This window comes from Rhopalosiphum padi, chromosome 1 (genome assembly GCF_020882245.1).
Source record: "Rhopalosiphum padi isolate XX-2018 chromosome 1, ASM2088224v1, whole genome shotgun sequence".
NCBI lineage: Eukaryota > Metazoa > Arthropoda > Insecta > Hemiptera > Aphididae > Rhopalosiphum > Rhopalosiphum padi.
In genome coordinates this window covers 596,134-668,222 of record NC_083597.1, presented here as the reverse complement: position 1 = coordinate 668,222, position 72,089 = coordinate 596,134, and the positions used below count along the sequence as shown (strand labels likewise).

General features: G+C 25.0%; 7 protein-coding genes and 1 pseudogene across 15 annotated transcripts in view; 2 read left to right on the top strand and 6 right to left on the bottom strand.

Moving 5' to 3' along the window:
* LOC132917536 (major facilitator superfamily domain-containing protein 6-like) overlaps positions 1-4,709 on the bottom strand; it is a 10,514-nt gene extending 5,805 nt beyond the window's left edge. The window contains exons 1-3 of one of the 2 annotated variants that reach the window (XM_060978321.1): positions 4,168-4,709; positions 3,949-4,093; positions 787-838 (exon numbers count right to left, since the gene is read on the bottom strand). In XM_060978321.1, coding sequence (XP_060834304.1) covers positions 787-838; positions 3,949-3,987 — 91 coding nt within the window. In that variant the 5' untranslated portion in view covers positions 3,988-4,093; positions 4,168-4,709. Of the gene's footprint in view, positions 1-786; positions 839-1,733; positions 3,401-3,948; positions 4,094-4,167 lie in introns of those variants that run through there. The other variant, XM_060978336.1, reaches the window with a different exon arrangement.
* Positions 4,710-4,833: 124 nt separating this feature from the next.
* Positions 4,834-13,597, bottom strand: LOC132917477 (major facilitator superfamily domain-containing protein 6-like protein B). Of its 3 annotated transcripts, XM_060978248.1 has the most exons (10): positions 13,497-13,597; positions 13,000-13,418; positions 12,581-12,675; positions 12,305-12,507; positions 11,232-11,405; positions 10,893-11,163; positions 10,615-10,805; positions 10,240-10,376; positions 8,860-9,224; positions 4,834-5,514 (listed from the first exon to the last, which is right to left on the bottom strand). In XM_060978248.1, coding segments are annotated over exons 2-10 (1,659 nt in total). In that variant the 5' UTR covers positions 13,002-13,418; positions 13,497-13,597; the 3' UTR covers positions 4,834-5,293. The 3 variants fall into 3 exon arrangements, with proteins under 3 accessions (XP_060834231.1, XP_060834215.1, XP_060834224.1); XM_060978232.1 differs by having other exon boundaries at positions 12,305-12,675; XM_060978241.1 differs by having other exon boundaries at positions 12,305-12,675; positions 13,000-13,590.
* A 4,861-nt stretch (positions 13,598-18,458) lies between these two features.
* LOC132917502 (major facilitator superfamily domain-containing protein 6-A-like) lies at positions 18,459-26,778 on the bottom strand. 4 transcript variants are annotated; one of them, XM_060978272.1, is made up of 10 exons: positions 26,681-26,776; positions 24,716-24,908; positions 24,101-24,196; positions 22,682-23,046; positions 21,520-21,684; positions 21,196-21,460; positions 20,939-21,126; positions 20,730-20,866; positions 19,639-20,000; positions 18,459-18,719 (listed from the first exon to the last, which is right to left on the bottom strand). In XM_060978272.1, exons 3-10 carry the CDS (start codon positions 24,165-24,167, stop codon positions 18,562-18,564), a joined length of 1,707 nt encoding a protein of 568 aa, XP_060834255.1. In that variant the 5' UTR covers positions 24,168-24,196; positions 24,716-24,908; positions 26,681-26,776; the 3' UTR covers positions 18,459-18,561. The 4 variants fall into 4 exon arrangements, with proteins under 4 accessions (XP_060834255.1, XP_060834281.1, XP_060834273.1 ...); XM_060978298.1 differs by lacking the exon at positions 20,730-20,866 and having other exon boundaries at positions 20,919-21,126; positions 26,681-26,778; XM_060978290.1 differs by lacking the exons at positions 24,716-24,908; positions 26,681-26,776 and adding an exon at positions 24,482-24,681.
* A 2,306-nt stretch (positions 26,779-29,084) lies between these two features.
* On the bottom strand, positions 29,085-35,459 carry LOC132917311 (major facilitator superfamily domain-containing protein 6-like). 2 transcript variants are annotated; one of them, XM_060978006.1, is made up of 9 exons: positions 35,312-35,385; positions 34,944-35,092; positions 34,152-34,516; positions 32,827-32,973; positions 32,458-32,725; positions 31,599-31,786; positions 31,349-31,485; positions 30,373-30,737; positions 29,085-29,613 (listed from the first exon to the last, which is right to left on the bottom strand). In XM_060978006.1, the coding sequence occupies exons 2-9, from the start codon at positions 35,014-35,016 to the stop codon at positions 29,471-29,473; spliced, it is 1,686 nt and encodes a 561-aa protein (XP_060833989.1). In that variant the 5' UTR covers positions 35,017-35,092; positions 35,312-35,385; the 3' UTR covers positions 29,085-29,470. The 2 variants fall into 2 exon arrangements, with proteins under 2 accessions (XP_060833989.1, XP_060833988.1); XM_060978005.1 differs by having other exon boundaries at positions 29,086-29,613; positions 34,944-35,102; positions 35,312-35,459.
* Positions 35,460-36,268: 809 nt separating this feature from the next.
* On the bottom strand, positions 36,269-56,144 carry LOC132917310 (major facilitator superfamily domain-containing protein 6-like). Its single transcript, XM_060978004.1, has 9 exons — positions 55,911-56,144; positions 42,873-42,983; positions 40,621-40,985; positions 40,301-40,444; positions 38,509-38,776; positions 38,141-38,328; positions 37,826-37,962; positions 37,299-37,663; positions 36,269-36,562 (listed from the first exon to the last, which is right to left on the bottom strand). The coding sequence occupies exons 2-9, from the start codon at positions 42,931-42,933 to the stop codon at positions 36,399-36,401; spliced, it is 1,692 nt and encodes a 563-aa protein (XP_060833987.1). The 5' UTR covers positions 42,934-42,983; positions 55,911-56,144; the 3' UTR covers positions 36,269-36,398.
* LOC132918601 (uncharacterized) lies at positions 44,070-45,115 on the top strand (annotated as a pseudogene).
* A 2,760-nt stretch (positions 56,145-58,904) lies between the features above and the next one.
* LOC132930319 (major facilitator superfamily domain-containing protein 6-A-like) overlaps positions 58,905-72,089 on the bottom strand; it is a 14,859-nt gene continuing 1,674 nt past the window's right edge. Inside the window, exons 4-11 of one of the 2 annotated variants that reach the window (XM_060996123.1) lie at positions 65,809-66,167; positions 65,488-65,700; positions 65,126-65,405; positions 64,866-65,053; positions 64,644-64,780; positions 64,013-64,377; positions 63,792-63,947; positions 58,905-59,054 (exon numbers count right to left, since the gene is read on the bottom strand). In XM_060996123.1, the coding sequence (XP_060852106.1) occupies positions 58,987-59,054; positions 63,792-63,947; positions 64,013-64,377; positions 64,644-64,780; positions 64,866-65,053; positions 65,126-65,405; positions 65,488-65,700; positions 65,809-66,167 (1,766 nt within the window). In that variant the 3' untranslated portion in view covers positions 58,905-58,986. Of the gene's footprint in view, positions 59,055-63,791; positions 63,948-64,012; positions 64,378-64,643; positions 64,781-64,865; positions 65,054-65,125; positions 65,406-65,487; positions 65,701-65,808; positions 66,168-72,089 lie in introns of those variants that run through there. The other variant, XM_060996133.1, reaches the window with a different exon arrangement.
* Positions 67,832-69,108, top strand: LOC132930324 (mRNA turnover protein 4 homolog). Its single transcript, XM_060996148.1, has 5 exons — positions 67,832-68,018; positions 68,126-68,288; positions 68,361-68,510; positions 68,588-68,819; positions 68,888-69,108. The coding sequence occupies exons 1-5, from the start codon at positions 67,991-67,993 to the stop codon at positions 68,978-68,980; spliced, it is 666 nt and encodes a 221-aa protein (XP_060852131.1). The 5' UTR covers positions 67,832-67,990; the 3' UTR covers positions 68,981-69,108.

The window sequence follows — 72,089 nt, the reverse complement described above, 5'->3', positions numbered from 1 at the left end:
AATATAAAAAGTTCAATACGACGAATAATAAATGAACTAAATTGTTAGAATAATTGTTTATAAGTACTGATTGTAGAGATTTTTAATAATGTTGAATAATACCTATTCAATATTTAAATACATTTGTATGTTATGATTGCGATTTTTATTTTATAATATCTTATTATTGAATACCGCCAAGTATCACACAATTACAATTATTTTATTTTATTTTTATTTTTCCTGAAATACCTTTTTGCTTATTCTGGTTTTACGATCAATTTAGTAAAAAAACATGTCAAAAATAAATATAACATAAGATGTATTACAATAAATTTCCATAACATAAAATTATTAAGAAGAACAAACATGTCAAACATGAACAAAAAAGGAGTTTTAAGGTTATAAACCCTAATTTTAGAAACAAAATAAATTCCTTTCTTTGTATGAACAAATGATGGTGCAATACTGTTTTTATTTTTAATTTACTTATATTAGAGATTAAAAAATCGGTTATTATAATTTTTACTATGATAGCATGTATACGTAAAAGATATTTATTTATGAAAATTACTTGAAAAAATTTAGTAAGAGAAACCACCTTTTCAGATATTTAAATTTAAAATAAATAACTTTATGTACTATAAGATATCGTTTTATATTGTGATGAATAGTTTTTATTTGCGTTAATATATATTAGTATAGGACATAATATAAACGTAAACAAAATCAATGACACTTTTAATAATATATTATAAAAATGAATAAATACTCTTTGTAAAACTTTTTATATAGATAGATTCTTACCACCAATTCCCAAAAAATAGTGAATTTTGATCAGCAGAAGTTTCTTGTTAATCTGGAAAAAAATCATTTGTTGTTTGTTAGTGTATTAGGTCGATGAGTACATACAACGGTTGGTGTTATAATAATTAATAAGCTATAGTTAACTGCAGTTATATAATTAGATAAAATTTGCATACAAATTAATTGACTTAATATAGAATTATATATTATATTTGCGGTGTGCGTATTTATTTTACCTACACATAATATACCTAGTATACTGAAAATATGATAATATGAAATGCCAAACGCTTACAGTCCATAAATAATCATAAAAATATAATCAGTATTTTCTGAAAAAAAGCTTAATGTGATAACCAGCAACAGGGCTGTGAATTTAATATTTTTACATAATGCAGATAATTCTTATCCAACAACCATAATAATTAGTAAACTTTAAATAGAATTCAAGTTATAAACAATAAGCATTATACATAAGAAATTTGCTTCTATATTATACATTTTCATTCTTTAGAATATAAATGTTATTATGTTAAAACATATAATAAATAAATGTATAAATAGTTTTGCTTATATTGCCTATTTCATATTTTCTGAGTTTTTTGTATTTTAACGGGTCTCATTTAAAAAAAAAAAAATTATAGAATTCTGGGCACGTTTGTAAAAATTACTGTTTTTAATGGTTAACTTTAATACTTTAAATAAATCATACTATTTTTTTGTATTTAAAATTAAGTTTGCTTTTTTAGAAAAAATATACGTTCTTGTAGAGAAAACTTACTATAACTTATATATAACTTATATATTACTTATTTTGTATATATAAATATAATATTATCAAAACATATGAAATAAATTTGCATTGTTTAGCATGCAACTCGGTTATACACCATTCCGCGTCATAATTTAGTCTCCCGTCAATCCGTCACAATCATATAGATGCGTACCTGCGATATTTTATTGCTTGCAATTTCGAAATATGCTTCATTTGGCCATACGTTTATTCGTCACATACATAACATTCATAACAAAATTAATATTTATACATATATGTAACTTTGATAATTTTTTTTAACATTGGAGTATTTATTAAATTAAATACATATTATATGTACTTGTCACGACCAAAATATTAATTATTTATAAAAAGTAAAATCAAATTAATGTATAAGCAATAGGTATACATTTAAAAATTAAAATTATGGCCAAGATAAATCCTATCACACTACATACACTTTAAAAATGGCTCAATGTCCCAATGTTGCTCTTTATGGGATCTAAATTTCCTCTTCCCAAACTGTAAAGTAACTAGCACTTTTATTAGATCGTCGTCTAACATATGCGCAACACATTAGGTCAAGAAGGCAACAGCTAAACAATCGTCTACGCATGATAAACAAACTACTACACAAAAATATACACACAAATCTTAAAATCAAATTGGTAATATGCAAGACTCTCTTAAAACCAATATGGAATTATGGACTTCAGCTCTAGGGTAGTGCAAAAAAAACAAATATTCAAAAAATTCAAATTTTTCAACATATTTCCTTAAGAAAAATAACTAACGCCCCTCCCTATGTTTCTAATCTTACATTCCACTATGACTTAAAAATATAAACAGTACTTGATAAAGCAAAGTTTTACTACAAAAGATTTCATAATAAACTACCTATCCACTCCAACCCTCTTGAAAAAAATTGTAAATATTATGACTATATTTATACTTTAAAGTTTAAATACTCATAATGGCAATGTCGCTCGAAAATCATTTGATTATAAGGTACAAAATATTATGTCTTTGATCTGCCGGCAATCGTTCTCAATCGTCTTACCAAAAAGGTAAAACGTTCTCAATCGTACAACACCGGTCAACACTATCCATTCCAGGTAATTCCCAAAACGGTTAAAGCGAAAATGGTGTCGTGATCTGCTTAATGATCATTAAACTTAGTTATAAAAAAAAATAAAATAAAATAAAATAAAAACTCAAACTAGATAGTGCCACTAATGGGTGGCTTCTTCCCTCAAATGCCTCACTTATAACTGCTTTCCTCACATTTACTAATCGTTCTACATGTGAATAGATTGTAAATAGTAAACCCTCTTCTTTTTTCAGACAAACTCACAAACTATAATTTTCCAAATAATTGATCTCGTATGTCTTAGTATTAATGAAAATCCAGCATTCCAGCCTTCTACTTTATTATTTATTCTGTTTTAAAATCAACTTAGATTCCTAATCATGATCAAGATAGTTACATATTTCAATTATGGTAGTTTCCGATTTATTTTTCTTCACAAAACGGCATACCAAGTTTCTTAGATAGATGCTAACTTTCGTACCCGTAATGTAAAGTGCATATCATCACTGTACCCATTGTTTTGCAAGACTATGTATTTGTATTTAAATTCTAAATTGTTTAACTCAAGTGAAGGAAATATTTATGAATCTTTATACAAGAAATTCATTTTTAATTACATTCATTACCGCTCTTTAGAAGTGTGCCTCAAATGATTTTGGATATAAATCGAACTTCAATGATTTTGATGGTTGAAAAAATTTTATATAATATGTTATTTCATTTTTATCTAGTGACAAAACGTACTTATAAACTTAATACGTAATGTATTATATCACTATCATCCATATATGGTATGAAATTGATAAAATAAATTTGGGTTTGATGAAAATCTGAAAACTAGTGTTTAGAATATTTTTATTAAATTTAAATTTCTGTTAGTAGAAAATAATAAAATTCTGTCATAATATTTGCCGCTATCACCACTGTCATACAACAAAAAATTGTTGCCATCTAATTTCAATATAAATTGTTTTCAAAATGTAAAGTGGATTATTTGTAGAAACAAAAAAGTTTTTCCTAATCCACTATAATGTTCTTTTTAAACACTTTGGATTTGTGATTTGATACCTTCCACTGTGAAGTAGTAACTAAAACAATATAATTATATACGAAATTATTATAATTATAATTATAATTATTTTATACATAAAATAAGTAATATGTACAACAAAATATTATATAATTGGGACTTTTTATACTAGTTAAATATTAAGAAACTCCAATTAATTTAATTTGTTTGCAAAAAGTTTGAAACAAATCGAACCACTTTAAAGATTAAAATAAGTAATAATATTACCTGTGAAGACTTATTTGCCAATAAACTATATGTAGACATAACTATATAGTGATTGCATTTTTTTCATTACATTCATAGTTTTTTTAGCTTCAATTTATTTGCTTTATTTTTAATTGACGGTGTTTGGTGAATTTGATGACGCAATCTATTATACAATTTATAAAATATAAAATAAATTATTTATAAATTTACCTAATATTTAATGATTAATAATTTTACCTTAAAATGTATAAGCACACATTATTATTTTCAATTGTATTTCCAAAATATTTTTTTTCCATTTGTTCTTTCTTGTTTGAGAATTAAATTGAAATATCTCACCCCCGCTGACTTTTTATAAATTACAAAGACATAATCGTAAAAATGTATTGGATTCAATGATCGTAAGTACTCGTACGTACAGTATACTCTAAATTCTAATGAAATGACGGTACACCAAACGATACAAATTATACAAACTAGAGTTCATACTGTCATAAAATTTATGTACCTATACAATTCGATATATAACGTTGTTGACTTGTACTAATTTATAAATAGTATTGAATATTATTTTTTTCATGTATAGGTTAAAAAACTAGTAAAGAATCTTTTATTTAACTTTTAAATCGAAGGTATAAACAAAAAAGATTTTATGAATTTCTAACTGAAAAATAATTTGAGATTTTGATGATATTTTCTAATTGGGAAATGAACAACTTTTAAGAACTTTGTCTTAAACTTTCAAGTAACACACGATTCAGCACAATACACCTTTTGATCTACCCGATGCCACACATTTTCGTAGTATAAAATATTTTTTTTATCTGACCAGAATGTAACACGATTCGGCATAAAGATTACTGTCACATTGCCAATCATAGTAAAAAAAATATATAATTAAAATAATTTTTATAAATTTTATTGTAATAAAAATACACGAATTAGATAACTAGGTAATAAAACAAATAATTACAAATAAAGCATATAAAAAAAATATAATAATAAGTTGATTTTAATTTTTCAATTTATGATAAAGGTCAAAAATTTAAGGTTAGGTTATGTTAAATTAGTAATAATTATTTGTTTTCAAATGCTAAAATAAAATAATAATTTTAAAATATATTTTAATCTACGTAAATCGAATTCTGAAATCTGAACGCATAGTTATAAATTATTAAAGTATATAATATATATAGTATACATAGTATACATAGTTATAACTTTTAACATGCTATAAGCATTTAAATTTAGATGAGTAAATAGTGATAAACCAACGATTCGCGGTGAATCCCTGTGCTACACTACACTTAACTAATTAAGTATGACATTTATAAAAAATTTATCAACTAATTTTAAAAAAAAATCATATTTTTTTATCTACATCATTATTGGTAATTTTGAGATCCATATTCGTTGACTCATTGTTAGTTTTTAAAGTAATAGATTCCTTTGTTAATCCAAAATAATTGGTTACTATAACTATAAAACACATGCAAATAGACATGACTGCGAAAAATCGAAACGACCACACTCCACCATATGTATCAAATAAATATCCTCCAAGTAGACTACCTATAGATTCGCCTGCAAAATAAAAATAATTAAATATATTACCATGAGAACTATAATAATATATCTTGTACTTATGTATTTTTCAAATGTAATAATCCCACGAAAATCATGTCGTAAGTTCAAAAATATTGTATAAAATAACATATGGTTAAATAAATAAAATTGTAATTAAAAAGGTAGGCAAGTGGATATCGCTTTGCTATATATTTGGTGTTAGTGGGTCACTATTATGGGTGAGTTAAATTTGAATTCAATGATATATCATTGTATACGAAAATCAATTCTGAGCCAAGACGGTCTATTATATCGTGTCAGTCCTATCTAAAAATAGATTCTTAGACATCTTAGTATAAATTGATAATATTTAAAATGAATCAAAAATATTATTTTTTAAATATTTATACATTTTTAACTACAGAATAATTTGTATATTTTGACGAATTTTATAAAAATGTATCAACTTTAAGTACTTATAAAGATATTGCGATTATAAATTTTTTAAATTAATATTTTTATATAATTGTTATATTATATAGGTACTTGAAATTTTCACAAAATACTTACTAAAAACATATAAAGTGTTCAATTTAATTTAATATGTATAATGGTTTTATAAGTATTTTATACTGTAACCAAGGTCTAACCTAACCAAATCTAAAAAAGTGGGCAAGTGGGTATCGCTCTGCTGTATAGTAGAGATGGAGAGTAGGTCACTGGTCGTGTGGATGTGTTAAATTTGAATGCAATGATGGGTATCATTGTATACGAAAAACGATTCTGAACGGAGATGATTTGTCAGTCAATGATAATTAGTTGGATATATTATATTATTATTATTACTTATATTTAAATTGTAATATATCGTTATTTTACGCGATTTCGTAAAAAATTAAATTTCATACGCTCATAAAATGTTTTCTATATTGACGCTGGAATTTTTTTTTACAATTACTTAAAGGAAAACTTATGGATAACCTTGTATTGGATTTTTGAACTTAAAGTATAAATCAAAAAAATTTTATGAATTTTCAACTTCAAAATTCTTTGCAAATTTTCGTGATTTTGATATATTTTTTAAAGATTTGAACTTTAAATGCTTATAAACAAAAATTGTGACTAACGATTTTTTATTTTTTTTTTTATTACAATAAGTACAACTTATAATAAACCTTGTATTAAATTTTAAAGATTTTTTAGATAACCAAATTTTTTTTATCGGCATTTTAAGAAAAAAAACTTTAAAATGTTGAAAATTTCAATTGTCTATAAGTAGCTTAAAAAAAGTCAAAATATTTTGAAAATTTAATCGCAAATAGATAACCATAATATAAACACTTGGTAAAAATTTCAAGTATTTACAATGATTCGTTTTTGAGTTACAGCAAAATCAAAAAATCGATTTTGTCAAAAAGTGGTTATGCGTAAAAATTCCCGTTTTTCCATAATTTTTTCAGGGTTTTTCTCGACACTTTTGAATTTTCCTTTTCAAAGAGGGGCTGAAGTCAAAAATCGAAGCATTATTACTATTCCAAAAAGTGATAACAGACACAAATATAAAAAAAAAAAATAAAAAAAAACACACATCATTGTAAAATCAATACATTCATCACTCCGTTCAGAATCTAAAACTAATTAGTAATTAAACTTAATTTTTTAATAGACTGGGATATATAAAAAAAAATGATAATTAAACAATGAATAACGATTTTAGTTAGTTTGTTGTAATTCAAAAATGTTTTTCATATAGATTCCTGATTCATACCTTTTACTTGATTAATTATATTTTATATACATAGTGAAGGTTTCAAAACATTTAGATTAATTATGATTATCGTTTTAGTTATTATTTATTACCTATTTATAGTTAATTAATATTACAAATGGTAAAATAAATTACTATAGTAATTAATAGGAATATAAGTAGGTATATGTAATAATATGATCATAAACTCGTCTCCGCTTAGAATCATTTTTCGTATGCAATGGTTTATTATTTAATTCTTAATTTAAAACATCCACTATAGTGACTTACTCAATTATGAGTTATACTCGACTCCTACTGCCCAGTAAAGTGATACTTACTTTCCTTCTTTCTTATATTATCTATTACTATCACCAGGGTCAAATTATCCTATAATCTAAACTGAAAATAGCCACTGAAGCCCCGTTGTTCCGTTGTAACTTGTATAGTATTCGTTATACACGTAAAAATCGTAATTAAAAAAAAAATAAAATGTGAAATGTTGGTTTATAATAAGTAGCAGTGTATACTGCAGTGTACCAGTACCTATTTTATAATTTATATAGGGACACAAGAGAAAAAAATATGTTTGTAAAATGTTTATTATTAGTTCCAATAAACATGATTTTATCAGTTGAGGCTTTGACCTATAGCCTTTAGGAGTTTCTATTTTTAGAACCGTATACTTTTAATATCCATTGTCTAGTGAAAATTTACACTCCGTAGATAATGATAAGTATTTCTATTCAAAATAGAATTCATCACTCTCAGTTTTACGTTGATAGTTAATAATGTTTCTTACAATGTTATTTTAATACCTACTTCAAGTTATTAAAATATAATTTGGGTATAAAGTAAAAAAAAGACTAATTTAATATTTATCTAATTAAAATAATGTCGTCGGTGAGGCCCATATAGTATCGAGTCCCGACTCTGACTATTGCTATCATATTATAATAAACACTATTCCCACGTGTATACATCTTACTATTATTCAGTACTAAATCAGAGAATATCTATAGTCTACAAACAACTTAACAATAATTCTCATTATATGTACCTAATATAATTTAGGGAATTAACATTTTTTACATATACCATATATTAATATTTGTATACTACGTTATTGTTACGATATTTTTATTTTTTCGACGTTTTTTACTGCGATATTATTATCACGATACTTCTGCTTAGAAATGTTTTCAGCTACATGATATAGATTCTAGTAAATTATAATATGAAGTATTTTAAAAAAGGTAATATTTTTAAGTACAAATTGTTTAATGAACTCAAATAAGTAGTTTGACTTAAAATGTTAAAAATATTTAGAGTAAGTGTATGATGTATATACTAAAAAAGATTCATTAAGATGTAAGTATTTTTATGATTTAAATAGTTTATAAAGCAAAGATGACTTTAAATTTTAATACCTCCCTGTTATACGGTGATACGAGACATTAATTTTTCAATTCTCAAAATTATCTATTGGAAAACCCCATTAAATTTATAACAAGTGGTTAATTTTAAATAATCATAATCTAGTCAATACAACAACGATTACTTTTTGGTATAAATATCAACATTTAAATTAATATAAAATGTATATCGTAGCATACCTATACAATCGAACAATCCTATAAACCCAATAATGGTGTTTAGTGTGTCGGGAGGTGCCAACATTTTTGCATAGGACATCTTCACTGAAAATCCTAATGCGTACGATACTCCATTCAATAATTCTATTGCAATAATCCAGATTGGATTCCATATGACTGTGTAGAGATACAATCTGAGAGCCATAGCTCCTAGCACTAGAGCCATGCAGTTGCCATAACCCATTTTTCTAATTATCCAACCAGACCAGAAAAAAAATGGAATTTCACCGCCGAAACACTGGATACCTTGAGCTAGACCTTGGAGTGATTTTATCCATGCCCGTTGGCTGTGGTCATTGTTAGCAGAAACTAAATCTTCCATGTACCTTAAAAAAAAATGAATAAAAATATATCACGCAATCATAAACTAACTGTAAAGGTGTTGATTCACAAAATATGCTCATAATTTTTCATTTCGTAATGAATTTACTCTAATTCTGATTTTTTTTGTATTTTTTAATATAAATACTCAAAGATCATATTTTGAAAATCTTGACTTATTTACTTAAGAAATGTCCTTTAATGACCTAATTTTTAGGTGTTGTCCTACAAGTTATTACGGCTGTGAGCTATTGGTAACTACAGGTACAGTTCATTACTGCGTCGATAGTCGATATCGAGTTTATTACATATTTACATATGATTATATGAAACAAGAAGTATTATAAAAAACAAAAACCACCTATCTTTAAAAAGTTATACTTCGCTAAAAAATTAACGAAAAATAATAATTTGAACGTTAAAATTCATAAAAAATATAGCCCTATTAACTTATTACATTATAATTATAGGTTACCATTTGAAAATCAAAAGTTGATAGTGGTTTCACTTATAAATAAAAGGGTGAAAAAAAGTCTATACTTGACAAAATAATGAATATTTCATGATAAAAGAATCACCTTGTACAAAAATCCTTAAAAACGATTTTACGAAAATATAAAATAAATATATTATCAAACCTAACATTTATGCTAACTAGCACAACCTAACCATTTTTATAAATTATAAATACTTTTAAATAATTCAAACTCTATTTATTTTGTTTAAATTTTGATATTGATATAAATAATATGTCAATATTTTCAGAAAAATTATCTACGAAATAATTTAGTGTTTAAAAAAGTGTTGTTATACGAAAAAAAAGTTTCCAGGATACTTCTTAAGTAGAACGAAAAATAAAAAATCAAATTTTAAATAAATGCGTTATCGAAGAAGGATGGTTGGCAGTGTTAGCATACTTGATTCACTCTCTATAACAAGCACTACAATAATTACGTACTTATAAGCTCGAGTTAAAATTATAATGTAATAAAAATAATATTTTCTATACTGAAAACTCACCAGAATAAAAAATGAGTTACAATTGTATGTAAAAGAGAGTTGAATATTGTCCATATGCAAAAGGAAATCATGTAATATTTAGTAAACAGGCCATACATATTCTTCCATCTACCTTCAGATTTATTCGTTTCGGTAGCCTATGAATGACAGCAATTTATTTATGTAACAAAATTATTAGGTATTTAATTATTGTTTTTTTTTTTAAATTATTATATATGTAGTTGAGGCGTTAACAAGAACAGATACTAATAGAAAAAAAAAACAATCATTTTGTTAATAAAATTTGGTTTTTATGACTTAGTATCTTTACCGCAGATCAACGCCTCAATTATTATTATTATTTGGTTTTAGTCAATGAGAATAAGAGTAACGTACTTTAATTTTATTTGCTACTCCAAAATTAAAAATTGAGATTATAACACTCGAATAGAATACTGGCGAATAATCTTTATCTTTTTTATTAATACTAAATATATCCACAAGCCACCCTATAAATATAGAAAAACTTCCCCAACCAATTGACGCCCAACATTTTTGTTTTCCAAATTCCTCCGAAGATTTTTCTCCTAAAAATATGATAAAAAATAAATAAAATTAAAAAAAATAAAATTAATTAAAATTAAAATTAATCATATCATTTTTAATTTTTTTACCCAAAGTTTCGAGACAAATAGGATTAATTAATGAAGTTGAAATCGTAATACATGCCCAATATGTCGCCACAAGTATGAAAAAAATCCAAAATTGATACAAGTTAAGAACGTTTCCTCTGTATGTCGTGACAGTAGCTATGTCCGTTATTTTATTATTTGAACAGTTCATAATATGACAAAATGTTTTAAAATGGCATTGACAGGTCGGCGAAAGTAGTTGCGTATCATTTATTTGAACAGATAATACTTGAAACACGTATGAATTTGCAATCTATGACAAGAGGTATACATAAATTGTTATGTGTACATAAATAAATAAATAATAATATGATTAATCACTTTTTCCATATTTTGTTCCATGTTCTTCAATTTTAATGTCAAGTCAATTTGGTTGTATTTATTTTGATTTTTAATATCGTTAATTGTACTTATCCATGAATCGCTCAAATCAGATTGATTTTTTAAATTAACTATTTCATAATCACTACACAACTCTGCGTATCGACATTTTAACTATGCAAAATTAATCATATAAATGTATAATGCATTTTTTACATAAATAAAAAAATAATTTTTCAATAAAAATCAATACATTCTAATATTTAAGTATTTTTTGTTTATCTGCAACAATGTATGATGCATTTAAAATAAATAGATTTTATAATATGGTATTATTATTCATATTAAAAATAAACAATTTACTTCTAAAATACATATAGAATAATACTTTTAGTTACATTAAATAAAAATATTTTTTCGTTGACTTGTTTTGTACGCATTATAGTTTTATAATATTTAGTGGAGTCAAATTATTCATGTTAAGAGAACGTCATAACCGCGTGTGTTATCTCCGTCTTACGAACGTAAAACATAGTAAATTTGCATTCAGCAGAATCAATTTTATTCTGTTAGCTTTAATATTAGTCAATTTACCTATTATCAAATTTAAAGGTAATAATAATATTATCTAGGGCTTTTATCGATATCTTAAATTTTAAGTGAGTTATGGTTATGTAAAATATTAAAACTTTAAAATACTCGCTTAAAAATTAAAATACCAATAAAAGCCTTTGAGATGCTATAGATAACTTTATTACCTTTAAGTTTGATAGGTAAATTGACTCTAATATTAATGGTAACAGCATAAAATTGATTCTGCTGAACGCAAATTAGTTTTACGTTCGTAAGACGGAGATAACACATGCGGTTATGACGTCCTCTTAAACGGATAAGAAAATAAATCCGGTTATTGTAAATGTATTAATATAAGTGACGTAAGTGAGGTTTCTCAATTTTCGAAACGAAAGTAACACCCGTAGGGCCATAGATAATATTTTACTCTGTGCATATTTGTACAAAATCCAACTTAAATAGTACGTATTATAATTTTTAGTGACATAAATTATTCTCACCTTACACGTTATTATTTCATCACTATTGTTATAACTTGCAATAGTAAAATCAGTGTTATTACTCGTTATTTGTAAATTATTCTCGTTGAAAACGGTGAAGATAGTTTCTGCGTCGCATTTTAATTCAGTTGTGTCCACGTCTAAAGGTACTTTCGGCACGAACAAGAACAATAATGAAACCACTCCTATTCCAAATATGGTTACTAAAAATAATATTTTTTTTATACGAAATTTGTCGACAATGACACCAGACAAAGGTACAGCAATTGTCGATACCACCGACATGAACGTCATAGTAACACCGTAAGTCGTTAAAGAGTATCCTAATTGTCTCGCTATTGTAGGCAAAAATCCAATTATAGGTCCTATACCTACAGGAAGAAAAATAACATTTACTTATATGAATACTAATTATAAAAATATTAACATATAATAACACTAATATAACACAGATGCCTATCCAATTTTTATTACAAAATTCTAAATTTCTTCTAATTTTTAAATATTTATGATTAGGTAATACATAGTATAAATCAAACAATATCTTCGAAAATTATTAAAGTTAAATTGTAAATATAAATTTTCTTTTAAGTTCACGTTATCAACCATTGTGTATTTGTGTGTAATTTATATTATACAAATTCAAATTTTTTTTTATTTTATTTAGTTATATAATATTAATATGTAATACTTACATGCAAATATGAAGAAGTAGCACATTTTTAAAGGTAACAGCTGTTTATTTACTTTTATATAAACCATGTTTTTAATTTTAAATTAGATAAAAAAAAAATTTATAATTCTTAGAAATATAATACAAATGTATATTGTTTCACTTTTGATTAAATTAAATATGAAATTCTATGGCCATGTTAAATACAATCAGCTATGGTAATAAACTATTTTCTCCTGGTAAACATTGGAAGTCTTTTGATAGACTAAAAAGATGTGCGTGTGCAATTGTTGTCAGAATTAAAATATCGTAATAATCCTGGTGGCCTTGAGAAATATGCACGTATATACGTATATACACGTATATATACAGGTACCTACGATGATAATAATTTTCACTGTTCACATATACACTTCACAACTATATATATATATAGATAGTCTGTAATTACAAAACAACAGTGATTTAAATTATAAACTCAAAAAATGTATAGAATGTTTAATATAATGAGGAACCTACCATCATTATAAATAATCAAACATATAAACGTGTGTTATATGTTGAATATATTTTCCTATTTGTACCTACAAACGTTTGGAATGCTATGTTTAGATATAACAACTGACTGAAATCCATGACAATGTACCTGCTCGATGCTTGTAATAATTTAAATTTAAAGAAGTGGGAAAAAATAGTTAATAATACTAGATACCAGCATCACCTACTTTATTTTGGTGTAATGATTTGTTCTATGATAAAGGTCCAAGTATCTCGAATAATCTAAATAGATTATTTTACTATTTTAAATACTTTCCATTAGTAGTTTATTAATGAGATGTAGGTCATAACGGGATAATTTCCTTTATTAAATTTGTGATTTGTGTACGTTTAAAAATGTGAGAATCAGAAATCAAAAGAAATAAAACAAATTTTTCTTTAAAATTAATAAAAATAATAAATAACAATTTAATTAAAAATTAATAAAATTAGTTTGTTTTGTAAATTGACAGCAATAATGAGATAAGATTTTTTCTATGTAATCAATTTTAATTGTATTTAATGATTATTCATTTAAACTAGTAATAAACAATACAAATATACATAATAGGTACTCTAGTACTCTACGAATTCCTACTAGTTCAATAGAAAAATGATAATCAATCAATTAGAAAGATTGTACTTTTCACCTCATAAAACGTCGAAGTCAAGACAATGAAATTACCTCTACCTATATTATATTGTTTTACCTATATGTCATGACACCGCATCGGAATTGTGCCTCACGGATTTTCTATATTATAATCAAAAATGTTAAGCGTCACATTAATATCACTTTAAGGAACAATTAGCATCTTTAAGCAAATTATATACCTAAAATTAAAAATAGTTCAAACTGTTTATTATTTGTAGATGATACTAAATGTCTAAATTCCTTAAAAAATTAAATGTTTAGATGATGCTAAAAAACTCCAAAAAGATCTAAATAATTTGTAGAAGTGGTGTACTGATAATGATATATTGAATATCGATAAATACAATATATGCTAGCGAGTGGTTCTCAATCTTTTTAGGACCACGACCTAAATTTCCTATATCGAAAATCTAACGCGACTCACATGGTTTCACTTATACGGTATCAATAGACAATAAGTAGGTAGTCCTAAAAAAAAAATTGCTATATATTACTTTATACCAGGGATGGTTAACTTAATGTTACTAGAAGGCAAATTTTTAGAACTTAAAAAATCTAGCGGGCCAAAAAACATAGTAAATATAATAAAGTAGTAATAATATAGTAAAAATAAAAAAAAGATTTCGCACCATCAGTCACAACTGATGACAATTTTTTTAAAGCACAAATGGGTTCAATCGCGTTTTTACATCATTAAATATATCACTTATTTTGGATAATTCATATCTACATTTTACGATAAATATTATATTATCTATTTTATTAATATAATAAAATAACATTTAATAGAGTAGAAAATGTAGCACGGGTCAGATAAAAAAGGTTCGCAAGCTGCCAATTGCCTATCCTTGCTTTATATTATAAAGTTTAGAGGTTTCTAATGAATATATTTTTACATGTATATTTTTTTAATGACGAGTATGCAAAGTGTGTGTTTGTTTTCTGCTATAGTTGATTATTACACTTTATAATTTATGTATAGTTTATGTTTATACAGTAGGTATAAAATAACATAAATATCTTAGAATTTATATAATTAAAAAAAAATCTTACGAATTACGACCCACCAAAAATCGATTTGTTACCCACAATTTAAGAAACGCTAACAATATGCAGTAGCATCGCGGTAATCCGAACATAGGCTAATCCGAAAGACGCGGTAGGTAATCCGAACACAGGCTAATCCGAAACACGCGGTAATCCGAACGACATCGAGTGTACATCGTAACAGTTCCATTATTGTACTTATGTAAACCAATCAAATAATAATCATAACGATTATTACGACTGTATCACATACATGTGCGTCGTTAGATTTCATACATCGATAACGACAGTTATAGTTGCGTGTCATACTAATTTATAGTGATTTCATTTTTGTCGAAAAAAGTACGTTAAAATGGTCCTACGAGACAATTTTGTAACAAAGCCCCCTTTCCTCAATTCCCTTCGGATTACCGCGATGCTACTGTACTAATTACTATTTACTACTAATATATAATTAACATTTTAATTTTTTAACTCATTTTATCACTGTAAAAGTTTAATTAATTATTATATGATTTTGATAAAATACACATTTTTATAAAATTTATTTGCACTTATGGTTTGTTAAAAAATATTTTTTTTTTGTGCTTATGGGTTGCGTTTGGGTCATATTTTACGCTTATAGACTATTACAGCCCTTTTTAATAATTGCCTTGATAATATAAACATACCTCGCAAAAATATAATTAATGACAGGTGTTATTTTTGACGCCAAACTTTCTTTTAAATATTATGTTGGTTTGAAATTAGGTTTAATGAAACGAATATGTACGGAATTTAATAACGAATCAGCCTTACAAGTTGTGTATTTTTCTCTGACACAAATATACAATTCAAACTTGAATATGCCTCTTTATTTAGACATTTGGATAATATTTCCCAATATCACTGTTTAAGATCAATGTCTTCCTCATTCATGGAATGATTATATAAGCAGCTTTTTTAATATCATTCCATTAAATCAAAAAAATTGTAATTGTTTAATTTAAAACTCTTATTTAATATACTCAATAATCTCATTGATTGCCATAAACTAACTGAGCGTTTAAATTTTAAAATTAATTAATTAAATTCTAGAAATCAATCCTCATTGTATTTTTTATTTGGTTGTAGTACATACAAATTGCACTCTCCTGCGAGCCTAGCGAATAAACTTATATATTGGATGATAAATCTATGCGTAATATTAAATTATTTAATACATCACTCAACGAGTTAAAATAGTTAAATACATTGTCATATACATTACAATTTGTAAATTACGTATACTCACTAATTTTTGTAATTTGTATATGTTTATGATATTATTTTTTTGTTATACACGGTTTTTACTTTCAAGTTTAATGATTTTAAATGTTATGATTATTTATATTAATATAATATTGTTTAAATTTCGGATAAACTGTCACATTATATATTCTAACTGAGATAATTGCAGTAATAAAAAGATTATTATGATATCATACAATTCAAATTCTGGATTGTATATTATTATAGATTTGGCAATTTTGGATTTATGTAGATTTCAAACAATTAAAGTCGATCGGCGATAATATTCCAAATCTAACACACGCATGTTTTTAACTCTATCTTAGATAAAAATAAGTTTAATTTTAAAAAAATGTAATACGATTATTTAACATGAATTAACAAGCATTCGAACGACATATTTCAAAACTTGCACGTATTTGGCTTAAGCATAAATCAAAAGCTGCTAAAGGTAGGATCAGCAAAATGTGATTTCAGCCCCCAATTAAATTTTTTGCAAATTATCTATCGCCAATATTTAGCACGTAATTGGCATGTACTTGCATCTACACTTAGTCTATAATTTCTAACATTACCTCATAAATTAAAAAAATTTCTTATCTGAACATGTCCCTACTCCCCTCCCCCGGCACGAAAAATCATCGAACATTTTTCCAATGCCATTATATTATACATAAAATAGTCGCAAATTGTAAAATTAATCATGCAAATTCTTGTTAATTACGTGGTAAACAATTGTATAATTTTTTTTTTCTATTGGTGATATTGGAGACATACATGTATAATAAATACCTACAATGATAAGCTATGACTCAGTTACTACATCTGCAGGTCTTAAATAAATCTTGTTTGGTCGTACTCGTACTTGATTTCTTATTATATTAACGGTATTATAGTCGATAATAATAAAATATTTAATACAATTAAAAGTAGTCTAATCTTCTAAATTTCAGGCCAAAATGTGTTTATAATACCTAGTTGAATTTATTTATTTAATTTAAATACATTTTTGAACACGTTGTATTCGGAATTTTCACGTCATGTGCATATTTTATTTATCTTATCTACTATTATAACTAAAAATATTAATATTTTATTATTATGACTATTAATAAATATTTATATATATTAAATAATTGTATGTCCATCGCTAAACAATTCATTAATACATATATTAAGAGATAAACACATAACAGTTTTCCAACACAATTACAATATTTTAAAATTAAGGAAATTAGGGATCAGAAAACACCTTATTAAAAATAAAAATACATTTATGATAATCATTTTTATATATATTTAGTTATTTACAACATTATAACAGATACGCATATTATAATTTATTATACTATTATTAAAAATAATATTTGACTTAAATCAGATAATGCATCATCATAATTTGTCAACATTTTACTACGTAAATTCAAAATCTTAATCCACAAATAACAAAAGCTTCATTTAGACAACTACACAACTGTAGATAAATAGTTTGGAGTTCTTTATACTGACTGTAGAAATGTTTAATATTGATAATCATATTAAGATCATATATATATATATATATATATATATATATATATAAATCAATTATTATCTAATTGTTATGATTTTTATTCAACAAAAAATAATTGAATATTACAAAGTATCATAAAATGGCAAGTTTTCTCATTTTATTTTTTCATATATTCGATTTTTTTTATCTAGTTCTATGATAAATGTAAAAAATAAGAATATTATAATTTAAAAGACTTATCTTAATATTGTTATAATAAGTTTCCACGATAATTAGTTTTCAGGAAGGGCAGACAGATGAACAAGACAGTTAAAACCCTACACCAAAAGACAGGCATTAAACAAAAAAAAAGATGTAAAAAATTATTATAACGGTGGAAGATTATTCAATGGTGATCAATCTAATAGATTAAATTAATAAATTATTCTTGGTAGAACATCAATTCTTAATTACTTATACATAATCTGTTAAGTAGACCCTTTTAATGAATTCTGTATTTCTATACAATAAAAACATCTTATTGAAGTAGTTATAATACAAAACCAAAAAAATAATTAAATGTTTTAATAATATATAGTCTTTTCATTTGACTTTGTTAACAAATTGTAGATAATTTGCAAAACACACATTACAGCTGAACCATATGTAAATAATCTGAATAACCACACTCCTCCGTAAAAGTCATATATATGTGAAGCTAACACACCACCAAATGATAAACCTATAATAAATATAGAACATTAAATTTAAAAACACGACAAATTTATTTTCTGTATAGTAGATTTTGAGTGTACTGTGAAATTGATTGTAAACGTTACAGTTTAATTTTGCAATGCAAAGGATGTATTAAATTTGAATTTAATGATAAACCGTTGCAAATAAAAAACGATAATTAAGCATAGGGCACAAATTTTGTAATAATCTATATTGTATATTTTATTTATATTACTATCGTCTATTAATAATTTTTTTTTTTATTAATAATGCGTAAGGTAGGCTATTTTGTTCCAATTATATTGCATATATTATTATTGATATTAATTATTATCATTTATATTATTATTTATTATATATATTCATTTTTTTAAAGTCGTGGTTAACCTATAACCAACCATTTAATGATGTGAATAGTCTAAATATTTTTTAATTTCATTTCATATAGAAAATAATAATTTACGTAATGGTGAAAATTTTTAAAACACTACAATGAATATTTTTTGAATTTCAATTTAATGATTTAAGACGTAAAAGAAAAAATTGTTATTTTAATTTAAATATTCTGTTTCATCAAAATTTAAACTTCAAAACAAGTTAAATAATTTACTAAATTTTTGTCTGTTACCACTTATTGTTAGCAAACTAATATTGGGTTATAACTTTATAAGATTTACGAATTATGGCTTTTATGAGGTTCCATGTTCAAAAAAGGGGTTAAGTACTTTCATTATATAATTTTTGACAAAATATATTATTATATTATTATATATTTCAAATATCTGATAATCAACAGTAGTAAATTTATTAAAAAAAAAATACAATTTTTTAAACTGCAAATTACAATATACTAGCAGCGAGGTAATTATAATATATACTCGATTTTAAACAATTGTATTATTAATAGAAAAAAAAATTGTACATACCAATGCAATCGAATAGTCCCACTAATCCTAAAACTGTGTGATGTGCACTAGGTGGCGAAATCCTTCTGGAGTATGATACCATCACTGCACGGCCTAATGCGTATGCCATGCCGTTTAGGATTTCTATCAACAGCACCCAAACGGGATTCGTCATGACAGAATAAAAAAAAAATCTAACAGTAAATGCAAACAAAACTAGTGACATGCAGTGTTTATGACCTATATGTTTTATTATCCAACCAGAGCAGAAAAATATCGGCATTTCGCCGCCGAAACTTTGAAGGCCTTGAGAAAAGCCCTGTAGTGTTTTTATCCATGCTACTTGGTTACATTGGTATTCTGAAGCCAAGTCTTCTAGGTACCTGCAAGTGTGTAGGTTAACATATAGTATTCGTCATTTGGTCGCAGTTATATTGGACGCACTTAAATTGTGCCAAACGAAGTAGGATAATTGTAAATTGCGCCCAATACATTTAAGATATAAATTTGAATGTATTGCACCCGGTGTTTTTTTTTTTTTTAATACAATGTTATGTGTGATATTATTTTTATTATAAATATTTAGTATATTACCCGGGTCCCGAATGACACCATGAGAAGATCTGATAAAATCAAAAAATATTTATTTGTTCTGTTAAGATAAAAAAATTTAAGTACAAATATATATCTTAGATTAAATATAGAACGAGTTACAAGAATCAAAAATAATTTTTTTATTATTATTTCATTGATAATATAAAATTATTTTTTACTTTTATGTATCACTATTATAGCCCTATTTATATATATTTTTTGTTATATTGATCAATGATTTTTCCGTGTGTTGACATTTTTTTTTATGAAACCGCATTCTAAATTTTATAAGACTTGTCTATACTATTTATTTGTATATAAAAATTGAAGTAAAGTTTAATAATTGTAATTACATAAATAGTATGAAGTATGGGTACAAATAATTATTCCTATAGTAGAAATCAAAATTACCATTTGTAATTCGCTATAATCTTTTTATTATATTTTAATCGTTAGCGCAATTTATAATCGTCCATTTTATACTGCAGTCTGCAGAAGTAATATCAGGTTTAACCTACCAAAAAAGATAACTCATTGTCATTGAGCTGTAAATGCCCAGAATTAGAATCCAAGCAAAAAAACTTATAACGTGAAGTTTTGCAAATAATTTAAAAACATTATGGAACGTGTTTTGTGAAACTTTGAACTCAACGACCTACACGTATATCCAAACAATAATTACTATTAATATCAACATATAATAATACCGAGCAAATGTATACCGTACTGAGATGTTGGAAGCAACAATTATATTCAAAATCATAAACGATAATATTAAATAAGATAAAGGTGTGTAGTCTTTTTGAACTTTATCGTAGCTGAAATAATCCACTAGCCAACCGCTAAACATTGTGACAAATCCCCATCCGATGGACGTCCAGCATCTTTGCTTACCAAAATCATTAGGTTTATCTTCTAAAGACAAATAATACGCAAAATGTACTAAGATATCGTTTTACATAATATTTTATCGCAAAAACTTACCTAAGAGATCAAAACAAATTGGATCTTGAATAGCCCATATACCCGATTGGCTGATCCAAAATATACACAATAATGAAAAAAATTCCCAAAATTCAGACATAGAAATTATCATTTTTTGAGATTGTGGTATTGCTGCTAATTCCATAATTGTTGGACTGGGACAGTACAGTTGACAAGGCATTTTCGATGGATGATGACAAACTGGAGACATTATTCTACTATGATTTATATCAACGTATCCAACTCGAAAATTATAGGAACCATTCTATAAATGAATTTAAAATAAACAATAATATTTCTGATGATTTTATTTTTATTTATTACCTGTTTAGTATTGAAATTATACAAATGTATTAATATAGGCAAATCGATTATTTTAGTTTCCAGACTTTCGAAATTACTAGAGTTTATTTTTAGTCCATTTATTGGTGTTAATTTAGTCCCAGTAAACATTTCAGAAAATAATATTTCATTATTATTACAGGATAACTGGAAAAAATCGATTTTAATTAATAATGTTTAGGTTTATGGTTAAAATCAAAAATTAAGATTATCTAAAAAAAAAATCTAAATATAATAAAATTTTGGTATTATATTTACAGGATGATTAGCATGCTCATCCATTTTTTTTTCTTAAATACCGCAGTTATTCGAAATCTAATTTTTGAAATTTAAATATATTATACTAAAATACTATATTTTCAAATTTTTGAGATTTTTTTTTTTGCTTATAGTGATGTAAACTTATATTCTACAAATGATAACCGACTCCCCTTTGTACAATAAATTATGTAGCCGATAATTTTTATAATTTTTTTGACGTGTTAAAATAAAAATTTAAACTAGTCGTTTTTAAACTAACCTAACTTTGTATACTAAACATAATACGTTCATGATAGTGGGATTTTAGTATATAGATTATAGGCTTATGGTAATCTGAAAATTATATTACCTAGTTTATTTTAATTAATAAATATTTATAATTTATAAAAATGATCTGAGTATAATAAATGCTAGATTCGATATTACATATATTTTATATTATTATAAAACCATTTTAAGGATTATATTATCCTTAATATAAACATTTTAATTACAGAAAAACTATTCATTTTGAATTAAGTATCTAATATATTTCATAAAAATTATCCACTAAATAATTAACAGTACAAAAGAGGGTTCTCATTTGAAAAACAGAAGTTTGTATTGCTACAGAACATACCTTAAGTAATAAAAAATATCTCAATAATTTGAAAATATTGTCTTATGCATTTAAAAATTCCAAAAATCAGAATTTTAAGAAATTAACTATTAAAGAAAAAAATGGAGGTGATAATGCTTGGTGATCATCTTGTAAATATAGGATTTTAAGGACCGTTTGTTTCTCTTAAGGATTTGTTAGTATATAGGAAAATTAAATAAATATACTTTACAGATCTTACAGGACAAAACCAAACATTTTTTAATATCCTTTATAATTAAATACCTTGCAATTGACCAACCTCTCTCCGTTGTTTCCCATTAGTATTTTTTGATCACAGTCTGAAAGTTTATTTGTATGGTCGAAATATATTTTTACATTTGTTATGTTTTTATCACATTCCAACTCTATAGACGTCTCTAAAGATAATCTGGACACAAACATCAGAAAAAACGCAGAAATACCAGTTAAAAATATGAACACTATAAACATGTATTTCTTTACACGGAACTTGTCGACTATGGCGCCAACTACTGGTTTCGTTAACATTGATATGATAAAAAGGCTCATCATTATATATCCAACAGTAATTTTTGAGTATCCTAATTGTTTGGCATACGTGGAACCGAAACTGAGAATTGTCGCTATACCTGAAAATTACCAATAGATGCGCATTATCATAGAGTACCTATAAGCTAAAATCAGTATTTTACAAAAACAAAATGATAAAAAGTCAAAACTATACAAATCAAAACAAGTGAAAATCTGTACTACGTATAGTTTAACAGTAGAATTATAATTAATCATTTAAATTATTTCTATGGTATTATTATTATTTTTAAGGCTTCCGCAGCTATGGTCATTTACAGTGTAATATTAACTTAACATTTATTATTATATAAATAGTTTAGGATAATTTTCAAATTTCACATCATAATAAGCATTATTATATTATATATAATTAATATTTTTTATGCAAAGTATAGATTAACATTGGTGTGTTTTATTTTTTATATAAAAGAAACGCATTTACGACTCTCAATTTTTCAGACTTAGGACTGGCAATATAATTGTATTAATATTGGCATTTTAAAAAATTTTGGTTTTTTTGAATGTAAGTTATTGAGTAACTGATTGAATGTATACGATAATTCCCACATAGTGATAGACATAGACTGCACGACAAGGCTTACTAGACAAATAATTTTTAATTTTTAAATATTTTATTTTTTTGTTTGCCATTCAATCATTGTTTCTTGTTTATAATGTATATTTCTTTTTCATTATTTTTCTATTTTGTTCCTTAAGATCTGGAACTAATAAGTGTATCATTTTTATGTTTTGTGAAATGTCCCGGGACACAATTTATGTATATATGATTGTGACAATTTTCGGGGACGCGATTTATCTATACTCTTATATAACTAATGTTTGTAAATTAATATCCATTTAAAATGTTGGGTACCTACCCACTTGATCAATTTATGGTACAACATTATATTATTATTCTTTTATTAATTATTTAAACATCGGAAAAAATATAAATTTAGTATCCCCAATTGTATCACTAAAAATTCCGCTCTCAGTCGTATCGTTCTCAATCATATTTTACTACCTAATACATTGAAGGTTGGAAACCTGACTAATAAATTTAAATCATTACCTATATAATATATTTATTATAGTTATTTTTTTAATACTTACATCCCGAGTAAAGGAAATAATGCATTTTCATTAATAGTAGCTTTTTGTTCACACTTATCAACCACATCTTGAAGTGTTTATTGAAATATATATATCCTGTTATATGAAGATAACCACACACATTATATATTTTAATTTACGATATAATTATAAATCAATAGTTATAAAGAACAAGATACGTATTATTTTATATGTGTTAATTATTAAATAGAATGTATTAATATTGTAATTGAATATTGAGAATAATATATGTAAGTATTAAAGTTATCTATACCAAAAAAGTTTCACATTTACCAGAGATAAGGAAATTGATGTTAGAAACATAATCAGCTCTAGTGATAGCTTATTAATAGGTAATAAAAAATAAATAAAACATCATACTTTCAATATTATCACGTAGATATTAATAATGTTCAGTAAAATAATTAATATAATAAACAAATTAAAAATAAATAAGTATTAAGTAATGTTTAAGTCCGTGGTCCATGTTTAAACCGAATAATTTATTATTAACTTGTTGGTTGTTAATTATGTTAATTTTACTAATAAAAATGATTTATAATATTAAACAAAAAAATCTAAATTTTATAATAATAAAATTAAATAAGATTTTACTTTTGACGTGATGCGTAGTGATGCGATCTTCTTATTAGGCGCTTTTTGGTTAAGTGAAACAGCGCCACATGTCGTAAGAGATTCCAAGTAGATCAAACCACATGAATTTTTATATTTTAACACTACAGTATCGAACATTCCATTCTTAGATTTGAACAATAAAATTATCGCAAGGAAGTTATCTAGTGATTACCTAATTACAAAAATACACAATTATCTCTTACAGTTAATTTTCTAATGGTATCTTATTTGTTCTCATTTTTTGCAATTTTTAAAAGTTATAATCGTAAAAATTAATTACATAAGTGAAGGTTAATGATAAAATTAATTTCCTTCCCTATTCTAGAAACCATATGTAGTTTATTGAATAATTCTTAGCTGTAAATGTATTGTATAATTTTAATTCTAATTGCATTAGAAATTTGGTTATTTTTTTTTTTAATTCTTTATAACATAGCTTATAGTTTATTTATAACTTTGGATATTATATATTTTATAGATTGAAACATTTATTAATATTAATATATAAAAATAAAGTAGAAAATATTTTACACTATACAATAATACACAACATAAATAGGTAAATAAAATTATATAATTATACTTAGTATAAACACGTACAATATAGGTAATTCCTAAATAAAACAATACATTCTTTTTACCTTATTATATATATATATATATATATATGTGTGTGTGTGTGTGTGTGTGTGTGTGTATAAGATAGGTAGGACAAATCTTTAATATATACTACGTGTACAAGTATAACTGACGGTTACTTGTATTTTCAATTTTGTTCGTAATTCATACTAAAAAATTAAATTATTAATTTTGACATATTAATAATATTAAATTTATAAACGCCAATATAGATAAAGGTTTAACATGTATTATTAAATTTGTATTTGTTAAGTTATAGGTAAAAATTAATTATATTAATATAAAATCATAAATAATGAACGGATAAGCTATAACGTTTATCACATGAAAATAATAGATAGGTACCTAATATTAAAGTTTTAAATAGTTAATAATGAGACCCTTTGCTGGAATTAGACCTCTATTATATATATTTATATTTGTATGCAAATAATCTACCTCTCTTATTTATTTCAGATCACGGCTACTTATTTAATATGCTAATTTAAGCCATTCATTGGTTATCTATGAACAAAATAATTTATTTTGATAAAAACGACTTGTACAACCATTTTGATCTAACCTAATAATGGTTTCATGGACGTTTCGACTCACTGATTAAATATTATACTATTTGATATAATATAAATATTCATTATAAATTAATTTTGTAACTAATAAAAAAGATAATATAAAGAAAATTAGTTGAAACAAATAATAACGTTAATAATTAGATACCAACTATCGGGCCATTCTATATATATGTATATTCGTATTACAGGTTACAAATGTTTTTGTTTATTAACTTTTAAAATAAAATAAATATTTACTAATAAATAAATAGTCAAAAGCAGTGTTTCTCAAAATTTTAGGACCACGACTTAAATTTTTCCCTGAAAATCTATCGCGACCTACATGGTTTCACTTTTACAGGATCAATAAGTAATTCTAAAAAATATATAATATATATTATATTATTATTATATATACAGTACTATATAATTAAAAAAAAAATCATGACCCACAGCTTAAGAGACGCTAGTCCAAAGTATTAGGTTATCAATATCCAACTTTAAGTACTTATTTATGAACCAATTAGCCGAACCTTTTTAATAAATTAAGCACCTAAGAACTTTCGATAAACAAAAATGATTAATCATAATAGCTAAATAAATAGTACAAATGCATACTAATTCCTATTATGTATAATAAATGACGTTTCTATTTATAAGTTGAAATGTATGTTAGTATACAAATTCTTAACAATAAATTGTTACCATATACCAATATATAAAAACATATGTAACTATTTTAATTATTGCTTACCCATCAACGGTACCTATTATAAATAATCGTATAGTTATCCGAATAAATTTACTCAAAAATAATAATTGCTTGTGGGAGAATTCTTCCCCTAAATTTTAACGTTTATAGTTTATACACTGAATAAATATTTCTACACAGAACGCACTTGTAGTTATGCTGATGACAAACCAATCAAATTAATATTTATTAATAGAGCATACGATGTCCATCAAATATGCACTAATGAATAATTTTTTCAACATAATTTACAGCGTTATCAAAATTATTTTATACAAACTATTTATTTCTGTCTGGCATTATTGGACTATCCAAACACTGAATGTCTTACTGCGTGACAATAGTAATCGGTTCAAGAATTTGATAATAATAATCAAGGTTTAGATAAAATTTGTTATTTATTTATATTTTTCATGACTTTTTTAATTTATATTTTTAAATAATAATTATAATTTTACAACTTTATTTTTGGTTTTATAATTAACGTCGTGAACTATTTTGCAAGTGATACTAGACAATTTGAGGTAAGGGGTGGTGTTTGTCCCTCACGCAACATGACATGTTTTTATGAAAAAAATTGTTCTGCTGCAAATTCTGATTATACTTCAATACAATATTTATTCATAATATTATACTTCAATTATTAGTCTTAGTTATTATATTAACAAATAAATTCAAATAATAATGAATAATTTAATTATAGTAAGACTCCGATTATCTGCCACCCTCTGATTCATCAATTTTTGTAATATTATATTACCGTCATAATGGTATCATGTATTATAAATAGAATATTGCACGCCCATCCTTTAGGTATACTTACACTAGTCGCACTTATTTTCATCAATAAGATAAATTATGCTGTATATTGTATAATTAAATGTAAAATATATTGATACGAGAAATAAGATAAAGTAATTTTGTTAAAGTAAAAGTTATTAAGAAAAATAAAAATGTATAAATATGTAAAAAAAACTAAAATAACTTATTTGTTCAAATTAATTAATTTTATCATGATGTACACTACTGAGTATGAAATTGAAATTAATAATTGATAATTATAAATAAAAAAATGAATTGTTTTCTTTTATCCGTCACTCTCATGGGTCTTTGCAACAGTAAATCTAAGTTTTACTGTGGTATTCTGATAAAAACAATGAAAATCTTGATTTTGATTAACAGTTATACAATGACATAGGTTTTTTTCTGTCTTAAAACAATTTTTTCAACTGTAGAAAAAGTTCGATTTTCAACTTCAATATATTTTCTGCTAGGAATTATTCAGTTATGGGTACAGTAGGTTTCTAGTAATTACCCTGTTTGTAAGACTGTAATGAATATAATACATTTTAATTCAATAATTTATCATTGTTTACGAAAAACGAATCTAAGTAATGATGGTCCATACTTTATACTCTATCAGCTTATATCAATAATTATATTTCACAACACGTTTGGAACATGAAATTTTAAACATACGCCATTGTAAAATAAATAAATTTATCCGCTTCACTCGGGTTCTAAAAAAATTGAGAAAATGTGATTTTTTTGTGCAAAACCAGTATTCGACAAAATTTTTTTTCTTATTTTGTTGTACCTAATTCCAAAACGAATAACCATCAGTACTTGACATTCTAACCAAGTTTCAACATTTTCCATACATGGTATAATTTTCTGAATATTTTGACTCTTTTTAAACTATTTTTACATTTTACTAAATGCTTAAACATCAAGATATATGACATTTTTGATTTTTTTTTTTGGTTTTTGAAGTGAAATTTCTTTACGAGGGTACGGTCGGCATTGCGGTCGGGCCGTCACGACCAAAAATTCATACAAATCGGTCCAGCCGTTTAGAAGCCGTTTTGTCATTAAAAAATATAGTTCTATTAAAAATAAAATTGTAAAGTGTATTATTTTTATTTTATTCCAATACACACCTAATATCAGTTGCATGACTAAAAGAAGTTTCACTTCGTCCGCGCGTACTTGTTACCCGCACAGTTTATTTTTCTTTGCATATCGATAAAAATATTTTTACCTGGTTAAATAGCTTTAAAACCTAACCTAACCTTTTTTTTTTGTTTAAACAGAATATTAACGGAAATAATGAAAAAAAATTTAATCTATATTATATAATAATATTGTAATTATTTTTTTACATTAATATTATAAAAGTATTATTTAAAAAATGTATCAATTATAACTAGGTTATGTTATTTACAATTATTTTGTTATTTATTTATTTATTTATTTATCTTATATACAACTTAATAAAATATAAAGTAGACAATAGATACATAATATTTTCTCATAAAAGTTATTAAATACTTTTAATTAATTATCTTAAAATATATTTTCTACTTAAAACATAAACGTTTAATTCATAATATGATATTAACAATTAAATAGAAACATATCGTTATAAAATATACAATAAGTAAAAATAACATACATAGGTAAGCTGTAGAATAATGATAGTTAGTCTTCTATGAGAACAACCAATTTTTACTTAAATAATCTATAATTCTAGAAATTAATATTAAAAATTGTCTATTAGAAATTTCTAGTTACTTATTTACATGTAAGTTTTATTGGAAAATCATTCCATGGCAATCTAAAAATATGTTAACAACTTAGATAAGTTTCTAGAAAATAAAATAATGTAGTTTATTTTAATAATTTATTTTTTTCATTATCAAATTATTTACATTCTCATTTTATTACCTAGAAAAGTCTCAATAACTGAATAGGTACTTAGCTTAATTTACAAAACAAATATTTCTTTTAATATTAATTTGACTTAATAGTGAACTTAATAAATATTACATGCAAAATACCCATTATTAATGAGCCATAAGAAAATAATTTAAATGTTCGCTTTCCTCCATATGTTTGGTACAAAAATCCACCGACCACACCACCAAAAGAAATACCTGGAAAATTAAATAAAATTATATTATACAAATTGTAGTCATATTTTAAATAAAAAATATTGAAAAAAAAATGATAGGTATTCATACTTTTGTTTTTTAAAATTGAAAAAACTGCATTAATCAGTCCATTTTTTTTTTATTGAAAAATACTTAATTTACAATATATACAAATAAGCTATAATGAATAAATAAGTTGGTTAAACAATATTTTTTATGAGCTATACAATTATTATTATATATTGCAGTTTTAATAAATAGTTATTTAAAAAATTCTCCCCTGTTGAATCCTGAAACTCATTATTTTTGTACAAAAATATAGGCATGATAAAAGTACAAACCCATAATGGTCTAAACTAACTATAACATACGTTCATACGATATATTATGTTTTTTTTCTGTTTTTATTAATCCAAAAAATATTTTTACAAACATTTGAGAAAATTTTGGATATTTTTTTAAAGTCTTTCATATTAGAACTCCATTACTAATCAGTCTGACGCCTATTTTTATGAGAGCAAAAAAGTTAAGTATATATACCTATAATGTGTTTATAACTTTATAAAGAAAAAAATGTGTATATATATATTTAAGTTTTAGATTAGGTATACAATTTTTAATCAACGGACTCATTCGATAAATTTAAATTAAATATTTATTAGTAATAATCAAACAATTGCATATATTATTGCAAACACATCATTATATGTCTTATATAAAGTAACCTTTTTTTTTATCAGTGAATCATAATATTACACTTACCGACACCTTCGAATAGAGCTCCCGATAGCGCTACTACTGTTGTGGCAGAACTTTGCGGAGCTATGAATCTAGCATATGCTACTAAGACGGCATGACACAACCCAAATGTAATTCCGTTAGTGAATTCGACTGGCAGTATCCAAATAGGGTTAGTTATAATAGAATACAAGTAGAATCTAATAGCAAAAGTGAAAAGACCTAAGACCATGCAATACGTATAACCAATTCGTTTGATCAACCAACCGGAAAAAAATAAGAACGGCATTTCACCGCCAATACATTGAATTCCTATAGCCAAACCTTGTAAAGTTTTTATCCAAGATTGCTTATCACTGTGATACTTTCGGGTTAAGTCCTCCATGTACCTAAAATACAAACAAGCTGTTTTCTAAAATCTAATTGCATTCAATAAATTTTGTCGTTTATTAAAATCAATTAAATTTAATATTTGAAATTTAGTTGTTACGAAATTAATAATCATTTACCATTAAATATATTGTATACATTTTTTATACAATCTTACTATTAAATATTATATTATATTCAATAAATATAATCCGATAAAAATATCCAACTTAAAATTACTTAAAATCACTTAAAGAGTACACAATTATTTCATAGGCATCATACGCAGACCTTGCAAGAAGTGAGGGGAGGGGGAAGACTTTTTGTTACGTCTACCAAGTTCTAATTAAATACATGAAATAATCTTTTATATAAATTCTTCAAAAAATTGTATTATTATACCTAAATTATTTTATAACATCCAATCCGTTATCGATAAAAATTTTATTTTTAAAAATAATTTTATGATACCAATCACTATTCAAGATATAAGATTTCCTAATATTTGCCATTTACATTTGGAGAAAAATTTGGCACCGCCTATATGTTTTTATTTTTAATTATGATAGCGTTGTATACGTATACCTACTATATAGCTACTATAAAATTATTATCTTACATTCTTACCTACCAAAATAGATAATTCCATGGCATTGATGTGCAAATTCCCATCACTATAATCCATATCAAATAGATTATAACATTGAAATTAGTTATTAATTTGAATACGTCTGAAAATGTATTCTTAGATCCAACTGTCTCAGTTATCTTAAATATATAATTTTAAAATTTTAAACGATTATATAATGACAATACTATACAGTACACTATGTTGTATTTTTACATATTACTCAATAGGTAAAGTAATGCAACAAACTTACTTCTATTTTGTGAGCCAAGGCAAAATCCCATAGTATTATTATAAGGCATAAATAATAAATTGGAACGTAGTTTTTTTGGTAATTACTATTACTGAAATAATCAACAAGTACTCCGCCAAAAACAGAGAAAAGTCCCCAACTTATGGATCCCCAACACCTTTGTTTGCCAAAATCTTCAGGCTTATCATCTATTAATCAACATTAATCGGATAAACAATAATAGGAACAAAATACAAATATACCAGATATTACTAATAAAAAATGAAATAAATAAACTATTGTGAATTATAAGTAAAATAATTAAAAACGATATAAGTTGGTACATATGGTTATACTAATTTCTAATATACAAGGTACCAGATACCTCGTAGTGGCTCGTACCTACATAGAATTTATGTTAATTTTTTTAAGTGCCATGCGATATACAAATATTTTTTATTCTAAAGTTGTACAGTTTTAGTATAATATAATAACGACTTATATTAAATTATATTGTATCACATAATATCACGTACGACTGTACGTGTATGTACTATGTATACAGTACACTCCTTTTAATACTACATTTAATTAGGTACTTAATTGTCCAGATAAATTGTAAAACAAATTCCAAATAAAATAAAATACACTACAATATTTAAAAAATAACTGTTCTGCTTTTAATCCCTAATTTGATTTATTAATAATTAAGAGCTACCATGTAGGTATTATATAGATAATAGATATGATATACGTATAGCATCATTAAATCGTAATATAACTATTACTATCTTAAAGTCAAATCAAAACTTCAACACAAACAAACATTTATTGGCGAGGAAAATAAAAATTTATTAATTTTATGTTTAGAATTACTCACCTAAAAGGTCAAAGCATATAGGGTCTTGTAGACTCCAAGTGATTGCTTGGCTAATCCAAAATAAGCTCATAACAATTAAATATTTCCAGAACTGATGTAAGCCAAAAATACTTCCTTCAAACTTTTGAACACTTGCCATTTCCATCATGACATCGTCCGAACAGTTCATTTTGCACCGAGTACTAACCGGTTTCTTACAAAATGGTAATACAATTTGTGTTTTCATAATATGTACTGATTTCACTTGAAAAACATAGTTCTGTTCGATCTAATAACAATATAATAAATGAAACGTCACTACAAGTTATAGTTATACACCTACTTGTGTCTCAAAATCTACAGCAACATCTGAGATCATAAAAATTTTACCTGATCTGTTGCATTGATAATCAAAGTTACATTGAGATACTCGAGTTCATTGTTTTTATACGTAATATTTGGAGTTATATTATAACCGATGATATTCCAAGATCTATCAATTTCGTCCCGAAACAATTCATTTTGATCACAACGTAACTGATAAAAATATTGACAAAACACATTTTATTTAATCATTTATTAAATAATGATATTGTTTTCATTTTATATGGAAAATGTATTGTGTACTAAACGTTATAAACTGTATGGATTATCAAGAAATTATAAGCTGGTAATAGAAAATCGTAACACTTAAAAAAAATTAAGAGTAAAATTTATATTTTTATATTCTTATAGATATTTTAAAGTGTTCATAATAGGTATTAGTATAGGAAAACATCAGCTTTGAAAATTTTAGAAGTAATCCGGGTTAATTATTTTTAACGATTCGTAAAATATAATATTGTTTATTAAGCTTCTGAATATATTATAAATATAATAGATACAGATAATTATATATACGTATAATTTAAAATTAATTTTAACAAAATTTTATTTTTTTAACTTTATTTCAAAACAAACAATCTGTAGTATTTAATTTACAATAAGCATGTTTGCGGATATATAATGTATACATATTTATTTTGACATGAGACCCGTGAAAAAAAAACCAGATCATCATGACACCATCTTCTCTTTAACTTACAAAAAGAATTTCCAAGAATGGCGCTAGAGTTTAGCGCTGATATTAACCATTAGGGGATTTGGGTGGTTATAGTTAACTGTGAGCGGAATAGTTTATATAGTATTTTTGCAGTTTCGTATAGTGTTAATTCTTAAGTCAGTGTATGAAGAGTGTGATTTGAAATATAGAATGGGGCATTTGTAATTATGCAAAGAGCTATGAATTGAAAGGTTTGAATTCTAAAAGTATTTGATTTTTTTATTTATCCTCCCATCATAGTTGCATGTCGTATAACAAGATAGAACAAAATCTATATCATACATTCATAATAATGCAAATTACAATCACTCAATACTAATATTATTATGATCTGTTTTACTAAATAATGTAATGTAACTATATAATATTTAGGTTCAATATCAATAATATCTTATGGATAATATAACTATCAATTTAAAATTGTTGAAATAAAATTTATTAAATATTTTATAATAAATATATACGACTGCAAGTACCTAAAATCTACATAATATTGACACTGGATATTTTTTTAGAAATTTCAAATATTCTACAAAATAATTTTTTAAAAGCCTATCTAAATTGGATAGGTACATTAACACTGATTTAAATCCATTTACCAATGTATACATACTTGACATTCGATGGTTTCTGTACTATTTTTTATTATCTTAAATAGACTATCATCACATTGAGGCAAATAGTCGTCATTGGTTGAACAAATGTGTAATTCTGTTGTTGTATTACAACTTAAATTCGCAACAGCTTCGGTGGGTATTTTTTGGACAAATTTTAAAGCGAACGCTGTAAGACCACATAACAAAACACAAGCAAGAAATATTATTCTTTTTACGCGAAATTTATCAACGATAATTCCTATAATAGGTTTCACAAAAAAGGATAGCATAGACAAGTATGTAAAAACAGAACCGACTACCATTGGCGAATAACCTAGTTGTTTCGCTATTGTAGGTGCAAATCCTTGAACTGACGCAACACCTGCAGAAATAAATAATAATAGAAATTTGTAAGTCAATTTAATAAATAGAGTGTAAGTGGATAAAGTACAGTACAGCATAGAAAAAATTAGTTTTATTATCATATTACTATGTGTGGTTGTACAACAACAAGTACTGCATAGTACATATTACACAGTACTTTTAACATGAAAAATCCTTCTGTATTATTATCAAGTATTATAAAAAAAAAATCATCACTCATAATATAATATTAAATAAACTTACCTACTTTGGTATAAATAATAAATATAAACCATCTAAGTATTTACTAAAATATTATATAGTACCAGGTACTAAGTACCTATCTAGATGTTGAGTTAGAAATGTTTTTAAAACATAATTTTGAGTTTTAGATATCATACAAATATAAATAATAATGTTACCTACATAATAACTTTGGTACTTACCGCCCATATAAAGAAAATAATGAAATTTCATTCGTAGCGTGCGTTTATTTATTCGAATATGTATTGGAAGCATTTTTAGTTCAATTGATATTTTTGAGCGCCTTATGTTAAGATGCCAAGCCAAATACTTAATGAACAATGAGTGATAACTGCAGATTACTAAATATAATTAAACATTGTTTTAATTTGATACAGATGTAAAACTTAAGGTGTTAAATTGAGTGTGTATAATTAAATAATTTTTGTTTTCTAAACATCTTAAAGTAAATCAATTCATTTTTAGTAGCTATTAGATGGTGAAAATACAAGAAATTACAACATGTATAAGTTATATAACTAATAAAAAATGTGTATGAAATTATACTTACACGTAGTAACTAGTAATAATATCCAACTTTACACACTATTATAAATACGTTTTAATAAAGAGCTCGTCGATCAGAAACTAATACGTAGAGATAAATTGTTTTATTTTATTTCTTTTCTTACTGACTATATTATCATATAGTAGTTCTATTATAATTAAATACTATTAAAACATTAATAATAATTACTGACCTATTGATATCAATCAATATAATGATAGCATATTTGTGGCGTTTAATATGAGTCAAAATTGTCATTCTTATTGTTTATATCCCGTAACGTATATGGTATATAATATATTTATATATTTTTCTATAATGTATAAAATAAATAATAAAATATATAAATAATTTTGGGTGGTAAATGCAAAACTTGTCCAATACAACTGAATAATAATGTTCCAATTCCAAATATTTATTATAATATACGCTACAAGTATAAAATAATTGTAAATAAATAAATTCTAATCATATTTGACTGCATAATTAACACATTTAATGTAGTTTTAAATTTTAAAAAAAATTTCCATATACTATATTTTTTAATTTTAAGTCACTGGAGATTTTAGGTTTTCACATTTTTATCGCATGGCATGTACTTACGTAGAATATTAAATAAATATTAAATAATATTTAGTAAAAGAGATACGCCTGTAAATTTCCCTATATTTAACATCATAATGAAAATAATAATTAGGCGATAAGCTTAACCACAAGACAGCCTGACTTTTAGTCTGGTTTAATAGATGTTTTTTAGATTACATATAAACTTTTATTTTAACAATAAAAACATTTATCGAAATGATAATAAATTAACATTTAAATAATAGAACTTTTGTAATACAATTTTCATACATTTTGAAATACAAATTAATAATTAATACATTAAAACTATTTTTTTAATTAATATTTATAGTAAAGTTCAAACTATAAATCATAAAAAAAAATTTAGTAGTATAGCTTATAAATTATATATCATTAAAAATTATTTAAGGTATTTATAAATATATATAAATTACTTAACATTGTTATTTATAAGTGTTTGGTAAAAACATTAAATTTAGTAGTTTAAGCTTATACAAATATAATTTCAATTTATGGTACCTTCTCCTTTTATATTTTTCTTACTGAACACAATAAATAATACATGAAGAATACCCATCAATAAGGAACCGCAAGAAAATAACTTAAATGTTGATTCTCCTCCAAATTTTTCGTAAAAAAATCCACCTATCAAACCACCTAAAGATATACCTAAAAAAAGAATTTATAAATAGCATTAAATACATAGGCTCATAGTCTCGTGAATATTACAAACATGATTATAGATTATTTCTACATAATAAAATAAAATATTTATTGATAAAAACAATCAATTGAATATTCCATAAACAATAAATTATCAGTTAACCATATTATTATTCAAAATTATTTACTAATTATTTTCAATTAAATATGCTGGATGAACAAAAAATAAGTTAATAATTGTATTAATAAACTTTAATATAATCTATGATGGTATATATGAGTGTTCTAATAATATTATGTACCTATATATATTCTATATAGATTGTAAAATATTAAATTTATAGTTAGTGTCATAAATGTATCTACTGATTTAGTTAGAAAACATATTTTTAAAAACTTCATGTAGCTATTTTAAGATCAACAATATCTTATAGTGTTGATATAGATAATGTGGTTACTATTTGAAGGTAAGTAATTTTTCAATTATTTAATGACACAATATTATTATTTTTCTATATTTATGCATCGATTATAGTTATAAAGTATAATTAATGATTTATTAAGTTAATCAAGATAAACTTTATACACCAGAAACACATTTTGTTAGTCATAATATATCATAATATAGGTTTAAAAAATTATATGTAAATATAAAAATATCTACCACGCAGTTAAAATGAATCAATAATTCAATAAATGACCATCGATCTAATATCATAAACACTTGGACACATATACATACCTACACCTTCAAATAGGGCTCCAGAAAATCCTACCACAGTGGTGATAGCACTTACAGGAGCAACGATTTTTGCGTATTCCATCATTACAGCGTGACACAATCCGAATGTTATGCCATTGGTGAATTCAATTGGCAGTATCCAAATAGGGTTAGTTATAATAGAATACAAGTAAAACCTAATAGCAAAAGTGAAAAGACCTAAGGCCATGCAATTTGTATGACCAATTCGTTTAATAATCCAACCAGAAAAAAATAAAAATGGCATTTCACCACCAATACATTGAATTCCAATGGCTGATCCCTGCAATGTTTTTATCCACAATTGATTTTCACTGTGATACTTCTGAGTTAAATCCTCCATATACCTATAAAACAAAAAAGTTAAATCCATAACGTATAAGCTACAAATAAATGACTTTAAAAACTATATTATGAATAGGTAATAGTTTTTTTAACAAAATCAAAAAATAATTATTTAATGTTAAACATTGAAATAACATTTTTAAATATAAAATTAAGTATATTACCAAAAAAGGTAATTCCACACCATAGATGTACAAACACCCATCAATATGATCCATATAAAGAATATTACAATATTTATATTAGTTATTAATTTGAATATGTCTGATAGTGTATTTTTAGATCCAATTGTCTCAGTTATCTTCAATAAATCGTGTAAACATAAAAAAAAAATAATTTATTATCATATAGTTGAAGGTTTAATATTACTAAATTTCTACAGTCTACAATTCAAATTTCAAATGTCATAGAGTACATATTTATGATGTCATATAACACTAATTATTGGTAACGAAATGCAATAAATATGAAAAACTTACTTTTATTTTATAAGCTACCATAAAATCACACAATATGATTAAAAGACACAGATAGTAAATTGGTAAGTAGTTCTTGTGAATATCACTATCACTAAAATAATCAACAAGTGCTCCACCAAATATCGAGAAGAGTCCCCAACTAATAGATCCCCAACACCTTTGTTTACCGTAATCTTCAAGTCTAGTTCCTGAATAAAATAACAATAATAGCACAGATTAAAATATTATATTTGCATGACTATATATTATAAATTTTACCAATAGTGTGACAATATACACTGCACTTTACGTTCTCTAAATCGTAACTTATTTTTTCATTTTTGTGAGATAAATTATATATAGTCAACTTTAAAATATAAAACAATCACCTAAGAGATCAAGGCAAATTGGGTCTTGAAGACTCCAAGTTATTGCTTGACTAATCCAAAATAAACTCATAACAATGAAATATTCCCAGAACTGATGTAAGCCGAAAATGCTTCCTTCAAATACTGTAGTGGTAGCTAATTCCATTATAACATCATTCGAACAGTCTATCTTACATCGAGTGCTCACTGGTTTTAGACATGTAGGAAAAAATACTTGAGTTTCTTTGAATTGCACCAATTTTACTTCAAACCCGTAATTGTTTTCTATCTAATAACGTATATATAGTAAAAAAATACAAATAACTTAAACAACATGTAACATTATGAAAATAATAATAATAATAATAATAATAATAATAATTGATGACCCTGATGGATGTGTTAAATTTTCATTCAATCACCATAGATTACGAAAAAAGATTCTGAGCAGAAACGATATATCAGCCTATACCAATAAGGCAATAACTAATAAGTATATTTCATGTTATGTTTTTTGATATTATTATCAGGAAAATAAATTTATTTTATTATTAGTAATATAGTAGGCTGAATTAATTTCATGGATTTTTAATTACAAAATTATTTGAAAATTATTAAAATTTTAAATTTAAACTCTTATATAAAAATTTTGTGACTATAATTTTAGAAAAATTCAGATTAAATACTTTTCGAGTTATATTAGATCAAATTAAAGAAAGTTTCAACAGCAGTTTTTCAGTTAATAAGAAATTAATAGCTGATATTTAATTTATAGTACCTAAGAATATTGTCATTCTATACTAAATATACCAAAAGCTGCTTTAAAAGAATTAGCATATCTTGTAACATAGATCGTGATTGATTAAAACTAGAACTTCAACATTTTTCAAAAGTATACCCAAACTTATCGAATTCTGTATAGAAAAGAACAAAACCAATATACTTGGAACCCGAAACCTAGGAAAAAAATGATTTAAAATTGGATCGATGTTTCCTTACAAGATCGATGGCGTAGATATTCGTTTTATTTACAATGTTTATTTAATCATGATTAATAATTGTTGCTTATGGTTTTATGTAATGTAGTTTTCAGTAATCACGATTAAAAAAATTGCTTACATTATGTTTATAGTTTGATATACAACTTAAATTTGTATGTGTCTGCTTTTATTTTACTATGTGAAGCATATAAATTGTTTTAACTGTATCAGTTACAAAAGTTAACTGCGAACAGACGTTTAATAAGCTGAAATTAATAAAAAATAGATTAAGATTACATTTAACTCAGAAAAATTTGGAGTCTCTGTTTTTAATGTCTGTAGAAAAAGGGTTGTTGCATGGAATATATGTGTTTGAAACCCTGAAGTAGTAAAATATTTAAAAGACTCATCCACCATAATGCAACAAATATTAAATTTATAAATTAAAATGAACAAATTATATATATTATTTAATATATCATTCATCCATAAATAAGAATTTTTCACATATTATAATCGATTAATGTGAAACACTATTTTGTGGTAATAATATATTTGATGAATTTATATGCTGCAATAATTGTATTTGATATAAAAAAGTCTATAAATGCAAGGACCTTTATAATATATATACGCATTGGTTATAAAATTAGCCATAATTGAGCGCAGTGAGTGGCAAATATTTTGAACATAGATACTAACAATACATTTTTGGCCACTTAAATCTTCTCCACCCGGGCTGATTAAGTACTCCCAGACAACCCCTGTACTTAATTATAATTTTATAAACTTATAACAATTTTTGATACAATAACATAAAATTTACAATTTACCTGATCTCTCAAATTGTTAAACAATGATACATTGAAATGTGCAAAATTATTGTTTGTATTCATGTTGTATTGTGGTACACAATAATCCATACTCCAAGATTTACATATCTCATCCAAAAATGATTTATCTGGTTGACAATACAACTAAAAAGAATATAGAAAAAATATATCGTCAATGCAATCATAATTTAAACTTTTTAATTTATTTTAAATTATAATATTCAATATGTAGGTCTTAAACTCGTAGATAATACTACATAATAAAATACGTAAAACACCGTTTTAAAATTATCGTAAAATTTTACTAATTTATAACGCACTTGACATGTAATTGACATAGAATTATTTGCTATGAGTTTTTTTAAACTGTCGTCGCATTTAGGCAACTGACCGTCAACGTTTGAACAAACGTCTAATACTGTTGTGGTGTTGCAACTTAAAATGGCAGCCGTTTCCGTTGGTAGTTTCTGAATAAAGTTTAACACAAATGCGGCTAAGCCACACGTCAAAACAAATACTAGAAACGTAATTCTTTTCACGGGAAATTTATCAACTATTAATCCAATAATAGGCTTGACTAAAAAGGCTAAAATAGATAAATATGTGTAAAGATAACCAACTAACATCGGTGAATAGCCCATTTGTTTAGCTATGGTCGGTGAAAATCCTACGATAGAAGCAATACCTGAAAAACCAAAGTTGTTATTTAATCCATAAGTTGGTGAATAAAGGTTTATTGTGGGCTATCTAAAACTAAAATGTAAAAATATGGAACTATAATCAAATCAACATAATTGGAAAAGAGGCATAAATTATAGTACTTATCAACCTATATAATCAAATTACTAGGTACAGTTATGTAAGCCTACATGTTTTGATGGGGCACCATAAATGCCCGGAAAATAATTTCACAGACCGTACAAATATGGAATAAATCAGTAATCCTACGGACCGGGATTTATTTAATTTCCGGGATTTTACATGCGTTCATTACCTATGTCCTACACAATATAAACAATATATATCATAGCTCATAGGTAACCCTTATCCAAGTAGACAATTCTATGCAAAGAAAAATTTTATTTATCAAATCAATTAAATTAAATTTGAAACACTAACATTTTAAACCCTTGCATATAAATCCGATCTCTAACTTACCTAACCTCTGTATACTTTCATTTTTCTTACATTCTTATAATAAATAATTGTTTTATTTATGTCTTCATTTCTGAATTTTTAATTACTTATAAGTTACAATGCAATGTTAATAATCTAATAGTTTAAATTTTACGATGATTACTTGAAATAAGACACTAATTTTCAAATGTATGAAAAGGTACCTAGCCATTTACAATCAACTGACAATTCATGGTATAACGAGTTTCAAGAGACCAAGAAAAAAGTTTGTTATATCGAGAGTTTGTTACATCGATATTTGTAGTAAGTACTACAATATTTTCAAGAAAATCACAGTTTCGTTTGTTTTATCTAAATTTTTGTAATGCCGAACTTCGTTACCTCACAAATGACTATGCACTGCGTATTGTATGTTATATTTGATAAACCAAAATAAAATATAGCAAAGTAGTTATACTATATATCGATATAAATCATAAATATAGGGACATTTTAGGCTATTCAAGATAGATTACCATTAAATAGTACACAATATAGGTAAACAGTATAAAAATATTACAGACAGCTTACGATATAAAATAATATATAACATTATAAATTATAATATTACTCCGGGTATTAGTAATAGTTTTGAAAATTGATTTAAATTGTTATTATTAAATACAAGTTCCAAGTTAAAATTAAAAATATGATTCAAAATTTAACTCCCGCCAATAAATTAATATTTCAATGTTTAATAATTTATATTGTATTAAGTCATAAAAGGAAGTTCTAGAAGAAATTATACGGTAAGTTGTTTATTATTGTCACTATGCAAAATTAAATGAATTTACTTACATTAATATAAGGTGTAATCTAGGTTTTGAAAAAATAATTATACACATATAAAAATTAAAATGTTCATTAGGTATTTAAGAAATCGCTATTGCTACTCGTGTTTATTGGTTTTTATTTATTATCGATTAAATTTTAATTGAAATAATGTAAAAACTTTAGTTTGTTGACACATTTAAAAAGCAATAATTAAAAAAAAAATTGAATTATGATTCAAACATCTATATTTTATTTGAAACCAAGTAAAAAGTTGTGTGTGCTTGTGGGGGGATTAAACATTTATAAGGACGGAAATATATTAAATGGCTAGGGGCAATCCTCGCTATGACTCTGTTTGGTACCTACATATTATTTCATAATTTTATGTTTATAATTGGCCACTTTTAACATGCATATTTGCATTTAATATATCTTTATTCTTTAGTTTATATAATTTTAGTTTCTACTCGTATAACCTACACGAGATTAAACTAGTTAGCAATAATATTTATTCATATCTTATAAACCTACATAAATGTAATTACAAAATTGTTAGATATCATTGTAAATAAAATATTATTTAAAAATATTGATTGATATATTGCTAAACACTTATACTTACCACCCATATACAGAAAATAATGAAATTTCATTCGCAGCATACGTTTATTTACTGAAAACATTTTTGATAAATAGTTTTGAATTTTTAGATTTTTATCATTAATAAGTAAACCTGAAAAAATTAAAAATTGCTATAAAATATCTTTGATTATTGTAATTTAAATTTTATTCACTATACCTAATTATTATTTATAATACATACTTATCGTTATCTACTAAAGGTATTATGTATTATTATTATAAATATATTAACACTTATTACAACATCCATTATTTAAAAAAACTATCAACATTTTTAAAAATAATATATATTCTGAGTATCCTAACTGTACGATAAATATATTGATTTTACATCGATGATTTGCTATTTATTCATTTTTTATTATCTAAAGATGTTTTTTAGTAAAAAAAATGTTTTGATTATCAACTTAGATGGTGGATCCTAGTATAAATTTGAATCTATTTAGTGCTTTTGAGAAATTCAAATTGAAAAATGTTCAGTACTTTATAAAATAATCGGGAAATATTAAAAAATATAAAAATATTGGCTAGTATTTTAATTTTATTATTAAAATAATTGTTTGGTAACTTTGGTCCCCAAAAAGTTAGACTATATTTGCCCAGTATTGTTTTTTATCGTATACATTATAATGATTTATCATTAAATTAAAATTGAACACACCGGTGTCCATGACAGTGGCGAAGTACGCTCAACTCCTACTATACAGGAGAGCAATTTCCAACTTCTTCCTCTTTTTACATAATTTTAAGATGTTACAAAAAGACATTTTTGGAAAAAATATTATTTTTATCAGTATTATATTTTAAGTTTTTAATTTTGCTTAATAACGGCATACATTTTTAATTCCTTATTTCAATCACATATAAAGACAACCCGTAAAATATTGGACCACTATAATACCAGACATCTAAACTTTGAATACTTGCTGTTTAGTACTTAACTACTTGTCTGAAATTTGATTTTTTATATCGAAAAACTGCAAATTAAATTCTCATTCTAAATATTTAATTAGTAATTAGTTCAATTTTCACAGTCATCACATGCATGTACTAAGTTAAAGTTAAATATCAAAAATAATATAGTACTTTTTGTTCAAAATATAATAGCAAAAAAACTTGATGATCTCATAAAAAATATCGCAAAACGTAAAACATTAAAAAAAACATATCTTCTTTAAATTCTTATATTGAAAAATTCAACCAACTAGAAAAATGATATAATGAATTATTTAAAAATATTTCTATTATAATAGAGTAAAGTTGAAATCTTAAATTAAAAATTGTAAATATTGAAAAACGAATTATTTACAAGATGTCCCGTGAATATTTACCCATTGCGATATATCCTGAAATAATGGAGATCTTATAATTTTTTTTTTTTTTATGAGAATCACAGGGATAAGGACTACAAGTGTTTAATATTTTAATTTAATTTAATGTTTTAGTAAACATTTTTAGAAAAATAAACTACAAAATTACTGATTTTTTTTTTTTGAAATAATTAAATAAAAAATTTTTTTTAACTTTTTTATCAAAAATTTAAATTAAATTTAAATATGAAATACTTGTAGTCTTCGTCTCTGTGAATCTTTAAAAAAAATATAACTATGATATCATCATTATTTCAAGAGATATTGCAATGGGTAAATCTTCATGTGACACCATGTACTTATAAGTTTATAACATAAAAAAATAAAACCCAAATTCAACATTCTTCATTTGAACACGATATTATTGAAGAGTTAATAAATAGACAAGTAAAATAAAATAATATTATATTATTTAACCTAACCTGAAAATGAGAATAAAAGTAATTTGGAATATATTAAATAATATATTATATATTATATATTATATATTTATATATTATATATTTATATATTATATATTATATTATTTTATATTTTTACAAACTTGAACGAGAATATTGAAAATTTTACATTTTCCAGTTTTAGAAGAATTAAATCAACTACTCTTGATAAACCATCATCCAAAAAAACAAAGAAATCAAATGTATTCACTATTTTAAGTGTGCAAAAACTTAAAAAAAAACTCATTAAAAGGTCAAATGTTTACATTTTTTCGGATAAAACAATCAAACAGTGAGATGAAATGGCAAATCTCAGAACAGCACAACAAAATCGCAGAGGAAAAGGTGAACAAAATTTAATTATTAAATATATCAAATGTATCCTAAAAATCATTAGCACAACAAAAATCTGAAAAATACACCACACAACAACTTTAATTTATACTATCAAAACGTTCTTAGTTTAATTAATAAATTGTCGTATTTAAAATCTCAAATTTCCTGTACATTACAGCATGACATGATGTTTTTATATTCACTGAAAACTGACTTACAGATAATTTTATGACATCGGAATTAGCTTTTTATAATTATGATATATTGATATGTAAACACTGATTAGTGATTAATAATCAGGTTAGGTTAGGTTAGGTTAGGTATATTTTATAGGTTACTAATCAGATATTATAAATAGAACAACTCAAACAAGTTTATTCTAAAGGCGGTGGTGTGGGTACATATCACTGATCGTAATAATTTTCATTCAAAGCACATCTTAATTGAAAATAATACTACATAAAATTTAGTATTATTTAAACTTGTAAAGTTTAAACTCTTACTATTATTATTCTAATATTGTCTATTAGCTCTGTGTGTACTGTGTATCTATAGTATTTTCCAAAGTCCATTGAATATATATATAAATATATATAGAGAGAGAGTACTTATTTTGATTAAGTTATATCGTTGTATAAAAAATACCATCAAGCTAATTTCTTACTATTTGCCGATTTTAACTTACCGTCAGTAAATTTTTCAAATTTTTACTCTTATTTTGATAACCAATTAGTTTTATTAAATCTTTCTCAATTAAATTGTATAAAAAATAATAAAAACACTATTATAGATTATGTCTAGACAAATTCTACCACAATCATTAAAGTCGATTTATAATATATTAATAACCCAATTGTACCATTTGATGTATTTAACCCTTCAACAACTGTTAATTTTACACATAGTATTATAAATTATTTAGGTACCTATTATGATCAGTTTTGGACTACATTTTATCTATAATTATGTAAATAAATGTGTAGTCAAATAAAAATGATTCAAATGATTTCAAATATTATATTCCCAATAAAAATGTATTCAAACAACTTGAAATCGTTATTAATCAAATAAAATTATTTAATTAATTTTCAAACATAATTCTAATTGGTATTAAAGTATTATAGTATAATTTATATTAAATTTAATGATATTAAATCAAAAATTATTAAATTATTCGTTATATAGTAAACCTACATGTATGATGTATGTAACTCACTGCAAGCCCGTACCCAGAAAACATTTTCGTTGGGGAGGGGTTACACAAATCCCTGGTGGTGTATAAATTAATGCGGAAAAATTTATATATAGTATATGAATATTGAATACAATATTGTTGTAAATAAATAGTCCATTATCAGTACTACAGTCTCATCTAAAATAACTTAACTATTCTGTCAAAATTCCTCATAAAAAGTTCATATTTAAAAAATAAAATCATTTAAAAACAATTATTTTTGATAGACATTTTAAGTTCCAATCTGCACAAAATTACTTTTAAAACGATAAATAACGATATGTTGATTATTTTGTTATAATTTAAAAACATTATTCGTAGGAGCTTAAACTTTTATGTATTTTATATTATTATGAATTTTACTATACGCAATAACATTTTTGATTAATTTTAAAATATTATCTATTTATAGATACCTACTATATATTTATATATTTACTGTCTTATGGTATTCACATAAAGATGATATTACATTTTTAGTTACTTAAGGTAATATATAATAATATGGTACCTATAATTATATATTATTATAATTTATAATAATGAAATAATATATATATTATTTTCCGAAAAAGTTATATTAAATACTACTATAATACTAAAATTAAAATAAATTAATTTAATAGCTATATTAACAAACCATTATCATTTAGTAATATAGGCTAACTGTTTCCGCTAAAATTGTTTTTCGTATTCATTGATATATCATTGAATTAAAATTAAACACACAATGTACAACGGAGCGGATTCAGGCCCGATTCGCCGACACGAAAACCAGTCTTCGGTATAAATGGGAAAAGTTTATAATATACTAGGACATACTTACTGTGTGAATATGAACCTACTATGATATATTTGCCCCCCTGCCCCGTAAAAATGTTCTAGCTTATAATAACCGATCAGTTTAAAGTAGACTAGGCGTTGTAGGAGATATATACCTCCAAGGCAGGAATTAAATTTCTTAATATATCTTATAATAAGAGCGAAGCATTTTATGAACTAAAATGTATCAAAATATGCCACATACCTAATATATATATATAGTCAAACTCAAAATCGTAAAAATATACAACAAATATGCAAATACAAGAAAAATAATAAAAAAATATACAAGAAAATTGTAATTATTTACATCACAAATTTTTAAAATACCTATTAATAGAAATAATATTAATATTGGTACTTATATTTAAATATTGTAAAAAATATATTAGAATATATAATATACAAGGCGATTCTTTTCGAGAATAAAAATATTTTTTTTTTTACATATTTTGTATTTTTTATTGCATATTTGGATAAAAATAAATACATATATTTGTACATATTTTTTAATTTTTAATACATATGAATTCGCATCCTATTTATTATCCATAAATATATCTAGTAACTATACTACATAGTACTGTATGACCTTATAAGAGGACGTCGCACTCACATGTGCTGTCTCCGCCTTACACACGTACGACATGGTATATTTTCGTTCACCAGTTTCAATAGTGTGCTTTTAGTTTTGATATTAGACATTAGGGTGAATTGACTTATTATCAAACTTTTAGGTAAGAACATTATCTGTGTTCTCTCGTTGGTTGTTATTATACGATATTTTAATTTTTAAGTGAATTATGAACATTTTAAAATATTTATTCGATCTAATGTATTATAATGTAATTAAATATGCATTCGCATATAAAAGTTGTTTTATTTGCTGTCTGTTTATTTCATCCAAACGATTATAATATTATATCACAAATTATTAAATACATATTAGGTGAAAATACCGTGATATGGATACATCTACAGGGTTTTTTTCTCTTGTACCTATATCATGAGCTAGAGCTCGGAAGTTGATGCATTTTGCATTTATTTTTGGAACTTTTTAGAAAATGCTCTCCTGGCCACAAATAAGTTTCATTAGCATGTGAATCTGATGAAATAATTTTTATTTTAAATTTTTGGTGTCTATTACTTTTAGTCATTTTTTGACAATTTTAGGTAATTTTTCCATATTTTTAGTCATTTTTAATGATTTTACATTAGTTCACTTCTTATTGTTTCTTGTCGATTGCCATTATGCTGATAACTTACTTATAACTTTGAAATTAACACGGACTAAGATTAGTAACTATCCGATTTTATCTCACTGATTACAGTCGTCGTTGTTGTGTTGTAGTGAATATTATTGTAACTAAATTTTATTATTTTTTCGTAATATTTTCGAAATGTCGAAAATTAAAACGTTGGTTATTGGTCGTCTACGTTCACTATATTTGTAATTTTTTTATTTCATTTTTTATGTCATATTTGCATTTGTTCGGGCCGGGAACGGACAATAATAGGCCGTGCGCCCGGTCACCAAAATACTTCGCGCTTAATAAGTATTATACTAACACACCGACCGACCTATGTAAAATTGTGTTAATTGTATATAGCTCAACTAGAATTGGTTGGGTTCGCCGCGCAAATACTAGTGAGCTATGTAGTGTGGTGGTGTGTAAGTGTGTATATAGTATATGTGTTAGTGTGTACCTATACTTAAATCTAGGACGAATAGGTAACTTTATAATAAATAATGGTAACTCAAATCAAATCTGGTAAAAATATGATATAATAATAAAATAAACAAATTACGGCCCTTTTGGCCCAACAAGTAAAAAATGTATATAATAATAAAATAAACAAATTACGGCCCTTTTGGCCCAACAAGTAAAAAATGTATATAATAATAGGCCTAACCAAAATGCCGATTCGGCACAACCAGATATAATAATAATATATAAAATAATTAGGTAATAATTGCAAGTGTATAAACAGTAAATATCAAAAACTGTGTAGCCCTTATGACCAAACAGAATAAAATATAGATATAATAAAATCTAGGTAATGAAAAAAGTTATGGCCCTTCTGGCTCAATAACACAATAATTATAATATAAAACAAAACGCTATTAGAGCAGTAACCTGGTATAATTAATATAGAATATAGAAAAGAAAAGCCCTTCTGGCCTCACAATAATAAAAAAAATATATAGCGCTTTTGGCTCAACAGAGTAAATGTTAACAATACCTAATAATATAATAATAATACATAAATAACAATAAAAAATAACTCACGACTTGTCGGTGCACTGCTGGCCAGCTGCTACCTAGACCTATATACACTAAAAAATTCACACTCAACAAAGATATTCACAAAGGTATAAAAAGACGCAAATGCTACGACGACTGCGACAATGAATATAATATATGATAATAGTATAATTTAAATATGGCAATTCGCACACCGGTATATAAAATAGATATAGTAACAAATATATGGCGATTAGCGCCCACGCAATAGTTATAAAAAAAATAGCAATTCGTGCATATTTAAAAAGATATTGTTCACGACGGCCTAGCTCACGACGACGGACGGAGAAAAAAAAAAAAAAAAAAAACTGCGGCGGCCGTGTTAAACTACGCGGACCGGCGAGCCGGCGGCCGCAGATAACACGCCGATACCTGTTTTGCATAATATTATATAATTCACAAGACACAAAATATAATTAAAACAAAAATAAATATAAAAATAACGGCTGGTGCGCGCGAGTGTTTGTGTGTGTGTGTGTGTGTGTCGATCGGTTGTTCGTCCGTAACCGCTAGTATTATACACTATTATATCCTATTCTATGGCGGCAACAGCATTTTTATAAGGTATTTTTTAATGTTTTTAAGGTCATCAACTTCCGAGCCCTAGACTCATGACTTATATAGTACCTACCTACCTTTTAAAATTTTAATTTTGTAGATTTATTGATAAAAATAGTATAGTAATGTCGTAGTTTCCATTTTAGCAACAAATAATATATCATAGGTACTTACTTTCTTTCGATTAGTTTCAAAGGCCTGTATAACTCTACTAGGTAAACACAGAGTTATTGTATGATCTAAACTCTAAATTATGCACGAAGATTTATATGGATCACATTAAAATTGCATCAAGATTATCAAAAATTGAATAAACCTAAGAGTAATATAAATAATGACAGCCGTAGTGTGATTCAACGGATGTTCACACGAAAACTGGCTATACTTATTTAATTGGTGACTGTAATATAGTGACCCAGTGCCATAGCCAGGGGGTGGGGTTGGCACTGGGGGCACGTGCCCTCCGAAATATTTTTTTTTTAGCTACAGTATACTAGTATCTTGCACAAACCCAAAGATATTTTTATAAGTTATATCATTAATATATATATATTTATTTAATTCAAGGAAAATCCATGATAACGATAAATGATATTAATATAGTTATATAGTTATATTAACAAACACATTAATATATGGTTTAGGTTTACAATTGCAATAATATTAATACATTATTGTTATGTTAAATGTATGGGAACCATAATTTGTTAACATAACAGTAATCGTAAAAAAAGTAGATGTGTAGTAAACAATTTATTTACAAAAGTAATAGGTGATATTCTAGCATTGCATAAATTTGAAAAAAAAAATGAAGTACCCCCTCCTCAAAAAAAAATATATCCTGACTACAGCATTGTAGTAACCTAAATTAGTAGCCAGTAGGTAACGTGAAAAACAATAATTTTATTCAAAATTTTCATGGGCTTGTTTAGAATTCTTATCTAAGATTTTGGTTTTTGGTTAAATACACGAATAAAAAAAATGTATACGTTAGTTTTATATAATATAACATGATAATTGCATAACTCATAATTCATTAATCATGTCTATTTGTGATAATTAGGGCCCAGATTTATATGCAAAAGCATATTCTTCTATAATTCATCTAGAATAATTTTGATTACAAATGTCAACGTTTCGTAATGTGTAGATTCTATGGTTAATTTTTTTTTGCGTATTTTTGCATATTTGAACGAAAATGCATATTTATTGCATATTTCTTTATAGTTGCATAAATGTTTCATATTCTAAAATTCATAGATTTTACGTGTGTAAAAATATCTACTGTCGATCGTAAGTAATCCATTATAAAGGAGGGCCAGGAATAGATTTCGCTAGAGCTAAACTTAAAAATGTTTTGACAAAAAATCGTGAATATTCAACATTGAAATAATAATCCGCGCTCTTTTTATAATTTATTTATTTAAATCTCCTTCGGATAGAAGACGCATGAACACTCTCTCCGCACATCTAAAAATACTACTCTCAAACCTTAGAAACGAATCGTTTTCCAACTATTTATCTTCCCTTACATCACAAGACGGCTCACTATGGAGAGCTACCAAAAAAGCCCTAAAAGACAAACCCTCATACTCAGCTCTCAAAAAACGGGATAACACATGGGCCATAGATGATGTACTCGTAGATAAAGCAGAAACCTTCAAAACCCACCTTACCGAGGTCTTCAAGCCACACGTTACCACAAACAATCCCGCCTTCTATAACGAAATTGACGAATTTCTGTCATCCCCTCTACAAATGTCCTTACCTCCGAAAGCGTTCTCTCCCGCTGAAGTACAACACTACATCTCCACTTTTCCAAAAAGGAAAGCTCCCGGATCTGATCTCATAACATTTAAAATCGCCAAAAACCTCCCCAAAAAGACTATAATACTCCTCACTTATATCTTCAACGCAACTCTACGCCTTACCTATTTTCCACTCCAATGGAAATCCTCTATTATAATATTAATTCCTTAATTCCAAAACCCGGCAAACCTCCTGAATCTCCCTCGTCATACAGACCAATTAGTCTCCTACCATTTTTTTCTAAAGTTCTCGAAAAATTAATCCTCAAGAGAATAAATCCAATTATTAATAATTCCGAAACTATTCCCAATACACAATTTGGTTTCTGAAATCAGCATTCCACAATCCATCAAATAAACAGGATTACAGACTCAATTGCATCAGCATTAGAGAAAAACAATATTGTACCGCAGCTTTCCTTGATGTCGCACAGGCCTTCGACCGTGTATGGCACGATGGTCTCCTATACAAATTAAAGAAAATCCTTCCGCCTACGTTTTACCTGTTTTTTAAATCTTACCTTCACGAGCGCCAGTTCGCTGTACGATACCGCTCCTCTTTATCTGACCAGTCCGAAATTCAAGCTGGAGTTCCCCAAGGTGCAATTGCAGCCCCTTTGCTATTCAACATATTTATTGCGGACCAGCCTACTTCCACTAATACCCTTGTCGCAGAATACGCTGATGATAAAGCAATTATCTCAACTCATGAAAATCCACTCATAGCTTCAAACATGCTTCAATATCACCTCACTCAAATTGAATCCTGGTGTAAAAACTGGAAAGTAAAATTAATGAATCCAAATCTTGCCACATAACTTTCACACTAAAACAAGGCCTGTGTCCTCAAATCACATTCAACAACATCCAAATTCCTACTTCACTCACCACAAAATACCTAGGTATCAACTTCGACAAAAAATTAACGTGGAATCGCCATATCCACACCTCCAAAATTAAGCCAAACTCTCGCCTTCGTTCCCTTAACTACTTTTTAAACTCTAAATCCAAACTCTCAATCAGTACCAAACTAACACTATACAAAAGCCTGATAAAACTTATTTGGACATACGGTGTCCAAATCTGGGGTTCAGCAAAAAAATCCAATATTAAAAAAATTCAAGTTGTCCAAAATAAAACTCTACGCTTAATTACAAATGCGCCTTTCTATGTCTCGAACCACACCTTACACACTGACTTAAAACTGCTAACTGTACAAGAAATAGCCTCTAGATTCTACAAACGCTACCACAAATCACTTCACGTTCATTCGAACATTCTTGCAAAAAATCTTTCCAACCCAATGCCTGGAAACCCCCCAAAAAGACTTAAGAGGAAATGGTGTCGCGACCTACTCCTCAAATAAATAAATAAATAAAAAAGCCGGAGTGTCGTCGGTGGGCTGCTTCTCCACTCAAGTCCCTCTGTTCATTTATTTCTATTTCTGTTCTCTATTATGCTTATTATACTAAATATTGTATATTTTGTATAATTCAAATAAAAGTATAAAAAAAAAAAAATTTATTTAAATCAATCTACAATTTTGTCAAAATTACAACTTCAAACATCGATAAAAAAAATTGCCCATTCGTTTATATATTTTTAAATAGGTACCTAACTTTATGGAGTATTTACGTCTTGTACTTATATGAAATCTTTTATCTTATATTAAATTGTTAAACATTTTGACTAAGCATAAACAATTCATTTCTGATTTTTTTAACTAATTAAAAGTAGTTTTTACTTTTTTTCTCATAAAATTAATAATTATACTTTTGTCAAAACTTGAAAAATAAAGCATACTAAGTATTTTATTATTAAAAAAAAATTATTAAAATTATCAAAAATAGAATTTGTAAAATTTATTTTTATAAGTATATGCACTTACATATTTTAATCAATGATTTAGTATAAACAAAATTACCTTCAAACCTTCAACATTTGCTAAAGCGATGGTAAATCATTATACATTTTACTTTGTTAATACCCTATTTATTGTAATAATCAAATACGTTATTTATTATTACATATAATAAATTATATGCTAGGATATTTATACTGTTCTTCATAACACATTTTTACCAGTAGGTAAAAATATCCTACTATATTTCACCTGGGAGGTAAATATATCCTAGAAAGTTTAATCTAATCGGTAAGTATATTATAGTATATTTTTACCCCTTATTGAATAATTTTACCGGTGGGGTATTAAATCCTAGGTTATTTTTACCGGGAGTATAAATATCCTAGATTATTTTTATTAAGGGGGTAAAAATATCCGGAGTTAAAAATCGCCTGTTACAATCACGACGGAGCGGTAACCACTTGGCACTTACATATTTTTTTTATATATACAGTCGCTAGAACCGCGATTGGCGCAAATCAAATTGAAACTTTTATGTAAATTACTAAATAATATGATTGATTGTCCTGAATTATTGAAAAATATATTTTTTTTAAATAAACCCAATAAACTGCCAATCTTTTAATTGATTTTACACATTTGTATTTAAATTATTGTTTTTTAGTTATTAGTAATATTAACTGAATATCTTTATTTTTAATTATATAAACACTAATTAACATTTTAAATACAATTAAACAATAGATAACAATATAACGATAACGTATTATTTTTAACATATCATATAACCATTATTTTGATTTTAGGGTAATAAGTAAAAGTTTTTCAATTTTTCAAAGCATGTAATGATTTACTATGAAAAAACCCACCATGATAATAACTTCATAAACATATACATATACATATATTAGTGTACAAAGCGTTAGCTTAATATTTAAAAAAAAATTTAATCTCTATAGTTAAAAGTGATTTTAAAAACATAAATATATATTATTTATAAATTATGAATTTTTAGCATCCATTTTCATTGTATTTCATGTTATATTTACGTTAAAGGTTCATAGATACCTACATCGTCTGTCGTGTCAAGTGACTTTCGTCGTGTTCTGATTGGCGGTGATAATCATAGCATCATTTACCAACCAAGCTATGTTCTACCATGAAATTTCAAGTATTACGTCAATTTTTTCGCTTTAATATGACACGACAGACATCAGACGACATGGCCATGAATCTGCTTTAGACACATAGATTATAATAGGTTAGGACTGTAAGGTACCTTTATATGATGGTACTTGTGCTTACCACCAGATTTAAATATAGAGATTGTATATTACACATTAGTTATACCTAAACAATAATACAATATGGACTTCTACCATACCAACTGCCCGCGATGTAAGTAGTCATCAGGACTTAACGTGGTATATTTATAAATAATAAATGTATATAACCATTGAATGAATATACATATATAGGTAATTTTAGGTATATATATATATATTTTAATAAATGAATTATAACATTATTAAAAATTAAAATGTAAATGAAGTTAGGTTGAATGAACAAATCATTACCTACCTACTTCTTAATCAATAGTACTCGGATTAGGAATAAAGATTTAATTAATTTTAAGTACATATGCCTATCTATCTATGTTTATATAACTCATATTATAGAACACAGGCACACTCTCTCGTGTGTAATATTATATTACACCTATACCTATGTCCTATATTTAAAAATATAACCACTTCAAGTAAAGATTTAAACATTTTAAACCATACAACGATAACTGATAAGATATTTATAATTTACATTGTTTTTATTATTTGCGAACATATTGAATGTCTGTATACATGAATATGGAATACATTAATACCTATACGGTATACATAAGATTAGTAAGATTTGTTTTAATTAAATATATCTACCAAGTACGTAAATTACTACACTATACAGTTCTTATTTAAATGTGGATATTACTCGTAAGCAAGTTGAGTTGGTAGATGTATTATTTTAACACCTAATAATGATAATAAACACAGTTAAATTCACTGAAATATAATAATGTTTAAGAATAGTCAGATAACTAGATAAGTATAGCTATCTAAATCTTTTTATTTTAGAGTACACGCACCTATTATAATAGGTATGCTGTAAAAAATACTGATATGATACTAGCGGTAAAAGTACCCTACATTGGCTAAATTTAACCAGAAACATTTTTATCTATCATAATATTAAATTCATTATTTTAATTAAAAATATATTACATACCTGAAGAATTATGATATTGAGGCTTTAATTTTTTTTTATATATACACAGCAAACAGGAACAAAAACAGTTGCATATAATTTTCACCGAACCTGTAGATACCTATTCGTAAAAATATAATTTACATTAACATAATACAAATTAAATCATACACCAATTAAAAGTTATCTAATACGCTACACAGCTACACTACAATTATTATTATAGTAACATAATCGATGATAATTGTACAGTTTTTAAAATCCGTTGCCATTATTAGTTCCTAAGTAAGAGAGCGTTAATAGAGAGCGCTGGTATCGCCTAGGCCCTAGATCACTATCCATTAGGTAGGTACTTAGGTACTTACCTAACCTAGCTATACTATAATATATCATTTATGTATTACCTATATAAGCTCATGACAAATTATACTTATAATTTGTCATGCATAAGCTGTAGGCAGTATAATAATCACAAAATTGTTATAATTGTTCTTTGCCTAAATCGGCTTATACCTATTCTATCAAATTATACATGATAAAAATATAATTTAAAAAGTATGTAATATAAATTGGTATTGTATATATTATATACAATACCAAACTATATGATAAATGTATTGATTTTACAATAATGTGTTGTATATTTTATTTTTATTTATTATATTTATTATTATTAATAAGTAATAACTAATAACTAATAACTAATAATTAATAATATAGTAAGTATTATAGGTTGAATTTATTTTTGCCGAAAACATTGCATTTATTATATTATATAAGATTATTTTATATTATAAGAGTTAATTTATTTTCAATGTAATGAATAATATATTTATATCGTATATTGTTGTTATTCACTTTCAAGTCAATACCAACTTACGCTAATGATAGTCGATGGGTTCGTGTTATAAAATTAGGAATAGTTTAAAGAGTAAAAAAATTAAACACGTATGAATAAAAATTTTATTTTTTTAATAAAAGAATTTGAAAATGTATTTATAATCTATACAATTCAATTAATATAATGAGTAAATTTTATAAATTGTTATTGACAGGAGTTAATGTTTATAGGCAAGCACTCAGCACTCAGCAGTGCCACCCGACCGACTATAATAATTACATAAAAGTTTCTTGTCTCCCCGCGAATAATATTTTTTTATCGACATAAATACTTAAATGCTTACTTATCTATTTATTAAACTCGTCAACATTTGAACTTAAAATGCTTAAAAAGTTTGCAACTTATAAGCTAGGTACTAAAAAAAAAATTGAAAGTGTCCAATGTTTGTACAGAAAATGCTAGACAGCGGAAAATCGCGAAAATTTGTAAAATATTTTGTTATTAGAAATGTCATAGCTAATTTAATATATCTAAGATTGCTCATAATTTATTATTTTTTCCTACAATTAAAAAGAGCATAATTCTATAAAATATATTTTTTATGAGCATCTGAAATTTATATTAAAATATTTTCTTATTTGGTTGTAATTTAAAGACGAATAACAGTAGATATTTTATATTTTTACATAATTGTTATATGACGCATGACGTGTGTAAAACTATCAAATCAATTGAAAATTAAACACAAAAAAGACATTTATAAGTAAAAATGGCAACAAAAAAAATATATATATCCATCATCAGATCATCTTAAATATTAAATGATTAATACATACATACAATATATCCATACAATTATATAATATTAGATATTATGCCCTATGTCAATCATCCGGATATTTGCTTATCCGGACCACCCTTGACATTAATTAGTCCGAATAATCGGAGTTCTACTGCAGTTTGATTGCAATCACTTTTAATTAAATGCATTATACTTTCTACATGATACATTTTTTTTTCGATTTTCCACAAAAAACATTATGATTTTAAAACAAAACCATGTATAAGTTATTAATAATATTTTAATTTAAATAAAGTGAATTGATCTATACATTATAGTAGGTATAAAAACTATAAACACAATTTATTCTATGTATTTTTTTATTTTTTTTTTATAAAAAACAAATAATAATCATATAACTAATACAAAAGAGCAAAACATATAATAAATAAAATCGGATTTAATATTGATGACTATAATAAATTGTGAAGAATCTTTAAATTACACCATATCACCAAAAATATATCATTAATAACTTAAATACTATAATAAATTAGTTACTTAAATTAATCAGAGGTAATAATTAATTAAAAATTAATAATATTTGCCTTTTTTAAATATCCCTGTAAATATGTTGTGCTTTAAGCGAATTACAAAATTTATCTATAGCACCATATTAAACCAATACTTTAACAATCAAAACATAAAAATAATATAAGTACAGAAAAAAAACCAAACCTAAACTGATACTTTTGGGTAAATACTGAATATTTAAATATATATATATATCGTTTTATAATTGAAAAATCATAAAAACATAAAAATAATAACGTAAATATCAAATTCTAGGAAATATCAAAAATGTACTTATAAGACTAGTGTAACTAACAAGTTATGTAACTATTATAGTGTAATATAATTGATATTATAATTAAATAAAGTAACATAATGATATAAAGAAAGCTGTTTAACTAAAATCGGTTGACACATAATTTCAGGGTATAACTGATAAAAAATAATTAAATATTTTAAATAATAAAAATCAAGTACTAATTATACATAGGTATACAATATTAATTAATTAAATAATAAATAATAATTTTTGTAGATTAAGTTTTTTTTATTTCAGTAGAATTTTTTTAAATAGTAATTTATAATTAAAAATAATATAAAAATTACAACAAAATTTAAAATTGCATACTTTTTTGGAAAAATATTTTAAATAATTCCTAACAAATACTATGCTCAATTCATACTTCATATCATTGACCAATTATGTTATATTATATAGTTAACATTTAAATATTTTCATTATTCACCTATTCTATCATTCCATCAATAATTATTTAAAAGCAAGATAAAAAATTAACTAGGAATAAGTGAATAATAAGTATTAAAAATAAGTATTTCTTTCTTTAATTTTTTGAAATAAAAATAAGATAGAACAATAAAGTAGGAACATTATAAAAATAAATTTAATTATCAATCAACATATGTATAGCTTCATTTGGACTGGCATATTCAGTTGATCCGCCTATAAAACCTGAAAAAAATATTCATAATTCATAACTGCTTAATTAAGATAATTAGAGCCGTTTGCACAAAACTATATTGGCTCAATAAATAGTTATTGGTCCAATAAATTGAGTTATTGAATCGATAAAAATTAAAATACGATGCAAAGCCATAAAACCTTAATTAAAAAGTTATTGACTATTAGACACTATTGATTCATTAATTTATGGGCCTGATTTTGGTCAAATAAGATTTATTGGTTCAATAAAATTAATTTAATTAAAGTTTATCAACATAATAATGAGATATTTGTTTTTTTATTATTTTCGAATAAAATATCAATTTGCATATAATTTTATATTCAAAAATATAATATACTATAATATAATTTAATAATATAAGCAATGATTTGTGCAACGACTCTTAATATTTATATATTGATAAAATATTTTATTAAACTAATATAACTTATGGAGCCAATAAATTATCGAATCAATAAAATAAATATTGGATGTTTTTTAACCTAACCTAACCGGCCATTAATAAGCTAAGTGATGGTTTAGTTCTTTTTTTTTAAGTTTAATTATATACTTTGATTGGACGTAATAGATATTTAATTTTATAAATCAAAGCTTATTATATTATATTATATTATCATATATTATTTTATAATTATTTATTATAACAATAATAATAAATTAACAGAATATAAAATATGTGATCAAAATTATTAACTAGGCATTTATGATAATTCTCTACATAATTTATTAATTCTATTTGTAAAGCAATGTATACCTTCATGAGTTTCACCACTTTTAAATCTGTAGAATAAATGAATATGTATAATTAATGATAATTATAATTTAATAAATAATATTTTTAAGGTAAGTAGTCTAACTCGATTTTGATGACTTTTTATATAATAATTAGCTGTCCCCGTAAACTTTGTCGCCCGTACAAAATGCACCCGTGTTAAGTTTGGTTGTCCCGCCTCTATATAGAGTTGCATTTTTTCAATCGATTAACCGATTGTGTATCATTTGTTAAAAATAATATATTATTCGAATAATCCATTAAATAATAAAGAGGTAATATATTGAGGTCATTAACCGGGATAAAAACTATCCTATCTAGTATCTAATGAAGGAGATAGAATTACACACATTGATCATAATTTCATCAAAATTGGTTGAGTAATTTCGGAATGCATCGAGAACATGTATTATGTATATGTATATGTATGGGCGTAAAATTGCCTTGTTAAAAGGGGGGGCTTAAATTATAAACATAGAACAATTTTATTGTAACATTTATTATATAAGATATTAAGATGTAGGTATTTAAAAACTTCAAAATTATTTACTTAACGGCGTATAAATGTATAATATTATGTAAAAATTATGTAAAAAAAAAATTAAATAATGTATTTAAGACTATGTACTTTAAGTTTCTAAAAAATATAAGTATACAACACAAAGCATAAATGCAGATACTTTTAAAATTGTATTTAAATACAGATACAAGTACAAGTACATCTATTCAGAAAGTATTTCAAATACATTTCAAATATTTTTAAGAAAAAGTATTTAAGTACAAATACAAATACTTGCCATATATTTAAATACTTTTATTTTTACTTTTCTACAAGTTAGCTTTCCAAATTAATGTTGTAATAATTAATTTAAAATTGTCATGTTACATTCAACTAGGTATTATTAGAACTTTTTGTACCACTTACTTAATTGTATACTAAAAAATGAAAATAAATTATAATTGAACAGTTGTTAATAATATATAAATAAGAGGATATAAAAATCAATTAAAAAAAATCATTTCCAAAAAATGTTGCATTTAAGTATATTTATATTTTGTAATAATCACATTCACAAATGAACGAGACATCAGCAATAGGGGACAGGGGTTCACAACATTTATGAATGAAAAATATAAATAAAAAGACAAATAGTATAATAATTTTCAAAAACAAAAATACGTGACGACTGACAAATAATTTGTTCATCAAAAGTATTTGTATAAAAGTATTTGATTTTCAAATACAAATACGTCCAAGATTTAAATACATGTACTTAAATACTTTACAAGACTGTGATAAATACAACATAATTAAGTAAACCCATGAGCTACCTGTTACTTGAAAATGAGATATGTTGTATTGTACTTCTTCAAAAATGTGACCTAATAATGTGCTAGAAGTAAATATTAGGCTATATTTTAGATTCTGTACGAAGTGATAAATGTATTGATTTTAAAATGATGTTTTTTTTTACTAAAATCCCTTTTTATAAACGAAAATTCATCTAGTTGGTACTTTGGGGGGTTAAAAGTAGTCAGGATAAACCTTTAACAAGTAACGAAAAAACAGGAATTTTTACGCATAATCAGTTTTAGACAAAATCGATTTTTTTGATTTTTTTGTAACTCAATAACAAACCATTGTAAATACTTGAAATTTTCAAATGTTTATATTAGCAATATCTATTTACAATTAAATTTTCAAAATATTTTGACTTTTTTTTTAAGCTTTTTATAGACAATTGAAATTTTAGATTTTTCTAAGTTTTTTTTTTTTTGAAAAGCCAATAAAAAAATTTTGGCATTTCAAAAAATCTTTTAAATTTAATTGAAGGTTTATTATAAGTTGTATTTATCGTATTAAAAAAAAAAAAAATCAAAAATCGTTAGTCACAATTTTTGTTTATAAGCATTTATAGTGCAAATGTTTACAAAATATGTTAAAATCGCAAAAATTTGAAAGGAATTTTGAAGTTGAAAATTCATAACATTTTTGTGATTTATACCTAAAGTTAATAACCCCAATACAAGGTACTCCATAACTTTTACAATGATACCTGTCATTGCATTCAAATTGAACACATCCATTATAGTGATCTACTCTCCATCTCTAGCAGAGCAATACCCACTTTCTTTTTTTAAATAAGTGATATTGTAAATAATAGTAGGTACCCATTACATATTTTGGGAAAATTTCAAACTTTTTACCTTATGATGTGCATACAAAGCTTACTTTTTAAAATAATCTTTAGATCATAATATATTTATATTTAGCTATATTTTTTATGAATAACATTTAATTTCCAAATTAATTGATTGAGAATAATTTGAAAACTAAAATTCTAATACATATTATCATCTATATCTATTGTTTCATTAAAAATAACAAAATTAGTAATTAGATTAATGTTAAATAAATTGTTATGTTAAATTGTTAAATAATAAGTAGATATTGTAGACATAGACACATAGTTTTATTCAAAATAAAGAACTCCTAATTTCACAAATAATTCATTAGTTTAAATAAATACATAGTTGGTAACAATGCAATTCTTAGTACAATACATAAAACTTCAGTTAGAAATATTCAAATATCTATTTAATTTAAATAAAAAGTTTACTATTGGGAAATTTTGTTGAATTTTATTTTAGTACAAGAGAATAATAATTATTGAAAAAAAAACAAATATATAAAATACTTGTATTATGTCTCACAATAGCAGATTAAATAACTCTGAGATATAAACTTTAGCTTGCTTTCGTTCAGTGAGTTTTGAATTAACATAAAAACTTGAAAGTTAAGTTTAAATATATTACATTAACCACCATCCGATTATGCAATCGAAAATTAATAGGTACTGCTTTTATAAAAATGTACAAAACTATTAACATTAAGTTGTAAAACATTGAATTTTTTTACTCTTATAAAAACAAATTGTGAATACAATTCATATTTTATTCTTTTTAAATAAAAGGTGATTTCATAGAAATATGTATCTAACCTAATCTTTTAATTTGTAAAGTACTATACATAATGCATACCTATTAGTGTAACTTACCTGTTATCTGGACTACCGCCTGATGTGACTACCAGAAAAATTACCAATTCCTTTATATCAACTATCAATCGTGCTTTTATTTATTACAAACTAAGCATTTAATATTTAAATTACTTGTATATAATTCAAAATCATCATACAAACTGTCATAAAATTATCACAGAGGTAGAAAGTTATAAATAAAATATCTCAATTTATCTAAAATTATTGGAGGCTAATTTTCAGAAACATTTCTCAACAAAATATTTTATTGATTTCCATCTACGTTGTATCTCATAATTATTAACCTCTGTCAGATAGAATTCTAAATGATGGAGTATGATTTCCAGAATTTTTTTTCTCTATTTATTAGAACTTCAAAAATGTTTAATATGCTGAATATGGGCCGTAATAACCAGGTTAACAAATTATGTATATCAGGGGTGGCCAACCAGTCGATCGCGATCGACCGGTCGATCACGAGATGAATTTGAGTCGATCGCGACACCTTTTCCCATTTTCATAAAATTTTGAATTTTTTTCAGAAAACAATTAAAATATTATTTTTTTTTGTAAAATTGTATATTTTTGTATATCCCAGGAATATAAAATTATATTTAGAAAAAAGCAATAAATAAAACGAGATTATACACAGATATCGAATAAAAGAACTGTAACACACATTGACAACCTTTTTTTTTTTTTTTGGTCGATCGCGACAACTTAGAAAATCTCGGAGGTCGATCGCAAGTCTATTAAAGTTGGCCACCCCTGATGTATATGATTAACATATGTATTCAGCTCAGGTTAGATCATCTATATAATATCCATACCAACAGTATTTTGTGGTAATGGGCAGTAGTCAAAATAATGGATAATTACCCTATTAGATTATTAAATTAAAATTGACTTACTTGGAAAACTTAATTTTTTATTTGATTTCAAAACTTTTTGACATAACAAATGAATTGCACACATTAATGCAGAACCACATGCAAATAATCTGAATGTTTGAGCTCCACCATATTTGTCGTATAAGCAACCACCTATTAAACTACCCAAAGATACACCTATGATAGAATTGCACAATATTAATTTTATATCTATACATTTAATAATAGATTAAAATATTTACCTATGCCTTCAAAAACTCCACCAACAAGTCCTATCATAGTACTTTCGCTACCAGGTAGTGCAAGTATACTTGCATATGACATAAGTACAGCATATGCTAATCCAAAAGTAATTCCATTAGTTAACTCAATAACGAGTACCCAAATTGGATTTGTAAGAATCGAATAAGCAAAAAATCTAATTGCAAAAACTCCCAAAACAAGAGACATGCAATTCAAGTGTCCCAAACGTTTCATAATCCAGCCTGACCAGAAAAAGAATGGCACTTCACCACCAAAACATTGAACTCCTGAAATAAAACCTTGTAACGTTTTAATCCAATGTTGGGCATTACACTCATTCGCGGAAGCTACATCTTCAATATACCTAAAATAAGTGAAAATGGGATATTAAACTAGAAAATATGATATAAGTAAAGTAAAATTGATAACTTAATAGTAATCATAAATAATTTATTCTCAAATTCCCCATGTATTAAATATATAAAATTTTCTATTTCATGAATTAGGTAGGCAAAAATGTGGTTGTGTTATGAACTAGATAATAATAAATTCTATACAATTAATTTAGGTATAACCATTGATTAAGTATATTGCTATAATAATTTATTATTGCAGAAATTAATTACTTACCAAAAAAGATATTGCCAAATCATCCCAGTGCAAATACCTACTACTATTGTCCAAGCAAGAAATCCTAGTACCTTGACTTCTATTAACAGTTTTCCAAAATCTTTAAATATATTAGTTGATATTTTTGTTTCTGTCACCTTTTATATGAAGTTTTTAATAAAATATATATATTAAAAATAAATTGTAATAGTTTTTTTTAAATTTGATTAAAAAAATAATTACCTTAAGTTTTGATGCAACAAAAAAGTTGCAAAGTAGTACAAGTAAACATAAAAAGTATATTGGTAAATAATTTTTATTTACATCACTGGAGCTAAAAAGATCTAAAATCCATCCGGAAAATATTGAAAAAATTCCCCATCCAATAGCACCCCAGCATCTTTGTTTGCCATAAAGATTAGGCTTATTACCTAATATTAAATAAATACATTAAAATTGAAATATTTAGGCTTTATGTAAAATATATTTATTTAAATCCTTACCTAGTTGATCAAAGCAAATAGAATCACCAAGACTATAAATAACTGCTTGACCTACCCAAAACAGACTAATTAATAGGAAAAATATCCAGAATTGATTTAATTCCAAAACACTGCCTTTAAACTTTTGGGGAGTTATTAAATCCATAATAATTTCACTGGAACATTGTACTTGGCATTGGGATCTTAAACTAGTATTACAAACTGGTGTGTGGTTTAGTGCTTCAGAATCATTAAAATAAAAATTTGCAGATTTTATTCGAAAGTAAAAACAGTTATCATCCTATAATATAGAAAAATTATTAAATGTTATAACTTAGTTGATCAAAATATATGTTAATGAGAAAACAAAATTATATACTTACATTAACAGTATGCATCATTTCTATCGACACAAATAAGTAAACATAGTCATTATTATAAAAATTTTTATTTGATTTTGTTCTTATTATTTGTGAATTGTTTGGTACATAATAATCTTTGACCACACTAGATGAATTTGAAAGTGGGCAATAATCATTAAATCCCCAATTTAAACACATTTCATCTTGAAAATGTGCATTGTTGTCACATTTTAACTAAAATCAAATAAATAATCAATGTAACATTTAATAAAAAGTAAATAAAAACAAATAAAATCTAGATATAAAAATGGATCAAATTAAAACATTAACATTAATATTTACCTGACATCCAAATGTATCACCAATATTTTCTTTAACCCGTTGTATAGAACACTTTGACAAAGGTACATTATCCTCGGGACAAACATTCATATATGTGGCATCGTGGCAATTGAGTTCTACTGTAGGGCCCAAAGGTATTTCAGGAACAAACATAAATGAAAATGCTGTTAGGCCAGATAACAATATGAATGTTAAGAAGATTAATTTTTTAACCCGGAATTGATCCACAATTGCACCAATTATAGGCTTTATTAATAAACTTAAAATTGGTAAAATACTATAAATAGTTCCAACTACAATTGTAGAATATCCCAACTGTTTTGCAATTGTTGGTAAAAAATTTGTCAATGGGGCAACACCTATAAAAAAAAATAATATAAAAATAAGCTAGTGATGAATTAAAAATGTGAGAAAATTAATTTGATAAAATAGATATACAAGGGTTAAGGAAATAAATGCAGTTTAATATCTTTCCTCATTCCTCATTTTTTTCCCTTCAAGATGTATTTTGAGATATTGAATTTAAAAATGTTTTAAAAAATGATCAGTGATTTTCGCATTGGAAGTTTTATTTGAATTATATTTTTTAACTGATTATAACTTTATTATTTATTTTTTAATAAGAATATAAAACTAGTGAAGGATAGAGGTTAAATAACAATAAACTTGGTATTAAAGAGTCAATAGTAATTTTTAACTAACAAAAAATAACATTTTTAAAATTTAACATAAAAAGTAAAACAAGATGGTTCAAATTTATGTTGTTTTGTTGTATTCATAATTAGTTTATTGACAATTTTATCAGGGCTACCATTTTTTGAAAATATTTTTGGTATAACTCAATCTAAAAGGATTGAACATTTCAGTACTTTCATATTAATTCCTTTAGACAAATATTTTGAAAAAAAAAATACAAATTATTAGTATTAATGCCACAACATTTTTAAGTAATTCTTTTATCACACAAAATTCACTACATTAAAATATATTTATGTTTTTTAAATTTTTTTTCTTACATAATTCCAGTTGAAATAAAACAATTTTTTTTTTATGTACCTATATTTCAGCGTAATAATTTTTTTAATTTTTACTTTTTTGAATATCTTCATGTCATAAGTATTACTGTTGGGTAGTTTCTAAAAATCATGTAAAAATTAAAAAATATATATATACTGCATCAGATTTATTTATTGTAAAATTACCCTTACAAATTGACTCATAATTTAAAGAGTTTACTCATAAACTACTCGTCAGAATTTCAATTTCTATGTAGGTACAAGGTACACATAAAAAACTCCTAAAAATATTAAGCTTTAAAACATGGAATTTATAATTTAACAAATGTTGACATGTTGTCATTCAAAAAAGTAAAACTTAAAATTATTGTTTTATTCGGCTTGAAAGTAAGAAAATAAGAAAAAAAAAGGCGGGCAAGTCGCTCTGCTGTATAGTAAAGGTGGAGAGTAAGTCAAATAAAAAATGTTAAATTTGAATGCAATGACGGATAACATTGTATACGAACAACGATTCTGAACGGAGATAAATTATCAATCTATGATATATTATATTATTACCTATATTTAAATTATAATTTTTTTTTCTCAACTAAAGTTTCGAGTTTCTGCTACTTATACTTTTTGAATAACAACAAATAATCGTTTTAGGATATATTGTTAATTTACGTGATTTCGTAAAAAACTAAATTTCATTTGCTCATAACATTTTTTCTATATTGACTGGTTTTTTTACAGTTAGGTAATAGGTTTTGAAGAAAAAGTTATGGAAAACGGAAAACCTACTACATAGGTACTATTACAATTTTTAACTTTACTTCCTAATTCCTACATATCAAAGATCAAAATATAAAATGAACCATTAATACAATTCCAAAGATGTTTCAAACACCATACACAACAATCACGGCTTCTATAGAATATGATATCTATTATCTACTACTACGGCCCACGATATCATGGTTTTATCATACCACATGGACACGGGACAAGGATAATAATTTAAGGTTATCATAATATAACTTTTTGAATTTTTAATATTTTTATTCTTAACAAAAACAATACTTTTTAAATATTCCTATACTGTTATTATACATTAAATTTAATTGAAAATTTAAAGTTAATTGTATTTTAAAGTATCAGTTGAGTTATAAAAAAACTACAGAATAATGCCTAAGTCAAAAAGAGACAAAAAAAGTAAGTTATTCAGTTAATCTGTTATATTAAGCGTCATTATATGTTCAAAGAAAAATTTAACAATATTTTAATCGAAATTATCTTATACATTTTGTGTTTTACATTAGTTTCATTAACCAAGACTACCAAATTGGGTTCTAAATTAAAACAATCTGTTATGGAAAATCTCCGTGAAGCTGTTGACAAATATGAACACATATTTGTATTCCATACTGACAATATGCGTAACGGTAAATTAAAAGATGTGCGAAATGAATGGAAAGATAGCAGGTGCCTAATTTTTATCTAAATTATGCTAAAATATTATTTTTAATGTGTACATTTTTATATTAAATATTTTAGGTTCTTCTTTGGTAAGAATAAAGTGATGTCATATGCTCTAGGAAAATCAGCTCAAGATGAAATTCAAACTAATTTACATAAATTAGCTCTTAAAATTGAAGGGCAATGTGGATTATTATTTACAAACAGACCAGTTGATAAAGTTATAGAGTAAGATACCTATTTTATTTGATTGTTTGTAAATATATCTATAAGTTTTTCATGTTTGATATATATTTAATGTTCAGATGGTTTGATAACTACTCGGAGCCAGAATTTCCCAGGGCTGGTATCAGAGCTGCATACACTGTTACATTAGATGAAGGCCCTTTACCAGATACATTTATCCATTCAATGGAACCTTCACTAAGACAACTTGGTTTACCAACAAGTTTACAACGTGGTGTTATTCAAGTTATAAAGAGCCATACAATATGTAAAGAAGGAAGCATTATCACACCTGAGCAGTCTAGACTACTTGTAAATAACACACATTATAATTTATAAATATCAAACAAATTATTAACAAATTTATATTTTGCTTTTAGAAACTTTTTGGACATAAAATGGCACAATTCAAAATAGTTTTAAGGTATGTTTGGTCTAAAGATGGACAATTTCGACCTTTGCTTGATGAGTAACTTTTTATTATCAACAGTAAAAACATCATAAATTAGTTTTTTATTTATAAGATCATAAAAAAAATATACTTGATAAATTTCAAATATACTCAATTGTTTTAAGATTTTAATAAAAAATTTTGTTTTAATTTTCCCTATTTTGAATATTTGACAGCTAAAGTAAATTAACCACTAATATGTAATGTACAGAATGCATCACTAAACTTGGATGATTGTTAGTATTATGTGATGGAAATTTATAATATACGGTATACATGTATTTACTAATTATTTAATTAACAACAATAAAATGTCCCGTCAAATAGATAATCGTTTTACTGTACAGTGGGTGTCGATTATACCTCATAGAGTAATGGATGTGTTAAATTAAAATTCAATAATATATCATTGCATGTAATAAAAAACAATTTTGAGCTAACTTTTTAGTAACCAAACTGTTATCTTTAATATTATATTAACATTATCTTAATTTTATTTCCATTCAATTTATGTTTATCACATTTATTTCAAAAAAAGCACTGAACAATTTCAATGTTTACCTCCCAAAATTAAAAAGATTCAATTTGCTACCTAAATGTATCTTTGAACACAAAAAAATAGAACATAAAATATCAATACATTCTTTGCTCTACTCAAAACTTAAAATTATACATCCACACTTAAATTTGTTTATGATTATTATAATTTTTAAGCTTCTAGAAATATTAGACATTGAAAATAAGTAATATATTTTGTAAAATATTAATTGAACTTCATATATATTTTTAAGTAAATTTTAATGGAAATACTTTATTCCTTGGTCTTGGTCCATTACTTTTAGAATATCTGGAGTTAATCATTAAGGGTCCTTGCGGTTCAACAGTTTGTAGAGTTTAGGCTACCTACTTTAAATCTTAGCACTGATTTAATAAAAGCTGAACAATTGTTAATATTTCAAGTTTTAATTAAACATATAATAATAATAAATGTACCAACTCTAACATTTTCAGTGTAAATACTAAATTTCTTAGTTTTGTTTTCTTCTAACTTAATCAAATATTATCCACATGAATATCCCCTTAACCTACCTCATTTTAAGCTTAACAGTTTATCCAATTAAAGAGTGTCAACTTTATCAGCATACTTGTTAGTGGCTCCATTGATTCACCCAAACTTCTAGCAAAAGTAAATTTTAGGATTCCAGATTATTGTCTCCCGCCTATGTCCCTTTACATCATACTGATTATGGATGTAATCTACCCATCCACAAAATGATACGTTTAGTAAATGACAACCTTTAACCTATTAAGTTGTTCTGATGTATAATTTGAAATTTATATAAACATTTTCTTTTTAAGCAGTAATACTTTGAGCAGCAACCCATAAATGTATGTAAAATAAAATTTAAAAAAAATTATTTCTTCTTAGATTTAATGTAACACAATTTTTAAAATGTTTATTGACCAACTAAATGATCTTACTATGTCAAAATTAGAAAAATTCCTATTCATCTAAAAATTTGATTTTAATTAATAACTTTACAGACTATTCCCGATATTTAAGTTTATTATTCTAGTGTAGTATCCATATTTTGATTTTGTACTTTGTATGATTATACCAGTATACTTACAATAATAATAATTTACAATAAACCCAATGATAGTAATATATTTATTTTGAAGAAACTATTACTTATCATGAAATCCCTTAAGAGGAAGTCATACCCACAAATGTTGTCTCGATCTTACAAACGTCATATAATTTGTGTTGTAAATTTAATTTTTTTGTAATAAGCTCATAAAAAGTGAATTTACATATTATCATTCATATAGTTTTTACTATATTTTAATTTTTTATTAAGTTATGAGTAGGTAAATCTCATAATTTGTTAAAATTTAAATATTAAAAAAAAAACCTTATGAAAGCACAGATATTGCACAAAATTGTAACTGTTAAACACAAATCTGTTATGTTGTATGTTGGTAATTCAGAGACAGCACAGGCGAGAGTACTAATTATTAACAGGAAATCATACCTGCATGTGTTGTCATAATCTAACAAACACACACACAATAAATTTTAAAATTATTATAACTTGCTTCAAAACTAAAATATCAATAAAAGCATAAAATTATATTTTTATTTTTAAGTTACATCTGTATAAACGGTGATTCTTTAAATTTTAAAAAGTAATTATGATTTAGTAAATATTTTTTTCTTATATATAATTTAAAGTAATTACAAAATATTCTTTTTGATAATAAGTTATATTTAAAATATTGTCATAATTTTTTTAATTCATTTTTAATTTTGTTTTCCTAAGCAAAATATTATTTATAAAATGTTCATATACCATGTTATCATTTCTGCCATGTTACTATTTATTAACTTAACTACATAATTCAGTATACTCTTTTGAATATATTGTTGTATTTTGTGAATTTAAAATATCAAATAATAATTGTATAAGTCTATACATAACTAAGTTTGGAGAAAATATATTTTGTTCTGTAAGCTGTGTGAAACGAGAGTAACTGTTGATAGGTGATTTATTATCATGCAACGTTCAAAAACAGAAAAACATAAACTAACAAAGCAATGTCAACAAAATTGGATCAAAAGTACACCACAATTAGTATTTACATCTACGCAGTTAAAAAAAAATACTTATACAAATTTTGCATTTTTTCATAATTTTTGATGCAACAAATCTCAAATCCTACTTATAATAAATTAACTACTTAGTTGAAACTCTATTTTAATATCATAATATCAACATCAACATTCTCAAGAGAAATATTTTGCTTCAAAATAAAAATGATTCACAACAATCAAGTTTTGTAATTGCTTCAAAAATTAGGTAAAAAATTATTTTTGAGATAGAAAAGATGTATTATTAAAATAATCACCCTGTACTCATAAAATTGACACTTATTAATGTCATATTGAACTTTAGCCAATGCATATTTATTATTTAAAAAAAATAACATTTAAAGATTATAATACATTTTTTATGGAAGACATACAAATTTTAAACAATGCACAAAGATAGGTTCATCTTAGTCTCTCAGAACTGTATTAATAGTTTAAAATTTCCTGGGTCATTGGTTAAACAGAAAAAAAATCATCA

Coding starts and splice junctions, on each gene's coding strand:
- LOC132917311 (XM_060978005.1), bottom strand. CDS start 35,016: ATGCTTCCAATACATATTCGAATAAATAAACGCACGCTACGAATGAAA. Junction 32,974..34,151: donor CAGAAACCATCGAATGTCAA/GTATGTATACAT, acceptor TATTTTTATCAG/TTACGTTGTGATCAAAATGA. Junction 32,726..32,826: donor TTATCAATGCAACAGATCAG/GTAAAATTTTTA, acceptor TATTGTTATTAG/ATCGAACAGAACTATGTTTT.
- LOC132917502 (XM_060978272.1), bottom strand. CDS start 24,167: ATGTGGTTGATAAGTGTGAACAAAAAGCTACTATTAATGAAAATGCAT. Junction 23,047..24,100: donor TTATTTCCTTTACTCGGGAT/GTAAGTATTAAA, acceptor GGTAATTTTCAG/GTATAGCGACAATTCTCAGT. Junction 21,461..21,519: donor ATAATTTCAATACTAAACAG/GTAATAAATAAA, acceptor ATTCATTTATAG/AATGGTTCCTATAATTTTCG.
- LOC132917310 (XM_060978004.1), bottom strand. CDS start 42,933: ATGTTTTCAGTAAATAAACGTATGCTGCGAATGAAATTTCATTATTTT. Junction 40,986..42,872: donor TTATTTTCTGTATATGGGTG/GTAAGTATAAGT, acceptor TTGGTTTTTCAG/GTATTGCTTCTATCGTAGGA. Junction 38,777..40,300: donor TTAACAATTTGAGAGATCAG/GTAAATTGTAAA, acceptor ATACGTTATTAG/ATAGAAAACAATTACGGGTT.
- LOC132930324 (XM_060996148.1), top strand. CDS start 67,991: ATGCCTAAGTCAAAAAGAGACAAAAAAA. Junction 68,511..68,587: donor CCAGTTGATAAAGTTATAGA/GTAAGATACCTA, acceptor TTTAATGTTCAG/ATGGTTTGATAACTACTCGG. Junction 68,820..68,887: donor CTGAGCAGTCTAGACTACTT/GTAAATAACACA, acceptor TTTTGCTTTTAG/AAACTTTTTGGACATAAAAT.
- LOC132917477 (XM_060978232.1), bottom strand. CDS start 13,066: ATGGTTTATATAAAAGTAAATAAACAGCTGTTACCTTTAAAAATGTGC. Junction 9,225..10,239: donor GTAACTCATTTTTTATTCTG/GTGAGTTTTCAG, acceptor TTTTTTTTTAAG/GTACATGGAAGATTTAGTTT. Junction 5,515..8,859: donor AGGATTGTTCGATTGTATAG/GTATGCTACGAT, acceptor TTTATTTTGCAG/GCGAATCTATAGGTAGTCTA.